Raw genomic sequence first — 52,468 nt, forward strand, 5'->3', positions numbered from 1 at the left:
CAATCAAGGATGTAAAATCAAGAATCTCAATCATCATTTCTTCTCGTCTTAAACAACTCTGACAACTCTTCTACTCGACCACAGCCACCGCACTTTTTTTAATATCGCGAAGAATTAATTTCGGGCCTTTCACTTGAAAATTTAAACTCTTCTACATGCGTATTGGAGAGCTGGCCCTTCTTTTAGTCCTGGGGGTCTTCTAAACAGAAACACATAAGTCAAAAGGTCGGAAATCGAGGAACATGTTCACTGGTCTCGTTCTTCGTTCTTAGCGTAGTAAAGCGCATGTAATGACAAACGCAAGACCAAAAGAAAGAAAAACGTAAGCTCCACATTACTGCCGAAAAAATTGGTTACAGCAAAGAAAGCAATGACCAGGACTAAAATTATAAAAGCGAATTCACTTCCCAATGTCGAATCGCTGCGAAGATGAGTTGTTGTTTTGAAATTGTTGTTTCCCCGGCCGGTTTCGCGCATGCTCGCCACAGTTGTCGAATGATTGACAGATTTCTTAACTGGGGCGATCATGGAAAGCCGAAAAGCGGCAAGATCAAAGGCCGTTGCCAGCCCCCCCTGTCTGCATAGTAATGAGCGTACTTCTGAGACGTGTGAACCAGGGCGGATAAAATATCCGCCCTGGTGTGAACGAGTGACAACCCAGTGTCTATGTTTTTTTGTGTCTATGAGGGCGCATAGACCGGTGCCATATTTAGCCAGCCAATCAGAAGCAACGATCCTTACAAACAGTGTCTTGATTGGTCGGGGCTACCCCGCTTACTTACTCTTCCGGTGACAAAAGACAACTGCAAACTCCCAAAGAACAGTGATCATTTTCTGGCACTATACAGTAGAGGACTATTAGAAGCATGAGTTTCCAAAGTAGTATTCTTTGTGCCGCTACTGGGACGACGATTAACAACCGGTAGGTTTATAAAGTAAATACACTTTACCACCAGAGTGATGCGAAGCACTGTATACGTATGGGAAATTGCTGAGACTACGGTAGGTCTTTACAAAGTCGAGTCTTGAACGTGAAAACTGTTCAATTTTGACCACAATCAAAATTGTTTACGATATTTAAGAAAATGCAATTATTTCCATGACTTTCAAGTAAGGGAAATAGTTAGTCTCCATCAGGATTCGTACCCGGTGGACTTCCAGTTCTGTACGTCAGACGAGCACTATCCACCGAGTCTCGGAGACTCGTAGAGTATGGGGAAAACATACTCACTGTTTACAAGAACTTCAGACTGCTAGTATCAACCACTGGGTCGGCAGCTTCAGGGGCACCTAACGACTATTCTCTGTAAAATATCTGTTCGGAGAAGCAAATATTGCTTAGAATTTTCTATCACTTGAGGACGGTTAAAAATCTCTAGATGACCATTCTTCTAATGTAAAATTTTCGAAGTTTATCTGATAAATTCCCTACGACTTTTTCAAAAAGTGGTTTGAATATATTTAGGAGATGCCCCAGAAGCTTAGAATATGGTGATAAAATGTGACAAGAGGGGCAAGGCAAAAATGTTGTGAGAGTTGTAGCTAGTGGTTCAGGCATGTTGCAGGGAAATAAATGAACTGCGCGCCCTACAACTTGAAGGCGGGTCACGTTTGTTTTAAATGTTTATTTACATATTTACATCGTACCTGGCGAGCGAGGAGTGAAGTATAACTTCACATAACTCTTCTGTACGCAATCAGGTTTAACTTTCTCTACAGAGAAGCAGAGAAAGGCCGATTTTATACCAAAAAACGTTTGCATTCGCGCTTATTACCTGCTTATTAGTACTGAGGGCAGGCCGAGATGAGGAAGACCCATGGAAACACCTTGCAGTTATGTTTTGGTTACTGCAGATCCGGCAAAAGAGTAAGTTAACTGGTTTATCGCCTGAATTTTTAAGGTTAACTGTTATTTTCTAATATCTACCACTAGGGAACATGGTAAGCAACCAACAGCAGAGTATTCACTTGCATTGGTTTTGGCTGGATGTGAAAGAACTTAGACGCAAAGTAGCAAATTGAGGAACCGCTTAACATAGTTATTAAATAGGATTTCGCAGTTTTGTTTATCTCTGTATAATATATAAGGATATATGTCTCCACAGCATAATAGACCGCTGTTTACAAGCATATCAATATGAGAATTCCCTACTTTCAAAACTTACAAATCCGGCAGGCAAAATTATTAGATAGCAATATCATGGAATTCTCTAAAATCAGACCTGTAAAACGTGTTTACAAGTGACTGAAACACAAAAAGTACAGCACGTAACAAGCAAGGAACACTTGGTTCACCTTGTGATTGCGCTTTCCTGATTCTTCACTTAATTGTGTTTCAGACAGAACAAACATTGGACCAAGCTAGTGATTAATCAGGCCCGTAGCAGGGGGAGGGGCAGGGGGGGCTCAAGCCCCCCCCCCAGAAGTTTTCAGACTTGAATTAAATTCTGCTACAAAAGTGGAATTTTTCTACTAAAATGGACAGCTGTCAATGGAAGCTAAAGTTTCAAAGTATTGTCGATCATAGTAAGATTATGTACTGTTGTTCTTCTGTGCAATCTAGAATTGTGTAAATGAACGAAATCGTATTTTTGCCCTGCCAAAAACGACCAACAGCTTTAAAATATCTTTCAAGTTAAAAGGACAACGTTTGCTTTTACCACAGACAGCAGAGTCAATGGAGTTTGACACTTCAGAATTTGACGTCAATGATTTGGTAACCTTCTTGCAGTCCCTTGATAGCTCCCACAGAAAACTATTAAGCAAAATTTCTACTCTGGGAAAGCTGTTACTCATCATGCTAGCAACCAGTGCCTTTAGTGAAAGATCGTTTTCAGCTTTAAAGCGGGTGAAGACGTATTTGCGCTCAACAACGGGAGACTCTAGACTGAACCACCTCATGATGTTGCATGTTCACAAGGACAGAACAGATGCTCTGACCTTGTAAACGTAGCTAATGACTTCGTTGGGGAGAAAGAAAACCGAAAGCACTTGTTTGGCAAATTTTCCGCGAATGATATCCCAAACAAGTTCTCAATTTCCTCAAAGTCAACACAAACGGAAAATTAGAGACAAGAACAAAAGGTAGTGTAGACAAATGTAGTGATCTGACATGTACCAAGAAGTATGCTTTAACCGAGAGACCGAAGCGGGGGGGGAGTTAAGGTGGGCCACTCGCTCAGCCCCCCCAGTCATTTTATGCTTGCTACGGGCCTGTTAATGAACCAGCATATTAAAAGGCGTGTGTAAATTCATAATGTGAGCCTATTTTAACTTTATCAGAATGAAAGAAATAGGTCGACTTTTTTAATACTCTGACCTGCGTATTTATGGAACTTAATACTGAAATTTTGATAGTCGTTCGCCTCCCCATCATATTGTTTGACGAATATCCTTTCCCAGCCATGTAGTTACAAACTTGATAATTACCAATGAGTCGTTACCGAATACCGAGAATAAAATAATTGTGCTTAAGAATAAAATGCGAAAAAGTAAAACCGAGTTCAGTGATCAACGGCAAATGCTATCTTTATTTTCTTTTAAGAGATACTACCAAGGGTCTACTGAACTGTAGTAAAATACGTCTCTGCTACATAAAAAGCTCAAGTCTAACTTTACCTTGTCCGTTCTTCGTCTACATGTATTTCATGTAGAACTGAAGTACAACTTTCGTTATCCTTTCCGCTTGATCGGTTATGCGCAAAAACTCCAAAAATCAGTCGATATAATCTGGATATAGACTATTTTTCCTTTGCTGCATCAACGCCAGTAGCGTGTTTCATGCAAGTTCAACTGCTGTAACTTCAAAATGGACAGATTCAAGTTATTTTCCACTAAGGCTCTGTAGGTTTTTTGACGAAGCAGATCCACATACAAGTGTTTCTCACTGATTGTACTTTATAATATTATCGCCTTTCCCTGCCATGTTAGGTCATTTCTTGGCCTGAGAAAGAACATCATTAAATTAGTAATAGGTTTTGGCTGGTTATGGAGGGACTAAGATGCAAAACTGTTAGCAACAAATCGGGGAATCGCTTACTGAACATAGTGATAAAATAAGATTTCGATAGCTCAGAATAATTCATAACAAAGATATTTGTCAAGACAGCGTAGTAGACTGCTGTTTACAACCATATCAGTATAAGAATCAAGGTACTCCCTAAAATGAGCTGTGCACAGTGTTTACGTGTGACTTAATTAGTACAAAAAGAACAAGATGTAACGAGCAAGCCACGTATCGAGTAGTAGCACTTAGTTCATATTGTGATTGCGCTTTCCTAACTTTTAATTTTGGCTCAAGATCAGATAAAGCAAAGTTTACAAAATGGAAAAAAAGCTAGTGATCCAAGAAGCATGGTATGACACTCGTTTGTGAATTAAAATTAGACTATAATAACTTTACCAGAATTAAAGAATCGGAGAGAGAGAAATAAACCGACTCAGGGACTGTAATGTCTGTAAATCTGCCTTGAAAATTTACCATGATATACAACTAGTAAAAGTTAGTTCGCCTCACCATGATATTAAGTTTATGGCTTTTTCTGATGTATTTACAAACTTGATAGTGGCAATAAGATATTTGTACTGAAAAAACCAAAAACAAGTTCTGTCAATGGTGCAGAGTAAAGACAACTAAAATGCTATGTTTATTTTCTTTTAAGAGATGCTACTGAACAAAGTAAAATACATCTCCCCTGCTAAGAATGATGTCCGGCTCAAGCTCACTAATTTTAGCTGTACTGCTGTACTAAATGACATCTAAGGAAAAAGTTTAAGTCTGAATAAAATTGAAACTTTACCTTGCCCGTGCTTTATCCACATGAATTTCAAGCATTGCTTCCGTTATTCCTTCTGGGTGGACCGGTTAACGTGCAGAAACTCCAAAATCAGTCCATTGAATAGGTTCCGTAGGTTTTGTGACGAAGCAGATGCACACAAGTCGGTTTCTCACCGGGTTTACTAGTTATAATAGTAAAATGCCCTGCTATTCCCTGTCATGTTGGGTAATTTCTCGGCCTGATAAAGTACATCATTTGTTTCCTTCGCATCAGAAATCCAAGGAAATTTACAGCTTTGAACAAATCAATGGCGGTAGTGAAGTGTCGCTCTGAACCTGGTCTGAAAGACATCAGGACCGCTGCCATGGAACCCTCTTTCGTTTCTCACTGACAAAATTTAAAAATGTCACCTGTCGATTCTCTTTAGTTTCCCAGTAAAGTCCATTTAACTGTACAACTACGTGTTAACTTCAAAGAATCCCCGTCTGTAGTTTAGCTTTGTTGTTCTTGAAAATCGTGCCTTCTTGGAACGTATATGTATTAATTTTAATTATGTATTTCTGTTACCAATCAGAGAACGCTTTCATCTCCTACGTCATTGTTTTTGACAAGCAGGTCACGCTATACGTCTCGCTTCCCTGAGTGCATTGTCTCAAGGATTGTCAACTAACTCAAGAATCTGCCCTTAATTTTCTACCATCAAATTGTTTATTATTCACGAATTCAATTTTTTTAGCACTCCTACAACTAATCAAATTGCCGGAGGAACGCAAAGCACGAAAAGCGCGCGAGAGTCCCTCGCGCACTTCTACATCTACTTCGAATTCTACATCTTATAAGGTTTCCCATTACATGTACATAGATGTGGATGTGGTCAGAGCTGACAGCATTATGCATAGGGGTTTCTTGCTTATAAATAAATGATATATATAATATTTAAAATAAACATAAGTGAAAATAAACACCATCGCTCTTGTGGTAACAACTTAAATAATTAAATTTCAGATTCAATCGCAGAATCACTATTTCCAATCCCTAATTGTTCTAGCAAAAACAAAATCTAACCTTTCAAGTATTTCCTGATTAGTAGGGTTGAATAAACTCCTTAGGATTGTACTGTATTGTTACGACTGACAAAAGATTATACTTTCTCTTTTGACGGAAGAAAGGAGGGGGTTGCTGAAACGCCCACAAAGTTATAAACACTCAGACCCGGCAAAATAACGTGCCTGAAACTAGCCAATCAGAAAAGGCTGATTGAGCTACTTATTTCCGCTCACAGAAGACGAATTCAGAAGTCTACTTCAAGATAAGAAGCCGAGAAGTCCCTTGCATTGAAAATTGGTGTTTTCGTAGAAAACAAAGTGAGACAGGGAATCAATTTTGGGAATCAATTTTGGTTACATTTCGTCGAATAATTAATAGTTACGCTGCAGATCAGAGGTTTTGCAAGTATGAACTGGAACTACAGAGATGAGGGATCGGTGAGTGAACCCTTAAAGAGCTGGGACACATGGGGGTTTACGGCATTTTGGTGATTAAGTTTTTTTAAAGCGTATTTTATTTTAATGTGGGTTATTGCCGTATCATCTAGCCCTTCGGTATGCGGTTTTTCATCATTTTAGCCAACGGCAGTCGGTACGTACGGTTTTGCGGTAACGGTTCATTTGCGCCCTCCTGTCTAATATTAATGAAGGTCAATATTTTTAAGACTTAAAACGCTGAGGTTGATTGCTGATGCATACGTGCTTTAGATAAACAAACACGAAAGATACATACAACTTGAACTAAGAGTGACCGATCATAAATGCGATATCGGTATTTCGTCGATTTTCGACACCGTGATTTCGGTATTTGCTATTTTTTCTTACGGTATTGCGGTATTGCCCCTCCTCCCTCTCCCCACCTTAATGTCCCTCTCCTTCCAACACTTGTGTTTATAGGAAGCAAAGAAGTTTGCAGTGCCATTAATTTATCTATTTTTATAAGAACTGGTGGATCCAAAAGCAAGACTGCAAGATTGAAGTGGCTTCCCTTAAAATCTTAGCAGGCGTTTTAGCCATGACTCCGCCGGTGAGAGAAGGCAGCAGATATCTCTTTTGCAATGATTTGTGACAAGTCAAATGTCTTGTGCCAGTTAATTCTGCAAAATAAACTTTTTCTGCATTTTTGTTATAATTATTATCAGTAAAAAAGCTACTCGTGTCAATATAATCATTGAACTGAAAACATCCCTCCGTCGAATGTACTTTCTCCACACACATTCGACCAAAATAGTTGTCTTACTTTGCCGGAATTAAATCGAGGCCCCTTAAGCCCTTAAATCTAAATTGCTCAAACAGACCAAAAAATCCATCGACACTGCTAAAAAGAGAACTTAATTTTCAGCTTTCGAGAGATATTTTTGAGAAACAAGCAAATATATAGCTCAGTAAATACGCTACTGAATTTCACAGGGGTGTTCCACACGAGGTAGTCCGGAGCTGAGGAGCCTATCCGTGTCTGCTGGAGGAAATTACGATAGACGAAAGTTACGTTTGCCCACATGTACATTGATTTTGTGTCTTCGCCATATCTTTGTTAATTGTCACTCTCAAAGTTAGCGAACTTTATGGATTTTCCAGCGGTTTCGATGAATTTTCGCGTACTGGTTCATTTCAAAAGTTGACAAAACCTTGTAAGGGTGGGCGGTGCATTGATGGATACGATTTTCGTGTGCCTTGAGGTGGTGTATGGAAGTGTTTAATGGCGATTAAACACAAACATTTTTATTATAAAAGTATAAATGCCATAGATCAAGGTATTTTAAGCTACATGGAAAACTTAAGTTGTGAACGGAAACCTTTCATGATCTGAAATAATGCTTGGATACTGAATGATCGTTCACCACTGAATTTTTTCGCATCCTAAGTCCAAGAAGTGCCGGATTCATGTCGGAGGTTGTGTCATTCTCGATGTGGAACTGCTGTGGAAACCGCTTCAATTCCTCGTTTGTCTTCTTTCACTTATTTCCCAAAAGAGAAGTCCACTTATATTCAAACTGAAATTTAACGACATTAAAGTTAAATTGTTTTTATAGCTCAGTGATGAGTCGTTCAGGTTTGCATTTGTAAATGCTCTAAGTTTTGTACATTTGAACCAATAAGAAACCTTCCATGATCTGATGAAGTCACTCAGTTCCAAGGCAGGTCACGCTCAGGTGACTTGTAAATTGTATCTGTTTGTGGACTTAGGGCCTGTTTACATGGAGGTGGGGAACCCCAGGTAGGTGAGGTAACCCGCCTGTCCACATAATCTCTCATATTAATTTGATCACGTTGGCATGATAGGTGGGGTGACCCGCCGCATGTTACCTCACCTATCTGGGGTCCCTCACCTCCATGTAAACAGGCCCTTAAGCAGCTGACTTTTAAGTTAATTTCTATTCTCTTCAGCCCTTCAGTGAACAGTATTTTACAATGTAAAACTACATATTTACTCCAAAAAGAACCCCTTGTTGGTTCTCAGAATCGTAGAAGTCTGAACCATGCATGTCAGGCAACTAATATATATAATATCGCCATGCATGCCGTGTATATGTACGGTGTCGACTGACTCAAGACTGTCTTGTCTTTTCTTTCATCAAATTGTTCACTCTTTTATAATACGCATTCGGGTATTTTGACTCTAAGCGGATAAGCGAATATTCTGACGCTCATGAACAGTCGGGAGGCTTTGAGTTCTTAAGTGGGCTGAAATGGCGAGGGACTCGCGCATTTGTGACAATGATACCTAAGTGAGAAAGTGTTTTATTTTCACGCAATCCTACGTTTTGGAGCTGCGAGGATTGAAAATTTATCTTTCCTGTTATAGAGTATTGTTTGTCAGCTATTTTTTCTTCGTGTGGATACTGTGCAGTCTTTTGTATAACTTCATTAGGGTGATTCCCCTCATCTTCAAGTCCATGATTGTTGTGACTACATTATCGTGCTTTATCGCAGTCACAACAATCTCTCAGCCAATCAAAAGGCAAGCAGTTTCTGTAGCCGGGATAAAATGAAAGGACCTGGGGACCAACAATCAACGACACTCAAACTGGGTCACACTGTTCTGTCTTTCTCTCTTCCAATGTTGTTTTCTAATTGTTTTTCGATGGAATTGTCCAAGTTCGAGGTCAACATTGACAGGGACGGGGAAAAGGAGGTCGAGCACAATATGTCAACGCTATTCCTTCAATTGACCCAAGTTCTAATATCGCCAGGATTGTATCATAAAAAGAAGTAGAACACTTATAAAACTAGAACTTGGAACAATCTATGTCAGGAGCTAGGTAAAAACGCTGCGAGTTCCTTCTGATACAGAACCTGTTCAGGCCTGCAATCACGTCTGTTTTCAAGGCCGGGCAATTCATGAAAAGACTTAACTCGATATCAAACATAAAGAAAATATAAGAAGGTAAACCTGTTTACAAATAGGCAACTGTCTATGAACAATAATAAAATAAGAATGTATATTATACATTCTAATTTTCTTTTACTGACTCTCTCCCATCTTTTCTATCTTCTGATTCAAGATATCCTCGTCTCCTAATGGAGCTGTCTGTGGAGGTTCACCGCATGCAGTATGACGCTTTTGAGATGCGACCACATCGTCAGCTGGACAGAGGAGTGAGACTGCAGATCAACAAGAGGACCAGAGCCCCTGACTGTCAGGATGGAACTAGGTACTCTGTCGAGGAGACAAACCAATTTCATGGCCAGGCCCAAGAAGATGAACGCATGGGTACATTTTCTCTCCCAAGGCAAATAACAGTAAGCAGGTTAGTAAACTAACGGTGCAAATAACGTCCGAACAATCTGATTCTGTTACTACGAAGAAGCAGTGGTATATGGCAAGGAGCGCTCCTACAGACTAGGTACCATGTATAATCTAATAAAGTGAACTACGGAGAGGGGAGGGTCGGTCCATTTATCGACAGTCACGTCGAGTCATGATTAACGGGCCCGGAAAGGCGTTGTTGTTTACATTTAAGAAAGAGACTGGTTTCCTTTGTTAGCCAGGAACCACGCTCTTGTTCTTTAGATTTTCATTTGAGTATATGAATTTTAACCTTGTCCCACGGCTTTCACCCCCTCAAAGGGAAAAGCCCTTAGGAGGATTGGAGACGAGGTTGTTTGAATTCCGGGCCTTTGAGAAACGAGCCCCAGGTCGCTCGAGGCCTCTCAAAGCCACACCGTACGCGACTGAAAATAAGGCTATACGTACGTTGTTCAGTGAAAACAATGTGGTGGAATTGTTTTACTGACTTATCGGCCAACAAATAGGGGTGATCCAAATCGCAGAATGGTCGGATTACGGTTCAGACTAGCTACTGGAAAAATTTTGTTTTTCTCAAACTGAGTTGCTTCTATAACTTCGATGATCCACTCAGTTGCTTCTCGTTATCCTTCGAGTTGTCTTGTAGATGTTTTTTATATATTCATTATTTTATCTTCATCTTCCATGGGTTTACAACAAACTACTGAACCAAATCAGACCAGCCCCCTTGGTTAATTTGTAAGCTCAGTCAGGGTTAGACTGCGCGCGCTGCACCGGTCATGGTATTGCAGAGGTCCAAGGTTTCGAGGTCTTACTGGCCTGAATGTTCTGTATTTAATTTTTTATTGACTTTATCCTACAGTTCTATATGTTCATATATACATTGTTTGTTAATCACCGTTTCAAATCCCTTTTGACAGATTAAAAAGACGTTCTGTCTAACCAATTTCAACAGTTTTCAAAAAATAACTGACGTAATGATAAGGCTGTTTTTGTTTCCATAGGTCAAGTCCCTCAGAGCCGATGTCGTCTTTAGGTCAGAACTCTGGTGGAAAGTATATTTGGAAGATAGTCGGTTTCTCTCATCACCTTGAGGATGCTAGAAATGGAAAAATAACATCACTCGAGAGCCCCCCGATTTACACAAGCCAACAAGAATACAAGTTCTCCATGCATTTGTTCCTGAAAGGTGTTAATGGTGGAGACGGACGTCACTTTGGCCTTTTGTTGGCATGATGCAGGGAGAGTACGATACTGTTCTGGAATGGCCCTTTGGTGGACGAATCTCTCTCACCATCATGGGTCAAAGCAATGATGTTAATGGCTGCCGCCACGATATCAGTGGTACTTTCATGGCAAAAAGAGGTCTGAGAGCTTTTCAGAAAGCCACTGCCGCTGGGCCATACAACACCCTGTATGGCTACGCAGAGTTTGCACCGACAGACCTGGTTTGCTCCTCACCCTACTTAAAAGATGATACTGTGATGATTCAGATCGAGATTCATAAAAACATCTAAACATTTTACTTTGTAAGGAAGCACAACGTCTAGGATGTAAAAACCCCAAAAAATGATTTTCACACTCGTCTTTTTAAATCAAAATAAATCCAAAATAGAAAACCTGCAAAAGCAAGCTTCAAGTATTCAGTTATTGCAGTAATTTTTATAAAGAAATGTTAGTGCATTGAAAGATATAGCTCTTAACTTCGCGTCAGGTCTTAGATATTTAGTTTATTAATATTTTTTAAATGGTTTTCAGTTTTTTACCATTCTACCGTAATACAGTGTACTTCTTTAATAATGACAATTTAACACAAACCTATATCTAAACCCTTCTTAAAAGCGCTGAGGGTGATTAACAACAAAATTCTCCTTTTAATGTCAAAGCGTCAGAAAATAGTGTGGTAACGAGATGAATCAAGTTGAATTCTTTGACACAGTTTGACAACTTCTTGTCCCCACTTCATCCATAGGACTGAAATGTACAGGGACAACAAATGAGATTATAAATTTTGATATTAGGGCTTAAAAGGGACCCTCGCATGATGTTTGTTCAAAAGAGGTGTCTGTTTGATACATATGTTCTATAGAAAAAAAAATTGAGAAGAAAATTTCGTGACTCGCTGACGCTTTGGTGGGTGCACTGGAGAATGAGACTTTTCTACATGAGCGGGGAGCGGTTATTATGGGTCCCAACTATCGCTAGAGTTCAATGCTGCACATGCAAATACCTACAATAAATATATCTTTGCATCATTATTGCTATAAGAACCTGGATAATGTTGGCCCGTACTTTACCGTGTGAGGGAAAATCACCGTTTTAGTCCTAGCCGAAAGATTTTACTGTATAGTCTATTTCTTTCAGATGTAACGCTAGAAAATCGCCTTTATCGTTATTTTTGCGTGGCAGCAATGATTATGATGTTAATATATGCATCAAAATTTGTAACATTGGTTTGCAATCATACTTATATCGCATCGATTTGAAACTGATACCGCGTAGTTACGGAAGGTGATAATTGTTTGTTCTCGTAGAAGCTAGGCCGGAGGTTTGTGTAGGGAGTGTAGGGTATCAGAGACAATGGTGGAAGTTTCCCGTTATTTTTTGGTGAAGACTTATATTCCGCAATGTAGTCATAGTGTATAGCTGCAAATTATGAAGGGCGGCGAAAGGTTTTCTCAGATATAAAATGCCACGTCATTTTAAAAACATCGGCACTTGTCATTTTATGTTCCAATGAAGGAGGTGACAGCGCGCTTCCGTCTCTAGGGAGTGGTGCTTGCCGTGGAGATATTTTCTATTGCGAAAAGGTTTAATTGAGATGATTTAATACCATGATTCTCCTTTAAAGACTAAACTTTGCTTCTTTCGCCATCCCTATTTTATACAAGAAAAAGGCTTTCGTAAAGTTAAAAAGTGAGTAAAAAACGCTTAGCTATTGTGTAGTATCGCTTGTAGTGTCTTAAATCAATAAAGCAAACGTGAAACGTTACGCATTATTTCTTTTATTATTCGAACTGCACGTACATTTGATTTGATAATATAAGAAGCTTGTTTGATTTCAGTCTGTTAGTTGGCCATCAATGACCAAAGATCAACATGTAGATAGCCCCTGACTTCCATTCTTCTTTCATCCTTTTTTTACAGAAAAGATTCGTTCCAATGATCCCGGCTCATCCCAACCCGTCCGGGCCCCACCTCACTCCACGCTCCGTTTCTCACAGTTTCTCCAAACAAGTTCTAACGAAAAAAGAAACAGTTTATGGTAACTGAGTAAATACTACTTCATCTGTAATATAAAGGCCAGCCGCAGTCCTTTTCACCGCCGGGGTTCAAGACATGAGTTCCGCTAGAGCCCACTGTACCTCGAAATTTAAAAAAAAACTTTGACACTTCTGTAGACAAAAGAAAATATATATTAATATAATCATGAGACTAGGGTAATGGTCACAGAACCAAGGCACGTATTCTCGGAAGCTTCCAGACGAGGAAACTGACAGGAAACAAGGGAAACGTGAGGCATAATGGGATGGAGATGAATGGTCTGGTGGCTCTCGGGGACGAGAATGTGGTTTCCTTCAGCTCAAATAATGGGGGGGGGGGGGGGGGGGGGTTCACGTTGGATGATGGGGTCTTCCCTCTTCCTGGCATCAAGGCTGAGGTGCTTCTATTGTTGTTCAACCGTCGGCTAGGACCATTTTGGGATGAAAAAATAGTAAAAAACAAAATCCTATAAGATCTTTTATAACAGGCCAGGAGCCCATGAACAGGCCTGTTTGTCCAGATGTTTCCTTTTTTGATTAAAATTTTGCTACATAAAGAAGAATAGTGCATTTAATGTAATCTGTAGGCCTTTTCCTTGGCTGTGGGAGATCTGGGTACGAGATTACATTTAAGTATCATTTGCGGATATATTTCTCCTTGACTATTGATTTTGTTAAATTTTTGCTCAATTTTGGAATTTTCTGATGCAGCGAATCTTTACATACCCGACTACCCTACGAGTAGCTGTGCCCCTCCTCCACTCCCGCGGAGAAAATGGGGTCCTCCACTTCCACTGTCTCTCCAGGGTAGGGTACGGCTACAGGTAGGCTAGTCTGAGTGACAGGTAAGAAAGGATCCGTTGTGTTCATTGTGTTGTGTCTGAGAGAACCCCCTCCCCATCCTTCATTGATGAGAAATGGGCAAAAGAGGTGAAAAGTTATAGTTAAGTTGCACTAATACACCTAACTTTGTGCACTTTTTATACTTAATTAACAACATTTACCAGAAATACTCGAACAAAACATCATGTAAGAATTTTTGTATTAAATAACAAATGGAAAAAAAATTCAGTAAAAAAAGATTTAAAATTTACAGATATAAAAAATAATTTTCCCTAAAAAAATTAAAATAAATTTCTAGTCTAACAAATCTTACTTAATGATGATGGGTGCCAAGGCTCTGTGGAAAAATAGTAGGCAGCCTGTGAAATACAGGGAACCCAGCATTATGATCTTTATGCAAAAACAAAAGAGATTTCCAAGTAGCTTTTCTTACAGCAACACTATAGGGGCTTAGGGGAACTAAGGTAGCACAGCCTTGGTACCAATATGGGATATTGACAATATTATCATTACTTTCAAACCAGTCAATAAATTATCATACTACTTATGTTTACTTGACATCACTGGTCAATAACTCATTATTATTTTATTGTAAAGGAGATGGGTCATGAAATCTATTAAAAATTGAAACAGTCAGGAGCTGCCACCAAATAATTAACTGAGTGAGACATTAAAATAACAGCTCAAAACTTTAAAAGAACAGTTTTTCAAATGTTTTGTTGTCTGTAACATTATAATTTTTGAGCGGGAGACATATCCAGTTCAACTTAAAGCTGTAATTTTGTAATTTACCAGTAATTTTGTCATTGAAGCAAAGTTCCATTTTGAGTAAGGATGTTTAATATTTGCAATATTAAAAAAATGAACCAGAAAACTGTGACACAGCCCCTTTAACCCACATGGAACTGTTTACAAGTCAAAAAATTCTGATGTTCCTAAGTCATTATATGGCCATACTGCCTTATTCTACAATGATTTTTGACACAAAATGAGACAATACCATAACTCATTAACAAAAGAACTAAAACAGAAATTACACTGACTACTATCAACACTGTATAATCGTGTTTGTGTTTGTGTTCCTTTAGCAGATGCTGCACTGCTTGTAAAAAGTCATTGTTTGGTGCTGGTTCAATGCCCAGTAAATGACACATAAGAGAGTAAATATTCACATTTTCAAATGGTTCTGAAACAAAGCCTTCTTTGAATGCAGGTCCTTGGGCAAGAAAAAAGGGGTGCATATCAGGGAATTGGTTACTGTAGCCATGGTTACCACGACTGTCAATTTTCCACTTGTTTTTTGTAATGGTCCATCCTTCTTCCGCGACAATGAAAATTGGCATGACATGTTGGTTATGCCTGTAATGGAACTCTTCAGGTATTTCTGCTTTAAGGTATGTATATAGATGTGGAACAGTCTTGAGCTTTCGGTAAGTGTCATTCAACTTTCCTTTCTTGGGTGGAATATGAAAAAACACATTAGAAGCATGGTCTGCCCTGTTTGGATCAGTGATGAGCGTATACCAGTCTGATGGAATGTAATAATCCAGCTGGATAAAGATGGGAGTTGTTGACATCTGCCATGCCATGGTCACTTGTGATAACCAGGTTTACCTAAAATGGGTCATAAAAATACAATGGAAATATATTTAGATCCATGAGTTGTTACCTAATAATAATCTTATGGGACACGTAAAGAATTACTACATCTTATCATATATATAACATATCACAAGCGTTTACCAAAAGACATTCTCTTCATAATTGAATAAATCCAGTACCACAAATGAAGAGCAAAATAGTATGTTTTTTCGTCCTTCACCTATTTTGACCAACTTTACTGGCCTTCATCAGAGTGAATGGCTGTTACAATGCAAGCATCACACACCATTGACAACAACACACAAATTTGAAAATTTGCATGCACTACAAAGAAAGCTAGATGCCCCCATGCTCTTACCGGCTGTGAGACCTAGTAGCCCTGTTCTGGCTAAAAAGAAGTCAGTTTAATTTGAGCCCTGAGGCTGAATGCAGTTCAACATAATAATAGGCCCAATTAGTCCTGGAGTGCTGACTTCCCCCCAAAGTCAATAACTACCACTTATTAACCTTTCCATTTGGTCATTACAGGGAAATCTCGGTCAGTAGTTGATGTATGACCATGAACTACTGACCGAAATCTCAGACTGAGCTCAGACATTTCCCTGTAACAACAGACTGGAAGAGCTTAATAAGATATTTATTATAAGGCCTTTTCATTATGGACCTGAGCCTGCAATCAAGCTGGATAACTTAAAAAAAACACGTCATTTCGGTGAGTTGTACACTTGACCCCGCGATACAGTCATGTGACACTGGTCAGTGGATACCCTATTTGACAGCTGTCAATTGACTATTACATGCATGTCCAGAAGGATGTTAGCCTGAGTATTAGGCATTTCTGGGGGAAGGCCTAATACTCAGGCTATAGGGATTTCCACTATCAAGTTTAGCACAGATTTTATATGCCTTGGACAGCCAGCAAGTAATGCACGGCCAAATTTTAACACCAGAAAATAACACCTGCTTAGCAGCGAATCAGAGCATGCATACTATTGTAGCCATTATAAATATTATAACTCATCTAGATTTAAACAGTCTTTAAAATGAAAGTTGGAGAGCAAGTGTGGCACAGCGGTGAGAGCACCCATCTACTTTTGCTCCTTTTTGGAAGACAGCACCCAGAAAATGGCCCATTAACTAACTCTAAAAGGTGTTTTTCAGCAAAATGTCCAGGAGTGCAGTGATTTTGTTACAAATAGTTGTGGGCCCTGGGACTCATCTTGTGAAAAATCATGAGACCTAGTCCAGAACCATTGAGTCCCAGTTGAAAAAAGAAAGAATCCTTAGTTGGGACTTTACTGTAACCATGCAGACAGTTAATCTGACTCCAAAACTCTGTATTGCACTTTACTGAATTAAACATACACTGCTTCTTTTATAAACCACAACAAAGACAAAACAATATTCATTGCTAAAAAGTAGCCACAAGAACAGCCACAGAAATCACTCGAACAGGATATTCTACAAAACCATCCTTAGATCGATCGATCTACCTTCGTGTCCTACAAGACGCATGCCACAAATTATTTTGCATGTTTGGGGATTTTTTTTGCATCAAAAATTAAAGATGCAGGTGCAGAGGTAACAGAATCACTGGGAGTGTGAATGGAATATTCTGAACAAAAAATCCACCATATCAACATCAATCGTTTCCAAAATAGCCAAACAATTTCCATTGTGGTATTGTGTTGACATCTGATGAAGCATCATCATTGGCTTTAGCAGTGAATAACCCTCAGCATTGGGTATGATCTAATTATGAACAAAATATCATGTATCACTGATGTAATTTAAACCCAGCTAGTGAGGTCTGTGAAACATTGCTGGGATCCTTGTTCTGGAACCACAATGGATGCAATGAATTACCAACCACATTGGCCGATCCAACAATGGCTTCTTTACAGACCAATCATAGCATGTAATGTGATGGACTCTGATCCCGATACACAGCTGCCGACCCAGAACGAGAATGTCGGAGCTCAGACATGCAGACAGACTTAATGCATGGTTCAGTTTTAGTTGTTGGACAAGTCCAGCCCTTCGGGCCCTGGCAGTCTTGTCCTGGGGGTAGAGGGGTGGGGGATCAAGAAAATATCTCCTCTTTGATTTTGCGAAGTATTATTTCTCTCACGGTTTACACGACGGCTGCGGACCTCAAGACTACATATTTTTAAGGAAAAAAGCAGGAATTTGTCGCAGAGTGGTTGGAGAGGAATAACTTTTCAAAATTAAAGTCTGTATTTAAAGTTATGTTTTACAACTTGAAACAAATGTGCGTATGATGCATACTCAAGTGGATTTTACTTTCTGGAAAGGAAGGACACAAATATTTCTTCAGCTCAGCTTTAAATAATGATAAGTTTTTAAATGAAAACGAATATAATGCTTTTGATATATATATATATATATAGTCATGTTCTCAGGAAGTGTTCTCTTTTTAAAGAGTTTTTCTTCTTTGTTTTCATTTTCAAATTTAGTGTTCATGTTTTAACTACATTATGACATCCATTATCCTTCTCTCAATAAACTCAGGAAAACGTTCATAAAAGTTGTGAAAACATGTCGATTTCCTTTTGTGCGGATCAACGGATGTAGCAAAAAATGTATATGAGGTCGATCAGAAGCTCGGGGGTGGGGAATTGTCTCTTTCTGCGTGCCCGGGAGTGGGGAATAGACCTCCAAGAAAGGAAAATATAGCAAATCCCCGGGGGTGTGCCCGGGAGGGGGGAGCCATGGTTACAGTTAAAATTGCAGACACAGACAAGCAGCACATAATGGCAAGGAGGGAAAGGGCTCCGTTATGTCACACCAATTTAAGTGTAATCAAGCTTGAATAAACTTAATCATCGCGTACATAATTGTTGATGAAACAATTTTCGTCAGCTGATTTCAACTTTTCACAGTCAACTGATTGATTTGGTTATTATTTAAGCTTAAATGTTCTCACCTGATTCAACAATCCTCGATTTCGTAAACTTTTCAACAGATATCCAGTGACATTATCCATTCTACGAATAACAGTTTTAATCTCTGGTGAATCAGGGCCAAATTTATGCCCACTGTGATCTGGCCTCGTTAAAATAAGCGGCCAAAAAGCTTGGAGGATCATCCTGCTCTAACATTGTACGTAAATAATCTATTCGTGTCTCGAAGGAAAGTGACCGATTATAGGGTAAATAGTATGATGGGTAGTGGCCTACTATTTTCACCTCTGAACCAGGCCAAAACACCACAGCACTTTTCTTAAAAGCTTTTTGATTCGTGATCCACACCGGTTCTCCGTTCCACCATTTTGAATCCAAGTAATGCTTTGACACGGTATGTAAGTAGAAAGTGTCGTTGAAAACAGGATCGAAAAACGTATTTGCTACGATCCCGTGGCTTTCCTCATAAAGGCCTGTAACTAACGTGAAATGATTCGGGAATGTCTTGGTAACAAAGGCATTGAGAAGGTGTTTCGCTTTTGATGCCATTACTTGCGATTACATTCAATTTCGGAGTATGAACTTTCTCCATGTAGTCCCACCGGAAACCATCGTACGAGACCAAAATTACAGTGGGTTGTGTCAGAACGATTCTCTTATTAATCGAGGCGAAGGCGTTACGATTAGGAAGAAATAAGAATAATATCAACATGTGCAATCGGTCTAGCCTCATAACTAACTCATAACTATGCTCATAATGGCAAATGTTTGGAACGGCACTGCAATTAACTTTTCATTTCAACCTCGTCTGCAGGATTTCCTGATTTTTAATAACGAGAAGACCCTGGAGACGAGTGCCAAACATTTATTTTTGGCGGCATTTGACAACCCATTGCCATAGCAAGTAGTCAATCGGAAAAGTTAACTTCCGCCTCGCAGCCAATCAGATGAAAAGGTCACTGAAATGAATTCACAAAAATGCATGAAAACTCTATGAACCGTCTCGGAAAATTTATAACTCGGATATAACGAAAGGAGTAAGAGGCTACAGTTTTCAATTTTTCTCCTATATTCGACGATTTGCAAGTATGAGTTTCCAAAGCGTTCCTTGTATCTCTACTGGGACAACTTTAAACAATCGGTAGGTTTACAAGGCTTTTACCAGTTTTGTTATACCTTAGCCCAACGGCTAACTCAATAATGTCGCGTTGGATATATCCAGTGTCGTTTTAGTTCAGTGTGTTTAGTCTTGACAAAGAGATTCTGAAATTGCTTTCCATTTGCCCAAAATGTTCTCGCAAGTTGCCCAAATCATTTCTTACGACCGAAAAAATTCCCAAACAAAAACATTGCCACAAAATAGGGAAAAGGTTTTCCTTCTTATTCGAACGATTCAAGAAAAACAGAAGACGAAAGCCAAGTAGAGAAACTACAGGTTGGGTAGCTTAATTCAGGTGGAAAGTGGAAAAGTAGACTTGAGTGAATGCACCAAGCTTATATTACAGTCGATGAAAGACTGGTTGCTCCAGATCAGGACATGTTCGGCTACAGAACTTTCGTAGTGATTGAAGCGTTGGGTCATGGTGAAAAACGTTTAGCGTCTCGTAAGGTCTTGCTGAGTAGACCTGAAACCTGGAATGAATATTCCAGTACAAATACCCTCCTTATATACTGTGAAAACGAACGAACAATAGTTCGTGATTTTAAAGTGTAAGAAGAAATTCTGAACAAAAAATACAAAGAATATAGCACATACTCAGTATACTTGCTATGCCTCGTCCCAAAACGAAGGAAAATTTATTTCCTGTTCCTTGCTCCACCGTGCACCCTTTAAAAGTTGGCGCCAAAATTTATACGCATATTCATTGTAACCGGTCCTAGAGAAAAATAATCGGTCATATTATCGGTTGAGTTTTTAAAATTTATTTTTCAAAATATCTGCCACTAAGCATGCTAAATAAAATGAACATTTAGAGTTAATTTTGAGCAAAAATTGGGGTGAGGGGTCCCTTTCGCCCCAGCTAAGCTGAGAATATATAATACCAAGTCAATGTTGATAAGCAACCAGTGACAGCAAAATATTCACTTAAAAGATGCAAAAAAAGATACCAAGAACTTAAATTAAGGAATCGCTTAAAATAGTGATAAAATAAGATTTTGCAATTTGTCTGGTTCAGTTTAATGTACAGAGATACATATATCACGACAACATTATGAACTGCTGTTTACGAGCAAACCAACATGGATTCCCTAGTTTAAAAAATTACAAATCAAAATTCGTAGATAGACATGTCACGGTTTTCACTAAAATAAGCTGTACTGACTGTAACACAAAGAGAACAAGCACTGAGCCATATTGTATCAGGCGCCAGTAGTAACACTATTTAGACTATTTATAGTTCATTGGCCTGTGATTGCCTATTTCTCTTTTTTCTTTAGAAAAAAGGTGGACTACTTGAAGTCTAGGTTTTTTAATTTCGGCTCAGACAGAACAAACATGGAAAATAGCTAGTGATCCATGAACCAGCGGATTGAAATGCGTTAGTAGATTGATATAATATTATTTCAACTTCACCAGATTTAGAGACAGAATTAGGTCGACATGTCTTTCCTGTCTATTTATCGAGCTCATGATCGAGCTATTTCACAGGTTGAAAAAAGGTGTTTCCGTTTCCGTTTTTGTACCGGTTACCTCACGGAAACCTGAATATCCGCGGACGGAATTGTACCTAACCGTTGCGGGAAACACGTGTATCCGTCATGTTTCAGTTTCTGCGGAGGCGCTTAAACGCATCCCTTATACTCGCGTTTCCGTCAGGTTTACTCTTGCGGAAACGCTAACCGCCGTCATGTTTCCGCAACTCGTAAATTCAGAGGATACTCAATTATCCGTTAAGTTCCCGGAAGAATGAATGCGGAAACTCAGTTTGATCGGTTTACTTTCTGCAGCCTTCATGTTCACCCAGATTCCTCTTTCGGTGGATTATTCACTAGATTTCCTAAATGTGTTAACTTTACTTAACAATCCAGTTTCGAATCCTATGTTCATTCTATCCGGTATATAAAAAAGTGGACGTTTGTGAGAGAACCCTGGACCGTTTCATACATCCACAATGACCCATTTTCGCTGATACACACAAATCAAGGAGAGTCATATTTAGGAGCATTTTGGGGATTAAAGATTTTATTAAAATAATTCTCTCTCCATTTTCATATAATATGTACATATGTATATTAAATATTTTCACAATAAAAAAGAGGCTCCTTACGATGTATTCCTATTTTCTACAGTTTTTATATCCAAAACTGAAACTTTTCCATTTAAATAGGCCACTTCCGAGTTCCAAAAACCCTCACTTTCAAAATGAGGCTAGGTGCGCAACCTTTCTTGTGAAAATGAGTTTTATTTGCATGAGAATGAAAAAAGATTTCCATATCAAACGCTGAGCACCTACCCTCGTTTTGAAAGAGAGGCCCGGGGGAACTCGGAAATGGCCTGTTAAATAATCCTTTTAGAACTGACAAAATTCAATTTTGTTTCCTTGAAATGATTAAATTAACATAATAATTATACAGTCTATTAAACCTCTTCTTATGGACACTTCTTTAATACGGACAGTTCGATTGGTCCCAGAAATGCCAACAATCATACATTCCCTACCTCTATAATACGGACATCTCTGTAAAGCGGACACTTGGTTCTGTCCCTTTGGTTTCCGTATTAAAGAGGTTTGACTGTATAATAATTAATTAACTAACATTATTATAAGTAACGTGCATTTCCATTCCAAAATAACTCCAAGATGTAGTTCACAGCAAAATTATTACATAATTTAATAAGAACAATATTACAACTAAAAGTCTCACTTCTGCATAAAATCTCATTAGGGAATCTAAACTGCTGCCTTAATTTTTATTAACAAGTACCAGTACTTGGTGGATCATCCCCAAAAATTATTGTTAAAGCCTATACAAACTGCTGAGAGGCTATTATTGGGGAGTATCAGACTGTTGCTACAAAGACGACAGTGATGCAAACAAAACTAACCATAGGCTTTATATACAAATGTATAAGCCAACACCTCTACATATGTGTCTCACTTTTTGTTGCCACTCTGCCGTAACTGCATGGACACAACTTAGACCTGGTGGCATACAAAGTAGTCTACCAGAATTTGCCTACATTTGAGTTTGAATAATAATCACGAACTGTGCACTTTTAACAAGCGCCTGGCTTTCACAATGCATCTATCTTACACTCCCTGTTTTATAGTTTTAGGATAATCCATTGACTATCCTGTAATTTCAGCAATTTTAATGAACACAGTCGAGTAAAGATTGTCTTAAAGAATAAAACTCTTATCACCTTTCCAATAAGATTGTGCAATTTAGAGTTGATCATCACAGGGTCATCCTGACTAAAGAAGGCCGATAATACATTAGGGACTTTAAGCAAATTGCTACAGTGACCTCTACTATGGTGGTCGTGGAAGCAGAGTCCTGAAGAGAGAATGTCACTGTTGACCATCAAATTTCAACTTTATGCAAGTGGCACCCAAAAGTCACACAGGGCTTCTCGCTCATTTGGTTTCGTTGTTAGTAAAACGCAGGGAAGACTGAATTACTGCCCAGTGAACTAGAAATGTCAAATACTTTCTTGATTAAGAGAAAAACAATATGATAGGTTTTAAACCAGTGAAAAATAGGGGGAAAGTAGAATTTTATACTCATGTAGAGCGACTATGCCATCTCATTTTGTGCTTCGGCTAAAGGTCATTTTCTGGACATAATGTGCACAGCATCATTTCTGGACCTTTTATTCCCAGTTGCCATAGTAGCGATCACTGTAGCAATTTGTTACTTTGGCGGTATTATTGGCATACTGCCCATCAAGGGCAGTTATTTGGTACTGGTCTGTCTGACAAGTATTTATCAACCTCTCTGGTTATTTTCCTGGCTGTTCTTTTTTTTGCCTCTTTGACATGTGAGCCTCACAAAAGGCATCAAGAACAGCATTGATGTTTCTTAACTTTGACCTCTCTGAGCATAGTGGCCTGATGTACCTGGGTGGTGGATAGCTGGCCCCCTTCTTCATTGTCTTCACTCTCCTCCAAAGACATAAATTGGATAGCATTGTGTACGTCTAATAAAGCCTTTATTTTGGCTTTGTCATTCGGAGAAAGTTGTGCCTTGTCCAACACGTCTGTGCGATTCCTCAATTTCTGAACACCAAAAAAACTTATTTAGTCACAGTGGCATGACTAGTGTGATAAACATTTGATTAACATTTACTTTGTTCTTCAGCAACAGTTTAGTCTGGCAAAATAGTCACTCTGACTATTTTGAATCTTCAGATTTGGTTCTTGCTCTCTGCTCTGAGCAATTTACACTACAATCAAACCCCTCAAATAAATGGCAACAACACTGTTAACATTAAAAATGTCAAAGGGGGTAGGGTGTGGCACTCGTGCATTCTATAACAATCATAAATTATGTATGCATAAGACAAACATGCAAAACATGAGTTGTGTTCTTAAAAAATGAAAGAGCCTTGTGCCCTTAACCTGAAAGAACCAGTTACCCAGGATGAATGTTTTTGAACAAACTAAGACTTCCTTGTCACCCAAGAGCAACAATAATGCAACAGGGGCCACCAGGCACTGCCAAAGCACAGCTCTGTTACAGGATAGGCTAAATAAATCACTTAGTGGATGACGTAGCCTACACAGTGGAAATATTTGCACTGCAAGCATTAACAAAATAATGTACATGTATTTTACCTACCTTTTTAGCTCTCAAATTGGCATCTTGTCCGGATTCTGTGTTCCTCAAGTTTTCCATTTTGCCACCTTACCACGTCTGCGCGAGTACTTCCCTGACTTCAGTACTGAAAAATGGCCCCTAGCAAAAGGAAAGCATGTTAAATGTGCAGGTCTGTAGAAAAGGAATTAAGAGTGCTTCTTGGTGTTGCTAAAAGTATTGTTGGTTTGCTCCTGTTTTTGGTGTGGGAATTATTTAGTGGCTTTTCAATCTATTGTATTCATGTCATTAGGGGATTGCACCTGTTGGCAATACCAAGAAACTACGGTGGAACCCCATTAATATAGTCATCAATGGGCCAAAAAAGTTTTGCCATATTAACGAGGTAGCTGTATTAAAGAGGATTTTTTTTACAAGAAAATGTATGGTGGTTTTTGCCAGGCCGCCAAAAAAAAGTGGCTATATAACAAGGTGACTGTATTACTCAGGTGGCCGTAAGGCGGGGTTTCACTATACCAAATTCAAGAAACTTAGAAAAGTGTACAACTTACCTTTTTTCTCTGTTTTGGGCCATTTCTTTTACCCAAAATTTCCCCACACTTTATTAACCAAAATACCCTCATGTTTTTGCTCTCTTCTAATACCTCAAAGAAATAAAGACCAAAAAAAATGTCAAATATTTATATCAAAATAATAATACATGTATTACATGTATATGTATATTATTGTAACAGCCTGGTTAAAAAAAACTAGAGAGCTTAGTGAGGCAGTTTTCTGGTAGTGCATTACAAAGACAAATATTTAAAAGATGAAGGTTGCTTTTTATCATCGAATAAAGCCCTTATCCAAGTGCTTGACGCACAATACAAAATTAAAGTGTAACAATATAAAAACACTATATAATCGTCTAGTTGATCTCCTTGTGGCATTTTCAAAAATTGAAAGTATCATTGACACAAGCACCATTTTGTCCACTCAAAGATGGATAAATAGAATTGCGACTTCCCACTCAAAGATGGGCGTCTTACTTGTGTCAATGAAGGTTGCTTTGTCATCGAATAACGCTGTTATCCTTGTGTTCGAAGCTTAACAACAAATTGAAGTGTAAGGAAATTATATTCCTGAATAATATTCTTGTTTATCTCCTGGTGACTGTTGCAACATTTGAAATATCATTGACACAAGCACTACTTTGTCCACTCAAAGATGGATAAATAGAATTGCGACTTCCCACTCAAAGATGGGCGTCTTACTTGAGTCAATGAAGGTTGCTTTGACATCAAATAAAACTGTTACATATATCCTTGTGTTCAAAGGTTAATGACAAATTGAAGTGCAAGGAAATTATATTCCTGAATAATATTCTTGTTTATCTCCTGGTGACTGTTGCAACATTTGAAATATCATTGACACAAGCACTACTTTGTCCACTCAAAGATGGATAAATAGAATTGCGACTTCCCACTCAAAGATGGGCGTCTTACTTGAGTCAATGAAGGTTGCTTTGACATCGAATAAAACTGTTACATATATCCTTGTGTTCAAAACTTAATGACAAATTGAAGTGCAAGGAAATTATATTCCTGAATAATATTCTTGTTTATCTCCTGGTGACTGTTGCAACATTTGAAATATCATTGACACAAGCACTACTTTGTCCACTCAAAGATGGATAAATAGAATTGCGACTTCCCACTCAAAGATGGGCGTCTTACTTGAGTCAATGAAGGTTGCTTTGACATCGAATAAAACTGTTACATATATCCTTGTGTTCAAAACTTAACGACAAATTGAAGTGCAAGGAAATTATATTCCTGAATAATATTCTTGTTTATCTCCTGGTGACTGTTGCAACATTTGAAATATCATTGACACAAGCACTACTTTGTCCACTCAAAGATGGATAAATAGAATTGCGACTTCCCACTCAAAGATGGGCGTCTTACTTGAGTCAATGAAGGTTGCTTTGTCATCGATAAAAGCTGTTACATATATCCTTGTGTTCAAAACTTAACGACAAATTGAAGAGTAAGGAAATTATATTCCTGAATAATATTCTTGTTTATCTCCTAGTGACTGTTGCAACATTTGAAATATCATTGACACAAGCACTACTTTGTCCACTCAAAGATGGATAAATAGAATTGCGACTTCCCACTCAAAGATGGGCGTCTTACTTGAGTCAATGAAGGTTGCTTTGTCATCGATAAAAGCTGTTACATATATCCTTGTGTTCAAAACTTAACGACAAATTGAAGTGTAAGGAAATTATATTCCTGAATAATATTCTTGTTTATCTCCTGGTGACTGTTGCAACATTTGAAATATCATTGACACAAGCACTACTTTGTCCACTCAAAGATGGATAAATAGAATTGCGACTTCCCACTCAAAGATGGGCGTCTTACTTGAGTCAATGAAGGTTGCTTTGTCATCAAAAAAAGCTGTTACATATATCCTTGTGTTCAAAACTTAACGACCAATTGAAGTGCAAGGAAATTATATTCCTGAATAATATTCTTGTTTATCTCCTGGTGACTGTTGCAACATTTGAAATATCATTGACACAAGCACTACTTTGTCCACTCAAAGATGGATAAATAGAATTGCGACTTCCCACTCAAAGATGGGCGTCTTACTTGTGTCAATGAAGGTTGCTTTGTCATCAAATAAAGCTGTTATTCTTGTGTTCAAAGGTTAATGACAAATTGGAGTGTAAGGAAATGATATCCTTCTATAATCTTGTGACTTTTAGAACCTTTCTGCACCATCATATTAAACTTGTCATTGCGCACATACACAAAGAGAAAAGGTTCCTTTTAACCCTACAAGTCTCGTAACAAATACTACATTTATTTCAATTTTGAACAATTCCCATTGGTCCCTGCAAATTGTATATGTCGTTTTGAATCTAGTAAGGAAATGCACATTGTATGCAAAAAATTAATATGAACATTAAATATTATTTTCGTACAGGTTTATCCTTGTGATAAACATCTACAGTCTCAGAAATTGGAGTGGAAATGTTTTGTACATTTCAGTGTCAAGGAATTTTTATAAAATATTTTTCTGTCATTGATATTTGATTCCGTACTCCGTTCCGGGATTCCGTTTCCTCATTCGACATTCAATATTTTACGGCTGCCATCTTCGCCATTAAAATGTGCATTAGTATACAGAAAAATTCTTTTTCGGTGAAGCAGCAACTATGTCTTTATTGCAAAAGAAATCAGACAAACACGTGCTTTAGAGGTAGATGTTATCAAAGAAACTACAGGCAACATACAAAGGTCAGATCTGTAGGGAGCAACTCGCTGTCGCATGAAACATGTAAGCTTATGTATCGATTATGTAAGCTCACATGCGAAACGATTTTTATAATCGACACCCAAAGCTATTACATAGACTTAAATATGCTTCTATGTATTTCAACAAGATTCAGAATGTACTTACGAAACAACAAGAAGGATCCACGGTTTAAAATAGGCGTTCTTTCTTCTCAGTGGTTGATGAAACACTCAGTGTGCATTCGAGTCGCCAAGAGTGAACGCTGAACTCCTTCATCACCGCTTCCATGGGACTTGGCGTTTCATTTAAATAGTTTTTCGAACTATTATTCCTCCCTGCAGTCTATCTCCGCAATCTATCACACTCTCCTCGCTCACCTTCACAAAAAAACGGCCCTGCATGTACAAACCACCAAGATGGAAGGCGAACCGACAGCGAAGAATATTCCAAAGGGCGCGCGATTCAAAATTCAACGTGAAAGCGAGGCACGCATGCTCATAAGACTCACGCGTCCAGAGCGAGGCAAAATGCGTGCAAGCGTGTTAAAAATCATTTATAATTTATTTTGCTGTTTCTAAATTGTTTCAAATTACGCTTCAATATTTGGAGCGTTAATAATTTTAATAACACATCTTTGAATCTCCTAGAAAAGAAAGACAGAGGAAATCATCTATCACTTTTCCAGTATTTACGAAGTGTAGTTTAGCGCAGGCGATAATCTCTGTTCTTTCGGACATTTTAGGTCAATGTAATGATTCCTCATCTTGCCTGAAGCGTAATCAATACCGGTTAAAACAAATTTTATTATATGAGAAACCAGGGATTGATCATGAAAACCAGCGAATTTCAGTACAAAACCGCTTGCGGAAACGCAATGGAAACGAGCTCACACGTTTAAGTCAACGGAAACGCCGCGGAAACACGAAACAATGCCTCCATTTTCATCTTACACGTTTCCCGTCGTAACCGTCCTGCGGAAACGTAACGGAATTTTGAACCATCAGGTTTCCGCAACATTTCCGAATTGCGGAAACACCTTATTTCACCCTGTGTTTAATAACGTGTAAAAGATCGTTCGCCTCCCCATAATTAGTTATTAGCTTTTCCCATGTATTTACAAACTTGATAATTACCAATGAGTCGTTAACAAAAAGATACTTTGAATTTTAGAATAAAAATGTGATAAAATGAAACCAAGTTCAGTGGTGCAGAGTAACATACATGATCAATGTAAAGATACTTTTATTTTCTTAAGAGATGCTGAATTAAGGAAATTACATCTCCGCTTCCATGAATGATGTTCTGTTCAAGCTAACTGATTTTAACTGTGTGCTGAAAGAGATCTAAAGAAAAAAGCCTAAGTCTGTATTAACTGAAGTTAACTTTACCTTGAACGTTCTTAGCTTTTCTTGTCTACACTGATGTATTTCAAAGCATGGCTTTCGTAATTTCTTCCAGGTGGATCGGTTAATGTGAAAAAACTCCAAATATCAGTCCATATCATCTGAATGTAGACTGCTGATTAATAATTTTCCTTTGCTTCATGTTTTGCTTAACGCACCCACGCCAGTAGCGTGATTAATCCAACTTCAACTCCACTGAACTGATAGGTTCTGTAGGTTTTATGACGAAGCAGCCACACAAGTCGGTTTCTCACTGAGTTCACTTTATAATATTAAAATGTCCAGCTATTTCGTGCCATGTTGGGTAATATCTTGGCCTGATAAAGTACACCATTAGTTTCCTTCGCCTGCGGAAATCCAAGGAAGACCAACAGAAATTTACAGCTTTGAACAAATCAATGGCGGAAGTTAAGTGTCGCTCTGAAAGGCATCGCAAGACATATTGACATGGAACCCTCTTCCCCCTCTCCGACAGATCATTTAAAATGTCGTCTGTCCATTCTCTTTAGTTTCCCAGTGAACTCCATTTAACTGTGCAACTACGCTTTAACTTCAAAATTAAAGTAAGAACCCGCTTGTAGTTTAGCTTTGTTGTTCTTGAAATCGTGTCTTCTCTGAATGTATTAATTTTAATTATGTATATTTCTGTTACCAATCAGAGAACGCTTTTATCTCGTACGTCATTGTTATTGACAAGCAGGTCACGCTTTACTTCTCCCTTCAGTCTGTTGTTTCGTCTGGCGTTGTCTCTTGCATGGTGCATTGTCAACTAACTCAAGAATTAACACTGTTTGTAGTCTTGGATACCTCTCAGTCAATCAAAAGAAAGCACTGCCTGGGAGCCTGTTACCCCACCCCCATAACGCCCCCCGTATAAGCCAATCAGAAGCGAAGTATCCACTTCTGAAATACCACCAAAATGCAAATATCCTTTTCCCTATAAACACTGCTGTCACTTAACACAGATCGTCGTAAAGTAAGAAAACACCGAGGAAAAAGTGCTAATTTTCAGTTAGTCTTCGTTCACAACACAACACTAGAAGATGTTTCGGAATTATGAGTACTCAGAGCAATCTCAGGGCTGCTGGAAGAGCGATTTGCACTCGGTAGATAGAAACATCTATCAGGTTTTTACAAGGTGTTCGATGGCCGAGGTATAAACGTACACACCAACTCGTTATTGAGCTTCCTCAGAAAAGGGCTTTTCAGCATAAATATTTAAGGTACAAGTAATAAATTAAGAACAAAGTTTCCACAATAAGACTATTTACAATATCACATGTGCTAACTTACTTTGGCTTAGGCATTTCATGGTAAAACACCCTGCAAAAATGTTTAAGTAACTTTAAAGCCGGTTACATTTGTTGTGATATCATTAATCTTTTTGCAAATTTTTGTCTCGATTACAAAGAGAAAGGTTACTGATTCTGTTACAGTAGACCCTAACCGTACTCACTATAGTTACTTTTCGCTTTTGAATGGCTCATTACTGTAGGGTCGATATCGGGAGGTCGGAAATTAACGCCCACGTTAGATTATTTCGTTTCATGCGGACCCCCGTGAAAACACCATACACTTAAAGTTAACAGAGCCAGAAAGGCAGGCAGAAGTCCGCAGAACTGATTGTTCGGGAGGAGATTGGTTCACCAAATGATTATTGCAGAAGTCCGCTGTTATTTCCTAATATATCCTCTACAAAGAAACAGAAATATATTTTTTGTAAGAACCAGACGGACAAAGCTCACTTTCGCCTTCGAATGGTAGTGTCACTGATTACGATCAAACCCGCAGTGAACCTTCCTAACGCTGGTAAGGCGAGTTACGGAGAAACAGACTTAAGATGCAGATGAAGAACGAGGAAATTGGGGAATGTTCAACAAAAATATATTTCAAAGTTTGTCCAGCTACAGAATATTTACTTAAAGCAAAGGAGTATAGGATCCCCTACCCGAAACGCGCAAATCGAAATTGGCGTAGGGACTTAAACCGAAAAGATGGAAAGCAAGACCACTAAATTTAGCAGGAAAGTCACTAGTTGAGGACACTATTTTTGCGTCTCCATCTGGAGACGGGACCGCCATTTTACTTGGTCATCCGAGCTACGTGAAGGTCTAGCCGCTTTCAGTGCAAAGGCAGTACCTCCATCTCTAAGTTACCCTGAGTAATGTCCGGCCCCGGGAACTGAACCCACGGCCTTCGGCTCTGCAGTCTGAAGCGCACTACTGACTGAGCTAATCCTGTCGCGGTCTAAATATAATAAGCTAAGAAAATTGCATTGGGGCCCGTTTCAAACGTCGTGCTACTACCGTACCGGTCTCAATTAATCGAATTAAATTCTACTTTAGCACGGCAGTAGCGTGACGTTTGAAACCAAGTCGTGCTACTGCCGTGTAGCACGGCAAGCTCACGACCTGGTTTCAAACGTCGCGCTACTGCCGTGCCGAACTCAATTCATAAATTATGAATACATTAGAATACATCTAAAAGTTTGCCAAATCGTTTCTTTATTTTTGTGTTTTGTTTTCGGCAACAACCGTTCTATTCGACTGAATTAAATTCGACGCTTGAAACCAAGTCGTAGTAATGTCGTGCTACAGTCCAGCCAGCTTAGCACGGCAGTAGCACGACGTTTAATTTGAACCAAGACTGAGTCAGCATTGAGTAGAAACAAAAAAGCCCAGCTAGCAAGCTAATGATAATTCTGACGGCTTCTCATGTTAGAAAGTGTTCTATGAACCTAACCCAAACTCGTAGGTCTTAATTCACAGGAGGAGAAAGAACCTTATTCGGAAAACTAGGACAGTAAAAACAGCTAAGTCATGCATTTTTAAATACCAGGAGAGTGATTGAAATGTATCTCATAGGCGACTACCAGATCAAATCAGATTTAATTTTACAGTTTCTCCGCTGCTAGGAAAAATTTTAATATATTCTTTTAAAAATTTTTATGTTTGTCTAAGTAAAAGTTTGATAAATTTTAATTTAAGGTTGCTTTCAAAGCACTAGCAAGATATAGAAGTTTGTATATTAAAAATCGGCACAGTGTAGGTAACTTATAGTAGCTAAAACATGAGTCATTTCATATATTTCATCTATGGTAGCTAACTTTAGATTATGAACATGAAACCGGAGGGATCACCTCCAACAATCACAACAATAGCCATGTTCAACTTATCTTGAGCAGTGTACAATTATTTTTTTTTCTTGCGGCCTTTTTTAAACGTGCTCTAGAGAGTCAAGAAGAGGTTCCATGATTATCATCTCATGACATTCTCCGTTTTCTGATTGTAACACACGTATCAGTGTTTCGAAGCGTTTCCTGCTGTGTACTCAGTGTGTACTATTGAAATTACGTCATTCTGTACAGTGAGCAGAGTGATTAGACAACCTGATAACATAACTCAGTGCCGTTCCTTTCGCATCATACCGGAAGTAGTGTCGATCTCGAAGTGGTGGAAATCGAACCTTAAGTCCTCTTGCTCTTAAACTGCATTTTTAAGTCAAAGCCAAGCCGTCAATTTGCAGACGATTTTTCTTAAGTCATTAGTTCGCATTTGTAGAATCCAGTCTTGAATGTATTTTTGTTGCCAGTGAGAAGGCTGTTTCCATTGGCCTCAAGATTGTATGATTGTACCCGACCGGAAATGGCGGTTACTTTGCTGCAAAAATCCAGCAGGAAAACCTCAAAGGGCTTATACAGAAAATGATATGATTATATCAAAGCTTACTCTCCGGCGTATGATTTGATTCGCGAAAAATATTGGCGTCCAAAAACTGATTACGGGTAATCGGCTGCATGAATGAAGTAGCTCTCCTAACCCTAAAAGCCAGCGGTCTTTTAATTTGTTACCCTAACAGTGAAACAATGGAAATAACGATAAACAAAATTTTTTTGTTCGAATTTATACGTAAATCCACTAAGGGACACGTGGTACAGTAGAAAGTATGCGGAACCCCAAAAGGATGGAGGTCAACAACCCAGGTTACATTTACGTGACGGATCATCATTCAGTGATACACGAGAAGTGATGCATGACCGAAGGACCGGATTGTCTTGTGGCTACACCGTATATTGTCAGTTAGATTCTGCAGCCAATCAGAGCGCGCGAAATATATTTGCTTGAAAAAGTCCTGAATCTCAGGCAATCAGAAAGGCTGATTGATCTGTTTATTTCCCGCACTGAAGACAAATTTAGTACTAAGTGCTTTGAAGGATAACAAAAGCATCGAGTCACTTAAAAATAGGTGTATTAGCAGAAAAACAGAGATAGGGAATCAAAAGCCGTACATTTCGAAGTATAATTAATTGTTACGCTGCAGATCAGAAGTTTTGCGAGTATGAATACCGAGAGAGAGAGTCGTGCACGTGTACTGGAACTACAGGGATAAGGGATCGGTGAGTAAACGCTTAGAACACTTGTGTTTATAGGAAGCGAAGAAGTTTGCAGTTTTAATGCTTTACCTTTTTAAGAAAAATGCCTAACAAGACTGAGATACTGAGGTGGCTTCGCTAAAAGTCTTAGCAGGCGTGAAGATTTAAGCATCGAGTCCCATTAAGGCGCCATGACTCGGCCAGTGAGAGAACAGCAGATATCTATTTCGCTATGATTTGTGAAGTCAAATGTTCTGTGTCAGTTAATTCAGCAAATGGAAGTTATTGTGCATTTTAGTTTTAAATATTGCCAGTAAAAAAGCTACTCCTATCAAGTTTAATCATTGAACTGAAACAATGCCTCCGTCAGATTTACTTTCTGGTCCTTTCCCCACTCGCATTTCGACCAAAAAGTTGTCTTACTTTGCCGGAATTTAAACGGGGCCCCTAACAGACCAATAAATCCATCGACACTGCTGAAAAGAAAACTTTCCAGCTTTCGAGAGGAATTTGTCAGAAACAAGCAAATAATATAGCTCCGCAAATGCCCTACTGAATTTCTAGGCTGCGTAGGTAGCCGCAGCGGCGGGTTCGATTCTTCGACCTCGGAAATTACTTGTCACGCGAAGCGAAAGGTACGAGGGAAAATCCCTTGACTGACTTGACTTGTACCCACTCTTCCCGCGGCTCCGCGCATCACATCACATCACATCAGCTATTTAGCTGCCGTATTTTATTGACCTACATAACATTATATTTATAATCCCGCCCGCTACGCGGCAGGCTACTGAATTTCACAAGGAGGGATGTTTCCCACTAGTTAATATGGACGGAAGTTACGTTTGTCCACATGTACAATTTTGTATCTTCTCCGAACCATATCTTTGTTAGTTGTCAACATACCACTATCAACTTTAGCAAACGTTACTGATTTTTAGGCTCATTTTCCAGTGGTTTTGATAAATTTTCGCCTTCTGGTTTATTTCAAAAGTTGACAAAACCGTTTAAGGGTGGATGACCGTGTATAGATGGATTCGGATACTACTTTCGTGTGCCTTGAGGCTGTATGAAACAGTGAAGTGTTTGATGGCGATTTTGTGCCTTGCAAAAATGACAGAAAAGATTTGTATGTTCAACGAAAAATTTTTATTATAAATGCCATAGATCAAGGTATTTCGAATACATCAAAAACTTTAGCTGTGAAAAAATGTGCCTATTTGAACAACGCTTTTGGCTTGCAGTCCTGATGCGGACCACTGAGGAAACAGCCATCACATCCTTCTCATATGACGAAATCAGGGAAACCTCTAAAACTCGACTGGTTCACCGAAGGTATCTTCACGTGGTCTTATATCACACAAACTCGAATATGTACTATAAATACGTGGTGGTGGCGGGGGGGGAGGGCAAGTTTGTCCCCCCCCCCCTCCCACCATGCAAATGTCTCTAAATTTTTCGCGACTTTGAGGAGCTATGTCTTAGCTAGTTTTCAACAAATGACTTTCAAATTTGGCGGTATTCAAATTTAAAGGCGCTCTTTCCAGCGGATTCGATGGATTTTCCTTTACTTGTCTATGTCAAGAGTTGAAAAAAACCATCGAAAGGTCTAGTGCATGACGAATCGTCCCCGAGATTTGAAACAATGAAGGTACTAACTTGACTAATGTATTGCACATGATTGTTCCTTTCTTAAAATACTGTAACCCTCTCTAGCTAGCACCCGGAAAAGCCAGTAAGTGTTTTTATTAGCTTGTGCGTACGGATTTCCTTTGCCTAACGTGCTTCATCACCAGCAAACGGAGCAGGCAACATGCATGATAAAATGTATCAGGGGTATCCAACCTCCCAATGTTTCAAAATACGCCAGAAGTATCTCAGATGGTTTTCTCTATGCTATAGAAGCCTGTTTGGTCAATTTGGAGTTGCCTTAAAAACTATTTATCTGTTCGGATGTCGTAGGGGAACTTTGGTACTCACGAAAGTTTTAGGTGGCTTTTTCGTCTCATCCGAAAGTGTTAGTTACCCTCATTTGTCTGGCCGAAAGTTCGAGGACATAAAGTAGCCTTGCTTTCATAGAAAATTACATGGGACGTTAAGTCTTTATACCGAAAGTTTTAGGAGACATTTAAAAAAAAATAATCGCATTATCTTGATATTAAAATGTGAAAACACAACCTCCGAAAATCGTAGTCAAGCTATTAGAAAACCTCCGAATATTTTAAACGAATGGAACGGTTATCCAGAAATTTTTATCTTTTCTCAAGCTTTAGAAATTTCTAGATAACATTAGCTCCTTCGAACAGTTATTTTGCAGAATATAGTCGCTGGGCGCCCCTGATGTATTAAACATCGAAATAAATCCCGGGAATAAATAAAGAGAGTCAGTTCTCTAGGTTAGTTAGGTTCCCCATGGTTAGGTATAAACTGTATGATGAAGAAGAAGCGTACGTACCAGTGTTTCGAAGTATACTTCTAGGTGTACTTTTTAAGCAATGCTTGGATATGATTGATCGTTGTCCACTGAATCTTTTCGCATCCTAAGTCCAAGACTAACCAACACGAAGTTCGATGAATTGACTGCTTGTTCTTGTGAAGTGCATATCAATGCCGGAAGTAGTGTCAATCTCGATGTGGAACTGCTATGGAACCCTCTTCAGTTTCTTGTAGAAAACAATAAATCAGTCGTTTGTCTTCTTTCACGTATTTCCAAAAAGGGATTAGTCCACTTACTTTAAAACTGAATTTAAACGACACCAAAGTGTAAACTGTTTTTATAGCTCAGTGATGAGTCATTCAGGTTTGCATTTGTAAATGCTTTAATTTATGTACGTTTGAACCAATCAGAAAGCTTTGATCTGTGACGTCATTCTGTTCCAAGGCAGGTCACGCTCAGTCGACTTGTAAATTGTATCTGTCGTGATGCAATTTCGTCCTTGGTTTAGATTTTATTTTATTTCATTTTATATTTATCTGTTTTTAATTTTTTGGTATGGCGACGTACATTAATCAATTGTCAAAAAAGTAAGAAAATTTGTTGAGCATATGACGTGAACCCTTTTTTATAACTGAATCTAAGTAAAACTTGGAAAATTTCCTTTTCAGGACCCACTGAGAAATAAATTCGTGATAGGAGGATATTTTTGCCATAAGAAAGAAACTTATTTCCTATTTGCGAAAGAAGTTCTTGATCTTATTGCCCCCGGAAACGGTGGGATTTCGCCTTGATCTTATTTTCAATATTAATTAACTTGCTATCGAACCCAGCTCGCTGACAAGTCAAGATTTATAATTGTTTGTTCATTAGATTTCTCCCCCCGTTTCCGTTGAAGTTTCACCAACTGATAAAGAACAGATATAAACCGCTCGTCTCCAGAGTGTCAGACAAAACCTTCAGAAACCACACCGTTCTCAGGAGAGCTGGACTGATACGAGAATGAGTGACTGTGTCTTAAACTTCCGTAAGTGAAAAGCGTCAAGGGACAACCGAGTCTATACAGTTCAGTGAATAGTTCAAAGTTAAACTGATCAACACGCCCCCACCACCACCCCCCCCCCCCCCCAAAAAAAAACGCCCTATGCTGTCCCAAAAATATTTAACCTTTTGCTTTGTTGAAGCAAACTTGGTTACCTTAAAACAGCAACCAGTCCCCGTTATTAAAATTCATGAAGCAATCTAAGTTTTTAATGATAAGGCTGGCGGCTAGGATAATGTTATATTTTGCAATGTTCTCTTATAGGGGAAATAATGAAGTTGCAGGACATGCAGTTGGTTCAGCTGCAAGAGAGCCAATAGAACAAGGGGTAGGTAGATATTTACAAACTCAAGAGGTGCCTGTCATGCAGTATCCAATAGAAAATATCAAGACCTCCCAACATTAGTACAAAAGATAAACGATCGCTTTTTTATTGCAGTAGCACTAAAAAATGTTTCTGCAGCTCGTGTTTCCACAAAGCATGTTGCCAAAATCAAAATCTCCTAAATCCCAACGCAAGTTGTGACTTGAAAAAAAAGGCAGGTCTAAATTTATCTATTTAGTACATTTTCCAAATTTTGGCATCAGCACAGCTAGACTGCCAGGACCCGCTTCGGTGATAGTTGGGGGCAGGGACTCACATTTTTGTGACCGTTAACTGTTTCTTGACCGGCATTCATTATGAGACAACTTAACAAGAAAGTGATAATATCTCCTATGCTGGTCTAAAAATACGAATTTCCTTTTTTTTGCAGGCCATCGGTGGTCAACCTGTTGAAGGCGTATATCATCTCATTCATGCTGGAGAACAGACAGAACATGGGTCTCAACATCATTCTATTGGTCAGCCTAACGCTGCAGGTTTTCACAATGGGCTGATGGATCCCCAAGGGATCTCACCATTGCCAGTTGTACCACCAAGCTATCCTCATCTCCCGATGAGGGAGCTTATTGTGAAGAATTTGAATTTCAATCCATTGCAAGAGGTTCCCTTATACCAGATGCATTCAAGAGGGAGACAACGGATGCAGTACGCTGAGGTGGCTAGAGGAATAAAGTTCAGTGATTGGGCTGGGGCTAGACCGCCAACAACTAACATGCACTGCAGGCCACAATGGAATGTTGCAACTGATTCGTACGATGGAATCAGGTGTTCTAGATCTGTTGAGGAGACCAGCCAGTTTCCCGAGCAGAATCAAGGAGGTGAACGCATGCGTGCATCCAGATTTCTTCGACAGCAGACTTTAGACAGGTCAGTAAACGAACACTCCCACTACACCCTAATTTCTTTAAACGATCGAGAGCTTTCTTTCTCTGGCCACCGGTAATCAGTGCGTCATGTTACTCCTGGAAATGATTGGAATCGCATATTTTATCAGTATACATGGCTAAATCATGAGTCGTTTAATTAACAGTTTAGTTTCTGAGATTCTCTTTTGTGGTTTGCTACCTACCTCATTTCATCAAAACGTTTTAGTAAGGGTTTAAAGAAACCCGTGAAATTTTAAGTAAACATCGGAAAATTCAGGGCATAACCTGCGATCAGGCGAACCTTGTTCTCTGTTGACCAGCACATCTCCAGTTTCAGCTATGTTGCAGATGGCAGAGTTGTTACTAACTCGAGCCCTATCTTGAGTTTGGTCAGTTCTTGTCACTTGTGTCGTTTTATCTATCAGGGTTGTGCTGGATCGCAGGTAAAAGGTCAAAATGACCCCATACTCGTAGAGGGGTCAAAGTTTACATTTTCTCGCAGCTGTGGCATCCAAGTTTGTTAGTAACTGTTTCCAATTTTTTTTCTTCATGCTACCACTCATAAAACAACCCTCAACAGGTTAAGTCCAGCAGAGCATTGCTTAACTCAAGGTCAGAGCTGTCGTGGAAATTATACTTGGAAAATAGAGCGTTTCCCTCGGCTCCTCCAGGACGCAAGCAATGGAGAGATAAGATCACTTGAGAGTCCTCCGATTTACACTAGCTTCCCGTGTGGGTACAAGTTTTTCATGCGTTTCTTCCCGAAAGGCGTTGATGGTGGAGATGGAAGACACATTGGCCTGTTTGTTGGCATGATGCAGGGGGATTTGGATAACAGGCTCGAATGGCCATTCGGCGGGCAAATATCTCTCTCCATGTTGGATCAAAGCAGTGATGCTCACAGGTTCTGTGACGATGTCAGTGGCACTTTCACGGCTAACGGAAATCTGGGAGCTTTTCAGAAACCCACGGCTGCCGGGCGACACACCACCCTGTATGGCTACGAAGAGTTTGCGCCGATCGGCATGGTTTGTACCCCACAGTACTCTAAAGATGATGCAGTGATGATCAAGATTGAGATCAATAAAAACATCTAAGTTTTTTCCTTTAGTCTTAAAGCACAACTTCTTGGTTGTTAAAACTCCATAAAATTATTTTTGCTTCTTATAAAACAACATGAATACAGCAGCCAAGTAGAAAAACTGCGAGAGAGAGCTTCAATGATAGTCATTAGTATTAATAACTGTATTAGCAATGATGTTTTTCTACAGAAATGTTTGTGCATTAACATATATAACCGTTAATTTCGCGTTAGGTCCTAGATACGTTTATAATTCATTTTAAAGATTTTTTTACCATTTGATCTTACTCAAGGGTTCTTTAATATTGACATGTTAAAACAAACCTATATTAGCCCTTTAAGCCCTCAGAATGCTGCGCGGGAGGAAACTGGGGAAAGGATGGGTTTTCTTTTTTCTCTTTCCAGCTCCCCCACCCCTTTTCGGGTACCTTCCTGACTTTCGCATCGTCCCCACTCTTTCGCTTCCGGCTTCCGAGCCTAGAACAGGCTACCATTTTGGAAATGTACATGGACAACAAATGTTGATTTTTATTCTTTTATATGAGGGTTTAAAAGGAAAAGCGGTTACCGATCCTAGCTTTCGTTGATATCCGCTCAAAAGAAGTGTCTGCTTGATACAAGCGTTGTTATTGAAAATGTGAGAAAAAAGTTCATATTCTCCATTACACAAGTTTACGCTTACTGGAGAATGTGAGTTTCCTATAGATTGAGAGCATGCGTGGGCGGAAGCTTTAATTTGTATAATTTTACTTTTTTCTCTCGCCGCGCGTGGCTCTGAGGCGAGAAGGTACGACCGCTTGCGGTCTATAATCATACTAAAAATGATGCCACGTAGTTACAGAAGCTTATAATTGTTTGTTTATGTAGACCGTCTAGGCCGGAGGTTTGTGTAGGGAGTGTAGGGTATCAGAGACAGTGGTGAAAATTTCTAGTTGTTTTCTCGATTAATTATGAAGGGGGTGGCGAAAGATTGTCTTGAAATGTCATGTCATTTTAAAAACATCGGCACTTGTCAGTTTGCTGCAATGAAGGAGGTGGAGGCGTGCTTCCGCCTCGAGGGAGTGGTGCTTGCCGTGGCTTGACATGTATTCTCATAGTATGATTCTCCTAAAGAGTAAACTTTATTTACTTCTTTCGCCACTCCTATTTTATACAAAAAAAGACTTTCGTTAAGTTGAAAAGTGAGTGAAATATCTTCACATATTATGTATTATCGGTTGTAGTGTCTTGAATCAATAAAGTAAACGTGAAACGTTACGCATTATTTTTTGGATAATTTGATCATTTGGTTGCATAATGTAAGAAGACCGAGGGGGGAGGCGGGGGGGGGGGGGGGATGGGGTACTTTCTATGATGGCCTATACGGGGAGGCTCCGCCCGAAAGGGGCACCTTTTTCAGGCTTCAGGTATACAATAGGGTTGGGTCTGTGAAAGGGCCCAAAAGGGCAAACAGATAAATTTCATCGCTTTATAAAGTCGAGAAAACTTCCTATTTTGCGATATGTTGATTCCTATTTTTAAAAAAGTGCATTTACAGCAGTGAAAAGGAATGCAAAGTTCTAAACAAGGTATAAATGTATGTGAAAGGGTACCATTTGTCAATAGAAGGTATACAAAAGCGGTAACTTTTTCGTGAAAAATGGTATATAAAAAGGTACGAGGTTGAACCTCGGGGCGGAGCCTTCCCGTCACAAACTTTTGTTGAGTACCTCCCCCGGGTAAGAAGCTTGGGAGCAATAAACCCTTTCGGGTGTTGAGCTGTCGTTCAAGCTGTTGAAACTTGCCTGTGAGTATTGCTTTTCTTCTGGGTGTTTTTACTCGCTGTTCTTGTGCATATGAAAGTATGAAACCCGTGAAACAGCGAGAAAGAGCTAGACCAGGGGGGGGTGGTGAACCTGGTAGTTTGTTTGTCCTGACGATCTTGGCCATCGTGACGTCACGAAGAGAGAAGCGCGCAACTTCGAGGAGTTTTCGAAAATGGCGCCGTTGCCATTTCCAAATGCTTCTTTTAAAGTTGGTTGTCCTGGATATTGACGCTCCAAAATGGTTTTTGTCACGGTAGGATAGTGCAGTTCCAACATCTCTTTCCGAGAAGGTGAGTGAAATGTGTATTAATCCGAAAAATAACGCGTATGAGAGCTGTAAACAGTTTCGGTCAATTTCCTCGAGTGCAATAGTGTGCCGCAAAAGTTTGCATGTTCGCTCAGTAATATCGCATTTTCTCGAAATCGGTGAGGTTTTGAACATCGAAACTTGGCATAAGGGTGGGTTACTTCTATTGCAAAACATTGTCTCTGAAGTTAATTGAGATAAACTAGCAGAAAAAATGATCAGTCCATTCGAGTGTGCCAGCGTAGCCGCTAAGGTAGAGGGAGAACTGATGCAATTGTATTCATTACTTTGCTGTTATCTCCAATAATGCCAATAGTATCACCTATTCAAGCTGTCTTTTCGGGATAAGTAAATTTGAAAGTAGTTTCTGATAGAGGGAAAGTATAGTTGCAACAGCTCTTTCCGAGAAGGAGAGTTAATTGTATTATATTCTGTTGATAATTACCTCGTAAACAGTTTAAGCCAATTTTATTTGTCGCAGAAATTTGCATGATCGCATATTAACATCGCATGTTTTAGAAAATCGGTTCGGTGTGGAAATTCGAAACTTGGCAGAAGGGTAGGTCAGCAATAGTGGAAAACATTGTCCTTGATGTTTAATGGGAGAAATTAGCAGTAAAAATGATCAGTCCATTCGAGTGCGCTCAATATTGATATAAACAGATGACCTCGACTCGGTTACCCCGGCACAATGTAAGTCAATTATTTTTCGGTTCTAAGAAAAAGTAAACCAAAGACTTCCCTCAACACTATGTATCTATAATAATTACACCAGGAATATATATATTTTTAACACTTGAAGGTTGTACCATCTTGTTGAAGCAAAGGATATTTCTCTGTAATACCTATAAGCTTACATTAAGCTTTCATAAATAGCAAAACAAATTAATAAGATTTACATACAGCTCCAAACATGTACATCTGTTATGCATGAAGCAATTTCATATCGTTCCATATCAATAGTTAGTGCAAATGGAGTCAAACATGTACAGTGAAACTTGTATAATTTAAGCAGGCACCTCAGAGAATGCTGTAGTGCCCACTTAATACAAAGTTTCTTCCTACTACATACAGGTTTCGATAGAAAATGTCATATGAGGCAGACCTACCAACTCTCACAATTCTGCCGTGAGTCTCACGATCTTTTAACTTTTCTCACGGTCTCACGACCAGACTCCCAATCTCATGGTTTTCTGGGAAAGATTCTAAATTGAAATATTGTGAGGAAATTCTTGTGCCTGGATAAGCTTTGACTATTTTAGCCATGAAGTTGTCTTAGCCCAAAGAAATGACTCTGCTGTATGTTTCGTCACAGTGATAACCTATTTTCTGGCCTCTTAAAGTCATCAAAGAAAAAGCGGCATCTAATTTGTTACATAAGGGACCACACTAAAGCAAGGGTATATTAAAATAAACAGTTGATTCCCCTAATGGAAAAGGGGTCGTTTAATTTTGATCGGGAAAAAATAGAATCTCACTACTTTTTGTAGAATCTCCCGATTTTTTTCATGAGTCTACAGATTTTCCTTATCAGGGGTTGGCAGGTCTGTATGAGGAGCTAAGTACCATTCAAATAAAAGGCAGAAACATTTGGAATACTTCCAGAGATATGATGAAATTCATTTGCATTAATATCTTTATTTGTCCAGAGCAATTAATTAAACCTAGATTGTACCTCAAATTTTAAGATATCAAATGAGTGAAACAAGCTTTATACAAACAAAAATGAAATGAGAAAGTACTGTAACTCACTTATGTAATTTACAGAAGTCCCCTGGTGACACCAGCCAATCGCTGAAGGGCAAGACGGTCGCCGCCGTTCTGCCTTCTGATTGGGCAGAAAAACACAAAACTTTTCTGGCACCAATCAGAATTCAGAACGGCAGTGACCATTTGGAACTGGTCTGGTAAGACATTGTCCCCAGGGGCTCTTCTCGCCGTTCTTTACTTTTCTTTGTGCCATATTTTTCCGCCCGTTTCAACCCTCCAAGTTGCGACCATTTTAGTCGCCATGGCGCCTAAAATTTTGGAACTGGCAACTTGATTTGGAGAATAGTCGCTAAGCTGGCGACCGTGAAGAATAGGTTCGTGTTTTGGCGTATAGAAACAGAAATGGGAATCACTTCTACTGAAATATGAAGAACATTTCTAGCTGATTTGAATTCCATGATTTTTTTTCACTTTTCCGTTGAAAAACATGCTAAATTGAAAACTTAAAACAGTCTCAGAGCTAAGCGTTTTGAAAATGAACATCAATGAAACTTGACTTGCATTCGTTCGCCTAATAGCCTTCAGTCTGTTGCCTTGCACGTGACATTTTAACTTTTGACATGTGACAGATGGCATGCAATCGAAGCGCCTTGCTTGTCGACAGTGACGATTTCTTCGATATCTTAGGAATGCTTGTCTAGCCAAGTTCGGTGGTCTTTTAACTGGACTACATATTATAAATATTTTTGACTCAATACTGAAACAATCTAATAACATGAAGAGGGAAAGCTAAATTAAAAGCTAACCGTAACATGTGAACCGTGCTGCGACTCGAATTGCGGTTTTGTAAACAAAAGCGATAATTGTAAGCGAAACTAAACATCGCAAAACTGACAGCTTATGGTTGTTGCAAAAAATGTTTTTTAAACACCTGTAGCGATGATAAAGGAAAGAGAAAATTTATTATTTCGTAGGCAGCATTTTTGTTTGGGTTTCTTTCAACTGATTGGGAAAAAAAAATTTTCCCAGTACAACTCGTTGCGAAATTTTCACGTGTGCGATGTTATCTCTGTAAAGCAAGATTTCATTTAGAAAACTTGTCAATCTTCCTATAATCTCCTGCCTTTGTCAGGCTTTCGCAATGTCTAGCGATATTAAAAACGACCTTTTAAATCTCCAAAAATATTTGTTCGTTGGGGAAACAAGTTCATCATCAACAAAAGTCGCAAAAGAAGTGCGAAACAAATATCAGAAAAAAAATAGGTCGCCTATCAAGTTGCGACTGGGAAATTTTGAAAACATTAACATAGGATGAGTTAAGTTCTGCTCTCATATACCAACTGGGGATTATATAGTAGGATTGAAGGCCCTAAAGACAAATGGAAATGGTAATTGTCTTTACATTTCCGTTTCAGTATTGATTCAAGGAGATAAATCTGCAACCCTTATTCTCAGACTATCAGTAACTAATGCCTTGCACAATAAACGAGTAATTTATATGACAGTGCTGCATTTTAACTTAAACTTGCTAACTGCTTTTGTTAATGACAATTTTGATATATTAAGTCATTAATATAATTTGGCGCCTAAAAATTTCCCCTGGCGACTAAACCCAAAGAGCTGATCGCCAAATGGCCACTGAACAAAAATTTTAACTTTGAGGGTTGCGTTTAGACTTTCCCTCGCCCCCACTATCTGCCCCTGGGTCTCCGAGGATGGGGTAAGATAAGTTAACAATAATAGACAGATTATTATAGGTGGGTTACTCATTTTTACAGTTATCCCTGGAAGAAGAAATGGAAGTAAGGAGCTGACTGGCAGCCACTGAGATTGAGCTGAGGAGAAAGGAAATTGAAAGAGAAGAGAAAGAGTTGAAAGGAAAAGAAGAAAGGTTAAAACAAAAAGCAAAAGAAATTAAAAACACAGTAACAGAGGCGAAGCGGGTAGCTGCCCAACTGCAACTAATGGCAGGGCAGCTAGACTGCTTGGCTAACCAAATTCTTGAAGAGACCAAAAAGTTAAAGAAGAAGTAAAAGAAAAACACCAGTGTAAGAAAGTTTTATTGATAACAAACCGTTTCTTTTAATCAAAGTCAGTGTGCAAAGTTTTTAAATGTAAACAAGTCTAAGTCAGACCTGTTATGCAAGAAAGATGACATATTTGTCCAGTATATAAAAAATAAAAGGAAACTGGTTCTTCTAATTTCTTGTATCCTGTATGGTCTCTTCTTGCTCCATGGAATCCACTCCATCTAACATCCTCCACTTCCCGCACCGCACTACTCTCTTCGTGGAATCTATTATACTAGATCTTTACAGACATCCAGCAAGCAGCACCTCCTCTCTCATACACTGCATGTTTTTTCTCATCATCTACAGAGTATTCCCAGCCAAGGAAGCACCTAATTATAAAATCAGTTAGATAAAAAGAGATTATTATATATACAAAAGTCAAAACAAAATAAATCAACAAAGGCAATATTATCACTTAAAATCCCTAATTATTTGTTAAGCATCTCTTAAATCAAATATTATAATGGTTTTCTTCACCTACTCCCTAAACTTCACATTAATATAGGTGAGTTAAACCACAAACACCAACCCCCCCCCCCCCCCCACCCCAAGCAATGGTAAAAAAATATTTCTTCCTTGAATTATAAATTTTTGTAACTTCAAGCAACCTATCAAGATAATCCAAAGACTGGTTTCTAATCTTAAACCAATAGCTAAATGAATACCTGTCAACCTAACTGCAATCATACCATGGCAATGGCAAGGCTTTGTGAAATATATTAGGAGAGGCAGTACAACAGCAAATTTTAAAGAAAGGCTTTAGAGCTATTATAATGGAACACCTATAGTCATGGAATGATTGTCTTTACTAAGTTACGCCTACCAAGAAATTACCACAAAGCTACATCAGCTGGGTGATAAAACTGTACAAGCAGGCCCCGAAGATTGTTGGAACTGGACAGTGTCACTTGATGTAACTGACAATAGCATGGAGTCCAAGTAAGTTAAAAAGCATCAATGATTGAAAATTAAACTGATGCCCCTGCACTCCCACTTCCAGTAGATCCTCTGCCTTGACATTACCTAATAAACATACATTGATACTCGTGTCATTTTCTGAACTCATGTAGTTATTGAACTATATTGTCGTTCTTGAACTTTGGTGTCTTTATTGAACTACACGAAAAGGAAAACCGAAAAAATGTAACATGAAAAAAGTCTCTTTTTATATTGTAAAAGTGTGAGAAGGGTGATGATATTCATCGCATGAAAATCCTGCAATTTTTAATATCCTTAGAAATTTTTTTCCCCTCATTTTTTTAAGATGCGGACGCCCGAGGAAACACATTTTCAATATTACACCATTGAAACGCTTACTAGTGTCCGTTTTCTTGGCTTTTTCTAGTTTTTTTTTTCTATTAACTCTGTAAAGCGATCAAGGCAAAGCTACATATCCATCCTTTCTACGGCTCCTCCTCCTGGATTCTCTGCATAAAGCCCTAAAAATGTTGATGTTGATCAAAAACTTAAGCTCACGGCACTTTACCCTAGTGATAGATTCTGTTTGACTATTTACAGAATAAAAACCATGTTCTCCTTTGTTTGTGGGGCGAAAAAGGAAAGAGAAAGGCAATGTGAACTTATCTCCATCATGAGCAATGAATGTTTTGACAAAATGATCCTAATTTATAGTGAAAAGTTGCAATATAATAAGCTATAATAATATCCTTGGTTATCGCGCGACGATTAGATTCAATACGCTTTATTAACATTTTGATACGTTTGACTCAAACAGGAAATCCTTTCAAAACCCTTGAAGATTATAGCCCATATTCTATAAAAAAAACACTTGCTTCTTACATTTGTTTAGTTTTAAGAAATTGTTTACACAATTTGATAGTGTAGTATGGACATCATGACGCTATGTTTCGTGACCTGTCCACGCCACATTCGCAATTTTTGTAAACATCCCTGAGGTTTGCGACTTTTATCCCACTGATCATTTTTGCTAACTTATTAGATGACTCACTTCTATCACTAGTTGAGAGACCTATACCATATTAACGTCATTTGTTTTTCTCGAGACTTAATTCTGCTGGGCTCTTTAGTTATGCGTCTCTAAACACGCCCCGGTATGAGTTGTACCATCTGGTCGATCTCGGGAAGTTCTTGATTTTTTACGATGGAAATTCTCTTTCCTAGAATAAATTGCAATTTTACAATATAGCATTAATAGATAAACACATACCTTCGGTCTTTTCATCGCAACGTCTCGACTTTGACCACTTGAAACCACGAAACAATTTCGCTCGATGAAACCATTGAAAGTTCCCGGGATAAATTTCTCGTGACGTCACGATGGCCAAGATCATCCGCCGCGCGATCCCTATTGGAGCGATTGGCGAGTTCATCACCCCAAATTGGGCCTGACACAAACTATTACAAGTTTGTGCTCGTTACGGCCAGAGTTTGGCCGTAACGCTGATTGGCTGTTAGAACAATGCCACAAGATCTGATTGGCTGTCGGAAACGCCGGAAGTTGAAAGCAGGGCGGATAAAGGTTGGGCGGTGAAACGAGCGCGTCCGAGCAAAAAGGTGTGATGCAGTGGACTGGGACTCTGCTTAGAAATGTCGCTTGTTTTCGACTTCGGTCAGGGCTTGCGATATGGTTTGTACATTAGACACTGCCGCTGTCACTGAATTATGGCAGCTTGATTTGTTTTCTTGCACTTCTTCCTCTTTCCTTTGTGCTGGTACGCTGTCTCCGAGAGGCAAATGTTGCTATTTTTGCGGGAGGTTTAGTTGGAGTAGACTAACATCTCTTTCAAAGAGTTTCTTATTACTTCCATGACTCTACCACTGAATTATATTTTCGTTCTGCTACTCGCCAATGTCGATGTTATTCCAAAACAAAAACAACTAAGTACTGTCTAAAACACGAAGGAAAATCTCATCCATGTCATCCATGGCAAAACTAAAAGATAGCAGTGGATGACGTGTATTTTATAAATGCGTGCAGCTCGTGCAAGGTGAAATTATGCTAATTTCAATTACCATCATCCTTCTTTTTAATTTTGAAAAAAACATCTCATACGTCTTTCTGTTTCTTCGAAACTTCAAAATTAGTTTCCCCTCAGTTTTTACTGTTTACCCTGTTTTGTTTTAGAGAGAAAAACGGAGAAAAAACCTTACAACTAACCTCAACAAATTTTGTTTACAAGCGGTTGCCGGATTTGCAACGCATTGCGCGAATCGCCATGGCGCGTTGCACCCGAGAAGCAAAGTTTGAAGAAGTACAACGCCACTATATCAATATATATCAATCTAATTTTTTGTTATGTTATATAAAATTTATCCCTCTTTAACATATGTAAAAATTGAGATTAAGAAGTGTTAAGCTTTTGCAAACGAAACGGTGAAAGACCATTAGGTTATATATAGTGGAAGGGGGAGGTATTCAACACTTTCAAATAAAACTCAAATTTTGGCATTATACGACCAACAAGTTTGACTTATAGACGTACAGACACAAACATATGAAACTGTTTATTGATATTGTTATGAAACGAATTTATCTATTTAACATTGTAGCCTGAAATTACAGAAAGAAAATAGGATTTCCGGTTTGCAAAAAGGAAAATTTCGCCGGCCTTCAAGCGCACCGGAAGCGCGGAAAGAGCGCTCGTGCCAGTCCTACTCCGCATCACACATTAAATGAAGAGCGGAGCGCCCGTTTCACCGCCCAACATTTATCCGCCCTGGTTGAAAGCGCTTATTCCTCGCGTGGTTGTTTTCGTGAATGATCCGTCGTCGGTGGAGAGAAGGATCGATTTTGCTGTCTTTTTTATTGTTTTATGGTCTTATGGTAGGAAAATATGCCTTAAAATGTGCCATGTAAATTCAGAAAATTCATGTGGTTGTTCATATCTTCTCAGGATTTGCTTTATTTACGGAAAGTGAGTGTATCGCGGAGTTGAATGCCTCTGCAAGTTGTTGGCCGCTAACAAGGTGCAATTTGGGGTGTGTTCCTTTCGGTAAATCCAAAAACGGATTTTAGATCTAAGAACGGATTTCGCGTTCCTTTCGACAAATCCAAATCCGGATTTTTGATCTGGTGAATCCTTTTTGAAAAAGGATTCATTGGATTTGAAATCCGAAGAATCCAAATCCAGATTAACGGATTAGTGATCTACGCTGTTCCATTCACAGTGGATCCGAAATTAGTCAGATGATCCAGCGGTATTTCCAGTTGAAGTATTCCGATAGAGGCCGTAGAGTTTCCTCGTTGCTGTCATTTGCCGCAAAACATCTGAAAACACGAGACGATTGTTCCTGGTACGTTAAAATATCCATATATATATACTAACCATTTGTCTCTAAAGATTGCTTGAAATCAGAAATAAGTAAAAGTAACAAATGAACTGCTATCTGACTGGTCGCTTGTAGAGGCGACAGGCACTCGATCGTGTTACATAAAAAAATCCGAGCTACGGAACTGGATCAAACTGGCCGACATTCTTTAGATAATTTTCAATTTTAATGCGCTTCTTTCTTTGTCTGTTTTATATGTTCCATCGTCGCTATTCGAACTGCCGACCACTAAACTCTGCACAGTATAATCCCATAATTTAATATTTATTTTCGTGCGTACATCTTCAAAATCCCACGGTACGCCCCTGAGCACGTCATTTCTTGAGAGGCTGTCATGCATATTGCACGCGTTGGCGAAAGGTCACCAAGGTTACAAATCCAATTTCGGATTTCACGTTCCTTTCGACCGCAAAATCTGGCAAATCTAGGATCAAAAATCCGTTTTTGGATTCGCCGAAAGGAACACACCCTTGATTTACCAACAAACGGGTGCAAATCAAAATACTACTGTCCATCTTAAAACTGGTTTCATTGGAAAGTTTAGCCGGGAATGACTTCTCTGAACGGGGTACGCAAGCGGAGGCTCACTGCAAAAGAAACCTCAATCGCCAACTGAAGTATTAGACGAAAAATATCGCATCGCTGTTCAAGGAATCTTCAGTGTTCACAGACTGGTTGTTTGACTACGCTTTTTGTTAAAAATAAACCAAGAAAACTGGTGTCCTCGCTCGTTGGCTGTTTGCTTTTGTTTTTAAAGATTTATGTACTGAAAATCAGGGGAAATTGCCGAGGAAAATATCAAGACAACGAAATAATAGAGATTTCAGTATTTTAAATTCCAGAGCGCCTAGCCAAAATAATAAAACTAGTAGAGCATCGTGTCGCCGTCTTTTCGAAAACTTTTTACCTTCTACGCCAACAGAAATAACCTCCGAGATCTCCCTTAATCTCGCAAGAAGTTAAATGTGATTGTGCTGACTGTTTTATTTTTAGCTGAAAAAATTAACAGATAAAAGCTATTTTTAAGTCAGCCAGTCTACATTTTTCCTACGCGTGAAAAATTTGCATACTAGAAAAACAAGCAACGGAAGTAGTTCTGATTGGCTGATTCGGCAAATGTCAATCAATCAAAAAAGTGGGCGGCAGACATTTCGTTAAAGGTTTGTATCAGGCTCTCTTTTCGTTTCGTCTTGCCCGCCGGAATTAACCTGAGATCAGGCTCTATTTTCGTTTCGCTTTGAAAATTACATTCCGGCGGGCAAGACGAAACGAAAAGAGAGCCTGATACAAACCTTTAACGAAATGTCTGCCGCCCACTTTTTTGATTGATTGACATTTGCCGAATCAGCCAATCAGAATTACTTCCGTTGCTTGTTTTTCTAGTATGCAAATTTTTCACGCGTGGGAAAAATGATTTTCAGTACATAAATCTTTAAAAACAAAAGCAAACAGCCAACGAGCGAGGACACCAGTTTTCTTGGTTTATTTTTAACAAAAAGCGTAGTCAAACAACCAGTCTGTGAACACTGAAGATTCCTTGAACAGCGATGCGATATTTTTCGTCTAATACTTCACAGTTGGCGATTGAGGTTTCTTTTGCAGTGAGCCTCCGCTTGCGTACCCCGTTCAGAGAAGTCATTCCCGGCTAAACTTTCCAATGAAACCAGTTTTAAGATGGACAGTAGTATTTTGATTTGCACCCGTTTGTTGGTAAATCAAATTGCACCTTGTTAGCGGCCAACAACTTGCAGAGGCATTCAACTCCGCGATACACTCACTTTCCGTAAATAAAGCAAATCCTGAGAAGATATGAACAACCACATGAATTTTCTGAATTTACATGGCACATTTTAAGGCATATTTTCCTACCATAAGACCATAAAACAATAAAAAAGACAGCAAAATCGATCCTTCTCTCCACCGACGACGGATCATTCACGAAAACAACCACGCGAGGAATAAGCGCTTTCAACTTCCGGCGTTTCCGACAGCCAATCAGATCTTGTGGCATTGTTCTAACAGCCAATCAGCGTTACGGCCAAAATCTGGCCGTAACGAGCACAAACTTGTAATAGTTTGTGTCAGGCCCAATTTCAGCGGTAACCGTTAGAGGGAATGTGTGAGAACCGCTCAAATTGGGCCTGATCTCAGGTTACGCCATCCTCGGAGACCCAGGGGCAGATAGTGGGGGCGAGGGAAAATTCAAACGGGCGGAAAAATATGGCACGAAGAAAAGTAAAGAACGGCGAGAAGAGCCCCTGGGGACAATGTCTTACCAGACCAGTTCCAAACGGTCGCCGCCGTTCTGACTTCTGATTGGTGCCAGAGAACTTTTGTGTTTTTCTGCCCAATCAGAGGGCAGAACGGCGGCGACCGTTTGGAACTGGTCTGGTAAGACATTGTCCCCAGGGGCTCTTCTCGCCGTTCTTTACTTTTCTTCGTGCCATATTTTTCCGCCCGTTTGGACTTTCCCTCGCCCCCACTATCTGCCCCTGGGTCTCCGAGGATGAGGTTACGCCGGAATGTAATTTTCAAAGCGAAACGAAAATAGAGCCTGATCTCAGGTTAGCCTGGCCACTGCCTGTGTTACCACTGAGGAAGAACTTGGGTTTATTTGCGACGTTACGTTGGTTATGTCAGGAACCTGGGCTTCCTCAAGGGAATTCGATGTGGCTAAAACTCTGACTATATCCTTCAATATATCTTGAGCGCTTCTTCCCGTACCGTCCGCCATCGTTTTGCACGTGTTCGAAGAGAAAGTCGCGCAAAGAATGTTGGGATTTGGTAACCCAGTTTTGAAATCGATCTAATCGATAACAAGTAGGACGAAAATGTGGAAAAAGTTCTATATTTCATAGAGGAAGTTGTACTCAGTCAATGCTAAGTCGTGTATTTCGTTGGTGAGTTATAAAAATTGCCGTAAGTCAAACATGTAAACAACACGTCGTAAATTGCAAAACAACCTTGATGTCTACAAGTTAAAAGTTGTGTGGATAGATCGATAAGTGGTTTGTTTCACAAACAAGTTGTACATATTTTGTTAGAAGTCAAGTAAATGAAGCTGAAAGTCGTAGACCTAACAGCAAAGTTGTAAATGTATTGTAGGAAGTTATCTTCGACAAGGATAAGTTGTGTATAAATTCACAAAAGTTGTACCCAAATTCACACAAGTATTTTTGTCCCCTATGGCGCGTCATACATGTGCAATCGGTCTAGCCTCATACCGCAACTTTTCCGGGCTTCTTTTGCTCTGACGCGAGGAACCTCGCAGCCAATCAGATACAGGCTATTTCAGGACGCGATAATCGTCTAACGCAGGGGTCACCATAAGGCGTCACCATAAAAATTGCTTATATATGCAAGGGAAACTCAAAGTATGCACTGTCTTAAGTGTCCGAACTGTGTCAGTGCCTCAAATTAGCGAAAGG

At 39.1% G+C, this 52,468-nt stretch overlaps 1 protein-coding gene, 1 long non-coding RNA gene and 1 pseudogene across 2 annotated transcripts; 1 reads left to right on the forward strand and 2 right to left on the reverse strand.

Moving 5' to 3' along the window:
- The first annotated feature begins 9,334 nt into the window (after window positions 1–9,334).
- LOC140925204 (uncharacterized) lies at window positions 9,335–11,350 on the forward strand. The gene is made up of 2 exons (XM_073375174.1): window positions 9,335–9,576; window positions 10,580–11,350. The coding sequence occupies exons 1-2, from the start codon at window positions 9,347–9,349 to the stop codon at window positions 10,809–10,811; spliced, it is 462 nt and encodes a 153-aa protein (XP_073231275.1). The 5' UTR covers window positions 9,335–9,346; the 3' UTR covers window positions 10,812–11,350.
- Window positions 11,351–14,412: 3,062 nt separating this feature from the next.
- On the reverse strand, window positions 14,413–18,948 carry LOC140923845 (ectonucleotide pyrophosphatase/phosphodiesterase family member 5-like; annotated as a pseudogene).
- A 4,297-nt stretch (window positions 18,949–23,245) lies between these two features.
- LOC140925131 (uncharacterized) lies at window positions 23,246–24,630 on the reverse strand. Its single transcript, XR_012164369.1, has 3 exons — window positions 24,519–24,630; window positions 23,992–24,108; window positions 23,246–23,429 (listed from the first exon to the last, which is right to left on the reverse strand). It is a non-coding gene; the product is annotated as an uncharacterized lncRNA (long non-coding RNA).
- Between the last annotated feature and the right edge of the window lie 27,838 nt (window positions 24,631–52,468).

This window comes from Porites lutea, chromosome 14 (genome assembly GCF_958299795.1).
Source record: "Porites lutea chromosome 14, jaPorLute2.1, whole genome shotgun sequence".
In the NCBI taxonomy this organism is placed as follows: Eukaryota; Metazoa; Cnidaria; class Anthozoa; order Scleractinia; family Poritidae; genus Porites; species Porites lutea.

Bases quoted from the DNA above. Each gene is read 5' to 3' on its own strand.
- LOC140925204 (XM_073375174.1), top strand. From the start codon at position 9,347: ATGGAGCTGTCTGTGGAGGTTCACCGCATGCAGTATGACGCTTTTGAG. The intron at 9,577-10,579 runs GTTAGTAAACTA...TTGTTTCCATAG, and splicing joins AGGCAAATAACAGTAAGCAG to GTCAAGTCCCTCAGAGCCGA.